This window comes from Zea mays, chromosome 3 (assembly GCF_902167145.1).
Source record: "Zea mays cultivar B73 chromosome 3, Zm-B73-REFERENCE-NAM-5.0, whole genome shotgun sequence".
NCBI lineage: Eukaryota > Viridiplantae > Streptophyta > Magnoliopsida > Poales > Poaceae > Zea > Zea mays.
The window spans coordinates 126,985,448-127,057,111 of record NC_050098.1 but is presented as its reverse complement, the minus strand read 5'-3'; the positions used below and the strand labels follow the sequence as shown (position 1 = coordinate 127,057,111).

The following is a 71,664-nucleotide window of genomic DNA, read 5'->3' as shown; positions in this document are numbered from 1 at the left end:
TGCTTGTACAGGAGAAGCTTGAAGGGCAAACTAAAAAGCAAGTCCCAGTATACTTTGTCTCTGAAGTTCTAAGTTTATCAAAGAAAAATTATACAGAATTTGAGAAGGTGTTGTATGCTGTGCTAATGGCATCCAGGAAGCTTCGGCATTATTTTCAAGCATACCACATAATTGTTCCTTCATCATAGCCTCTGAAGGATATTATGAGGAACAAAGAAGCTACTGGAAGGATTGGAAAGTGGGCCGCGGAGCTTAATGAATTCACCATTGACTATGTGCATAGATCTTCAATCCAATCCCAAGCGTTAGCAGATTTCATCGCTGATTGGACGCCAGGGGCTCACGAAGAAGAAATAAACAAAGATACCGAAGCTTGGATAGTATTCTGCGATGGTTCGTGGGGAACCTTCGGTGCAGGAGTAGCTGCGGTCTTAGTGGCACCTTCAAAAGTCAAAACATGTTATGCAGCCAAACTGGATTTCAGCTGCACAAATAATATTGCTGAGTACGAAGCACTTCTGTTGGGACTTCGAAAGTTAAGGGCAATGGGAATAAGAAGGTCCATCTTAAAGACTGACTCTCAAGTTATTTCTGGCCATGTGGACAAAAGTAGCAAGGCAAGAGATCCGAAACTCGAAAAATATCTAGATACAGTTCGAAGGTTGGAGGCTTCTTTCGAAGGTTTTTCTGTCAAGAATATTCTAAGAGGTGAAAATGAGCATGCCGATTTGCTAGCCAAATCAGCTGCTCAGGGGCTCCCTTTGCCTTCGGAAGTATTTTTTGAAACAATAAAAGCACCTTCGGTTGAACTCATGGAGAGAGCAGTACTTTTTGCCGAGGTCGTATGGAGAGCGCGGGCGCGGGCACGGCGAGCGCGGCGGGCGCGGGCACGGCGAGCACGGCGGCGGTGACGGCGAGCACGGCGATGACGGCGAGCACGGCGGTGACGGCGAGCACGGTGGGCGCAGCGGTGACGGCGAGCGCGAGGCATGGGCGCGGGCGCGGCGATGGCGAGGGGCTGGCGTGGCGGTGACGGCGAGGGGCTGGCGCGGCGGCGGGCGGACGGCGCAGCGGCGAGTCGACGGCGGCGCGCGGATGGCAGTGAGAGAGTGAGAGAGAAGGAAGGAGAAAGGTTCTCCGCGGGGGTTTATTTCTATTCTTTGCCGAGTGCCCGCGATCTGGCACTGGGCAAAGATTTTTTAAAAATTTTAAAATATTCTTTGCCGAGTGTCAGATTGCTGACACTCGGCAATGAAGACTTTGCCGAGTGTCCCCTGGGCGGCACTCGGCAAATATGCTTTCACAATTCTTTGTCGAGTGTCAACCAGCTGGCACTCGGCAAACTAGCCTTTGCCGAGTGTCATCTCTGGACACTCCGCAAAGTACATTTTTATTTTTTTTTTTATTTTCCCTACCAAATTTTTTGTGGTATGTTCCTACACTATATAGACCTACATGTACCATTTTGAGACAATTAGAAATTGTTTTCTATAGCTAGTAGATTTAGTTCGTTTATTTGAATTTCTTCGAAAAACTCACATTTGAACTGCAGGTCACTCGAAACTTGGAAAACTGTGCATGCAAAAATAATATCCATTCTACTTAGCACAAGTTACGACCGATTTCAGGATCGGACCGGAAACTTTGAGCACCATGCTAACTCAACATGACTGTGAACTTGTCATACAGCTGTTTAAAAATTTTATAAAACACAAACAAACTTAGAAAATCATGAAACTTGTCCACATGTCATGATATCATATGTAGAGTCTGTGATAAAAAATTTAGAATGTTTGGAGAAAGTTGTGAGACATTATGTGTAAAAACCTAAGAGAACCACACATGAAATCATAGAGTTTCAATGTGGATCTCTTAGGTTTGTACACATAGTGCGTTACAGCTTTCTCGAAACTTTTTCAAATTTTTATCACAGCCTCTACATATGATATCATGACACGTGGACAGGTTTCATGATTTTCTGACTTTGTTTCTATTTTATATAATTTTTAAACACCTGGATGGCAAGTTTACGGTCATGTTGAGTGAGCATGGTGCTCGAAGTTTCCGGTCCGCTCCTGAAATCGGTCGTAACTTGTGCTAAGTAGCATGGATATCATTTTTGCATGCACGGTTTTCCAAGTTTCGAGTGACCTGCAGTTCAAATCTGAATTTTCCGAAGAAATTCAAATAAACAAACTAAATGTACTAGCTATAGAAAACACTGTTATAATTGTCCCAAAATGGTACAAGTAGGTCTACATAGTGTAGGAACATACCACAAAAAGTTTGGTGACCAAAATAAAAAAAATAAAAACATGCTTTGCCGAGTGCCAGATATTTGACACTCGGCAAAGACTGACGACTGTCAGTTGTAGACGGCCCATAACGGCCCTTTGCCGGGAGCCATGTTTGCCGAGTGCTTGACGCTCGGCAAAGCAGTCTTTGCCGAGTGCTTGGCTGTGCCGAGTGTCCTACACTCGGTAAACAAGCTCTTTACCGAGCGCAGGACTTTGCCGAGTGCGGCGCTCGGCAAAGTCTGATTTGTCGAGTGCCCGATAAAAAGCACTCAGCAAAGCCTTCGGCACTCGGCAGTGGCCCGGATTCCGGTAGTGTACCTATTGTTATCTTTGGATGCCCGAGGGGCTCAAGAACGCTAGAGGAAGCTTCAGCAGAATGACAGCCAAGGTCCTTCACTCTCAGATAGGCAGAAATGTGCTAACATATGTTGATGATATCATAGTAAAAAGCACGAAGCAAGAAAATCATATTACTGATTTGCAGGAAACATTTGCTAATTTTAGGCAAGCTGGCCTGAAATTAAATCCAGAAAAATGTGTCTTTGGAGTGAAGAAGGGCAAGTTCCTTGGTTGTCTAGTTTCAACGAAAGGGATCGAAGCTAACCCAAGCAAGATCGAAGCTATCCTTCAAATGGAGCCGCCAAGCACAAAGAAGAGGGCCCAACGGCTAACAGGAAGACTGGCATCTTTGAATCGATTTATATCTAAATCAGCAGAAAGAAACTTACCATTCTTTGAAGTGCTAAAGTCAGCCGAAGTTTTCCAATGGGGCCCAGCTCAACAGAAAGCCTTCGAAGAGCTGAAGCAATACTTGATTGATCTAACAACATTAACTCCACCTGTGCCAGGGGCTCCATTGCTTTTGTATGTGGCAGCTTCGCACTCTGCAGTGAGTGTGGCGCTTGTACAGGAGAAGCTTGAAGGGCAAACTAAAAAGCAAGTCCCAGTATACTTTCTCTCTGAAGTTCTAAGTTTATCAAAGAAAAATTATACAGAATTGGAGAAGGTGTTGTATGCTGTGCTAATGGCATCCAGGAAGCTTCGACATTATTTTCAAGCATACCACATAATTGTTCCTTCATCACAGCCTCTGAAGGATATTATGAGGAACAAAGAAGCTACTGGAAGGATTGGAAAGTGGGCCGCGGAGCTTAATGAATTCACCATTGACTACGTGCATAGATCTTCAATCCAATCCCAAGCGTTAGCTGATTTCATCGTTGATTGGACGCTAGGGGCTCACGAAGAAGAAATAAACAAAGATACCGAAGCTTGGACAGTATTCTGCGATGGTTCGTGGGGAACCTTCCGTGCAGGAGCAGCTGCGGTCTTAGTGGCACCTTCAAAAGTCAAAACATGTTATGCAGCCAAACTGGATTTCAGCTGCACAAATAATACTACTGAGTACGAAGCACTTCTGTTGGGACTTCGAAAGTTAAGGGAAATGGGAATAAGAAGGGCCATCTTAAAGACTGACTCTCAAGTTATTTCTGGCCATGTGGACAAAAGTAGCAAGGCAAGAGATCCAAAACTCGAAAAATATCTAGATACAGTTCGAAGGTTGGAGGCTTCTTTCGAAGGTTTTTCTGTCAAGAATATTCCAAGAGGTGAAAATGAGCATGCCGATTTGCTAGCCAAATCAGCTGCTCAGGGGCTCCCTTTGCCTTCGGAAGTATTTTTTGAAACAATAAAAGCACCTTCGGTTGAACTCATGGAGAGAGCAGTACTTACTATTTCTCCAGTACACAGTGAAGATTGGAGGACCGAAATTATATCTTTCCTCCAAGGCAACTGTCTTTCAAGTGACGAAGCTTATAATAAGAGAATGGAGGCAAGGACAAGACCTTATGTGATAATAGAAGGGGAATTGTATAAACATGGAGTCTGTTCCCCACTCCTCAAGTGTTTATCAAGAACTGAAGGTATTGAATTAATGAAAGAGATACACGCAGGTCTGTGTGTATCTCACATTAGGTCTAGGCCTTTGCTGGGAATAGTTTTTCGACAAGGATTTTACTGGCCGAAGGTAGCTTCGGATGCAGCAGAGCTAGTCCAAAAATGTGAAGGTTGTCAAAAATGTGCAAGAGACCAGAAGCAACCTTCATCTCTCACTCAGTTAATACAACCCACTTGGTCGTTGCAACGATGGGGTCTCGATTTGCTTGGCCCCCTTCCACCAGCACAAGGCAATTTAAAATATGTTGTGGTGGCGGTAGAATATTTTTCCAAGTGGATTGAAGCGAAGCCTTTGGCCACAATAACTTCGGTCACAGTCTAGAAATTCTTCTGGCAAAACATTGTTTGTCGCTTCGGCGTGCCAAAGCTTTCAAGGAATTCTGTGATCAGATTGGCACAAAGATTCATTTTGCATCAGTCAGACATCCAGAGTCAAATGGACTTGTCGAAAGAGCAAATGGCATTATAATGACGGGAATAATGAAGCTAATCTTCAATCATCCTAGAGGAAAGTGGCCAGATGAGTTGATTAAAGTGGTGTGGAGCCACAATACAATAATATCAAGGTCAACAGGTTTTACACCATTCAAGTTATTGTTTGGTGACGAAGCTATAACCCCAGAAGAAGCTAAGGCCGGGTCAATTAGAACAGTAGCTTCGGCTGAGGACGAAGCTGATTATTCTATGGCAAAAGATGCTATAGAAGGGACTAGACTTCAGGCTGTGAAGAATATCAATAAATACCAAGCCGAAACAACAAAATGGTGTGACAGAAAAGTTCAACTAAAAAACATTAAGCCAGGACATTTGGTACTTTGGAGAGTGGCCAATCCAGACACAGTAGGCAAGTTATAGCTGAAGTGGGAGGGACCCTTTCTGGTGGTATCTACGTCAAGATCCGGTTCTTACAGATTAAAGGATATGGACGGCAACGACATTTCTAGATCTTGTAATGCGGATGAGCTTCGGCGATATTATGTGTAACTTAATGTAATCTTTTTTATTTTTCCTATGGTACCCTTTTACTTTCCAAAGGGGGAGAAAGGTTTTTAATGGGGCCATAGTTTATAATTTTTCCTCTTTTATTCAGCTCTACGAGAGCAAAATCCCCCAAAATATGTAAATGTAAAATCTGAACATGCACCATCGAGTGCAAAGAAAAAGGAAAAAACAGGGAGAAGCTCGAAAGTCGTCCCTAAGGGGATGCAGAGCACGATGAAGCTACAAAAAAGTCATTCCCAAGGGAGCGCAGTATAAGTTTTCTGCTCAAAAGTCGTTCCTAAGGGAATGCAGAGCCAAATACCGCCGAAATATAAGGCAAAGCGCGAAAAGTCAACGCGAATACCGCCGAAATAGAAGGCGAAGAAGTTCAAAAGACGTTCCTAAGGGGATGCAGAACTTACACCGAAAAATAAGCAGTGAAGCCGAAAAATAAGCGGCAAAGAGATTTCAGTCATTCCCAAGGGAATGAAGGTTATGATTATGGCTTCGTATGTGTGTGTTTGGACATTCATTTGCACGTCACATTACATCATACATTGCATTCATAAACATTCATTTAGACATACATAGGATCATCATCATATCACACAGACACAGCTTCGGCTATAAGGATAAGGCTTCGGCAAAAAGAAAAGAAGCAGTTTCATGCTTCGTTGTGTACGAAAAGAAGGGAAGGTGTTTTTCGCCTTCGGCTCAAAAAATGCAAGTTTCGTTCACATCAAAGCAGTTCATACATGGACGAAAAGGTAGAAATATATTACAAGGTATGGACAAATTTTACAGCATAAGTATCTGATTTTTAAATTACAATATTTTTTACAAGGATAATACAAGATTTTTCCTAGAGTATTTTTCGCAGCAAGGTCTTCAGCTCAATCTTCGGCTCACTGTTCCTCAGCTTCGTCATCCTGTACACATCAAAGCGATATGAGAAAAGTGCAAATTTCAAGGAGAAGGTAAAGCATCAGACACAAATTTCTTACCGGCTTAAGGTGGCTTCGAGCTTCATCACAAGCCATGTCTCGCCCGCCCTTCGTCCAGATTTGCGTTATGAATATATTTCCTATGCTTGGGGCCAGGCTGGGGATATCAATTAAATCTTTTGGAGATAAGCTCAAGTTTGGTCTATTAACAATTTTCCCGTGTGTGCAACCAGATTTCATGAAGGCAACAGTTGTGCCCCGAGAAGGTAGCAGGGCACAAAAATCACTGTGTCCAGCTATAACTTCTGCAAGAGCATCAACTTCGCCCTCAATGTGTTCGAAGGTCCCTGGGAGGTCTTCAACCGAAGGATTGAATTTCTGGGAGCTGGCTCCAACCGAGTTGAAAACCTGCTTTAGCCGCTGCACGCATCGGTTGCCGAAGTCTATACATTTACCTTGAAGCTCTTTCAGTGATTTTTGCAAATTTGAACTCTTTTCGACTTCAGTCTCAAACTTCGCATCAAATTTCTGCTTTTCTTGTTCGAAGCTTTCCGACTTTGAGAGGAGTTCACTATTTAATTTTGCAATTTTAGCTTTAGCTTCTGCCAGTAAACCCTCCACTGTTTGAAGTTCGAAATCTTTCTTTTCAAGAGCGGTTGCATGATCTTTTATTTTGCTTTCTAAACCTTCAATTATAACCTCATATTTTTTTTGTCTTCAAGGTCCTGTTGCATCTTCAAAGCTTTACTTAGCAACATACTCTGTGCAAAAACAACCTTCGTCAGAAAAATCCTTCGTCGTTAAAACAATGAAAAGCCGAAGAAAAGTTTTTACCTTGAAATTAGAATAAAACAAACTACCAACGATATGTTGTCGTCGGTAGCGGCTGATATCGGCCTCAAGCTTCGGGAAACCAATACTCTTCGACAGACTGATAACCTTCTCTCCAGTTCGGTCTCGGAGGCAACCTAAGCTTTCATCGTCAATGCCGCCGAAGAGCAGAGCTCCTCGTTTGTAACCACAGGATATAGCATAATCTTTCAATTCTTCTTTCTCAGCTTCAGATAATTCCTGACCAATTATGTTCTGAAAATCGAAGTCCTTTTCCTCTAAGGTATCTTCGGCCTTCTCCTTTTCTTTTCCAGGCACTGTGGCCATGGTCTCTTCACCGGCTGGAGCAGCTTCTTCCGCGGCCATATTTAGGAGCATTTTATCAATATCAGAAAATGTGTTCTCCAGATTTGTAGCTTCAGCAGTTTCAGCTTCGGCAGTTCCAGCCTCAGTGGGTGCAACTTCGGCAGCAGAAGCGCTCTCGACAGCTGGTGTTTTTGATGACAAGGCCGGCGGTGGTGTTTATTCAATGGCTTCAATCACATGAATAATTCTCCATTTTTTCGGCCTAGCAGGCTTCTTCGCTGCCGAGAGCTCCTGTTCCTTCTGTAAAAGCTTCGTCAGATGTGGCCCCAGTGGGCTTAGCTTGATATGCAAGGATTCAGTCATTACCTTTAGAATTTCTTCCACGTCGGCAGCAGAAGGTGTTGAAGGAGTCTCTTCTTCTATATCAGTCGCCTTCTGCTTCGGAGCCACAACTTTCCTTTTCTTCGAAGCAACAGCCTTCGGTTCAGGCCTCAATTTTCTCTTCTTCAGAATTTCTTCATCTTCTTTAACCATTGTAGCGGCTTGTCTGCCCACAACACTAACAATTCTTTTTTATTTTTTGCCCTTCGGCGCCCTTGTTCAATCGCTCATAGTCTGGATATTCAAAATTCAAGGCATCCATTACCCGATTCAATCTTCGCTTCGGACGAGCGCCGAAGGCTGCAGTCATCAATTAATCTTATTTTTTTTGTATAATTGCCCAAGATCTCATTGCACATAACTTCAATTGTATCTAACCATTCTTAACAGGTTTCTTTGAAGTGTTTCTTGAACTTAAAATGATAGGGCAGTCGAACGAGTTCATTCTCTCTCTTCTCTCCTTTAAGCTTCGGTATACCCCATTCCCTTAGCGTTGGGAATACTCTGTTGGCTAAGTATTCCTGAACTAAATCTCTAGTACCAATATGTTCAGCTACAATTCTAAATTCGCCCACAGCATCTGGGCATGGTGCCCACGGCGTCATGTTGCACTGAGGCCTAGTCAACCCGAAGGTTAGTTTCAGCGGGCTCTGAACTAGCTTCTCCCTTTTCTCATCAATTTTAACATAAAACCATTCAGTTTTCTAACCGTTCGGCCACTTAGTGCGGTAGCTAACCACCAGTGTCTTCATGTCTTTGCGGTATGCAAAATTATAACAGCCAAAGTTCTCGTGTAGTCCATCCTCCCTAGCCTTCATCTGATAATGAAGTTCGTGTACTCGGCAGAAGGCTTCGGCAAGCGGCTCGGCTCCTTGGCTTCGGAGAGCCCAGATAAACACGCTAAGCCTAACGATAGCGTTAGGAGTCAGCTGATGAAGATAAATCTCAAAATTTTCCAGCACATCTGCAATCATTCCGTGCATGGGAAACCTCAACCCTGCTTTGAAGAAGCTTTTAAAAACTACCACTTCATCATTTTCTGGTTTCGGAATGGTCTCCTCCCCGCCAAAGCGAATCAACTTCTTTTCGGCTTCCCCGGAGTAGTCTAGCTTCGTCATCATGGGCATATCAGCTTCGGACATAGTTGATTTCCCGAAATCCAAATGGCTGGGCTTGGATGGCATAATGGTGTTTTAATCAATCTCTCCTTCACAAATATCGCCCTCTTCAATATCTGCCTGCTCGGCTTCAGCAGCAGGTGCACCCTCGTCAGAACCGCTCTCCATCACAACCAGTCCAGACCGCCTCATAACTTCGAAAATTGACGCAGTCTCAGTAGCTTCGGTCTCCTCTTCGTCACGGGTTATCCTAGCTATCGAGCGCACCCTGGCCATTTGATGCTGAATTTTTTGCGTTTTGGCAAAGTTGAATGTTTTTTGTTTATTCTGAAGCTCTCTTTCTCTTATGACAAAGCTCAAGCAAAACGATGCTTCGATTGAGAATACGGTGAATGAGCTTCGACTATGGGAATATTTAAATCGTTTCTCGACAACGAGCTAAGGGAAGGTGTTTTTCGGACCTTCGGCATTCCGAAGCCTGAGAGAGTTTTTCACGGGTCGAGCTCGTCACAAAAAACGATCTGGCACCATGAAGGGGCTACTGTTGGGGGTCTGCTTCGTCGCCGAAGGTCCCATAAGAAGAAACACCTTCGAAAGATGGACACAAAGCCTAAGCTATCAATCAGAGAGCTTGGGAGTATATTTCCAGATGCACCGACTTAAAGATGAAATGACCAATCAACCCATGAAAGCTTGTATTATGATTATAATCATTTGTAAAGGGCATGAATGTAATTTTTCACAGGCTGCATCCTGTGCCTATAAATAGATGAACAGTACCCCCGTACTGTTCACGCTGACTTGTAATCGCTCATGCGTCACGCTTGAACTTTTGCCTTCTACCAAGCCGAAGGTACATTTGTAATTGTTTCCATTTCTTCATAATGAGATAATGAAATTATATTAATTAATGATATTATATGATTATTCATGTTATCTTTCATGTTTCATATGCTTCACCTTTCATTAATGTATACTGTGATAATGAAGGTATGTCCTTCATAACCTTCGTCTGAAGATCGTTATATCCTAAGGGAGATAATGCTTCGAAGGACGAAGGATCTTAACAGTTAACATTTTGTGTTGCCTTGTTATTAACTCATAGCATTTGAGAACAAGTCCCCAACAACTGGTATATCAAAGGATTGAGATTCTGATACTTCATCATTACAAACCCTAGAGTTTGGTGGGGATTGTTGGATCTTTTATGGGCTTGACCCATTTATTCAATAAACTTTATGGTGTGTAATGGTGGAGAATACCAATAGTACCATATTGAAAGTCCAAGGGTCATTGGCTTGACTTATATGATGGGAATTATTCCACTTAATTTGAGAAGTCAAGAAACGAACCAGGCCTGCCACACACACGCGCGCGCCGCCACCGCCGCTGGTCGGGCCGGGCTCGGGCCAGGTCGGGCGTGGCGTGGCAGGCAGGCAGGTGGCGAGCGGGCGTGGTGCGGTTGTGTTAATTTTTAGCACTCATTAACCGCGGGAGTTTCAACTCCAGGTTAAACCTTTGAGATGCCCGTCTCTTGATCTGTCGCATGCGAGACCATTCTCCTTTAGCTTCCCTTTCGCGATGAGGTTAAAAGGGGAGAACTCCTGTCGCTTGGTACACGAGAGCAAAACCATTTCAGAATCACTGTCCAGCCGCAAGAGTGGGTATTTCCATCTCGTAACTCTGCGCGCACAGAGGAGCGAGAGGGCAGGTGCCTCCGAAGCCCTTGTCGTTCGAGACCTTGCACGGGGGGATCGGCAATTAGGTTTTTGGGGAGCATCTACGCGACTGCCCAAACATCCTTCTGGTAAACATCTTCTTCTTCCTGGCGTCTTCATCCCGTACGGCATGACAAGAGAAGTTGGACAATGATCTGGATCCTCCGAGCGCATGGGAGGGTATGATCAATTCATCTCCTTACTGTTTTACGTTTTCCAGATTATATATGTTGTCCTTCTCTACTGTTTCATATATAACCATGAATTTATCTAATCTGTTCTGTCATGTCATATCATGACATGTCTGATATCTGTTCATGCTAGTAATATGTTATATCTGTTTGTTTTAATTTTACAGGCATGCTGTTTATGTTGTTGTCAGTTTATTTTCAATTGTTCCGACAATTTATATGTTTATTATATTTATATGATTCATATGTTTTATATTCTCATGATCATATTGTTATAGATATATTTGACATCATGATTAATTATCTTTTATATGTTATTATTATAGTGTTAATTTATGAAATTAAAATAATATGAAAAATGCCTATAATCTCTACTACTATTAAGAACGTAAGGGGTAGGCTGCCCCTCTTGGTTCTGCCTTCCACTGATCTACACCGTCCGTTCGTCGAGCACCACCCCTGCCCCCGCTGCACCGTCCGTTCGTCGAGCATCACCTGCCCGCCCACCCGCCCCTCCCCGCATCCCTCGCAGCTGCAACCAACGCCGCCTCAATCCACCTCTCTCTCCCCATCGCCATGCTGCCGAACGTGACGATGGGGCACCTCCTCTCCCGCTGCCGCGGCAACGGCTGCATCCCCACCGCCCACCACCACCACCTCCGCCTCCATGCCCTCTCCTCCTCCCCCTCATCGATCGTCTCACGCCACCGCCACCGCAACTCTTGAAACCCTAATCCCCCACGACAACCATGGCCATGTTGCCCACCAAGCCTCCACCACCCGCGCAACCTAGTGAGCCTATAGCGATACACTTCCAATGTCGAGGTTGGAATTATCCGATTTTGAGATCCTGTGGTGCCGTCTCGACCTCGGAGTTTTAGAGTATTATTTTGAAATTTCACTCTTCTGTTGCCCCATATTATTAGTATTCGTATTCGCCGATGGTGATAGCATGCCCTTTTGTGATTATAGTGAGGGAGGAAAGGAACTATGGTGCTCCACCGCGCGATGGTCCAGGACGTGGAAGAGGCGGCCGCGGTGGCAAGACTGGCCCGAGGCGAGATTTTGGCGATGCTGATGCCCACGGCTTTGAGGGGGGTATGGTGGCGGCGGCGGCGGTTTTGGGGACGGTGGAGTTGCTCGCGGTGAAAATGGTGAGGGTAGGCAGGCAGAGAGGGGCCGTGGGCCCCGCCAGCCTTATCGTGGAGGTGGGTGACGTGGTGGGTACAATGATGGGCAGGCTGGGAATGAGTTCGGACGTCCTCGCCGGGCATATGAGCGCCACAGCGGCACAGGCCGTGGCTACGGGATGAAGCGTGAAGGGGCTGGGCGTGGAAATTGGGGAACTGCAACTGATGAAGGCCTTGAACAGTTAAGATTATCGCTATTCAGTCTTCAATATGTGGTTTGATGAACCACTCAAGTTACTACGATGGAGATGTAGAGTTTTGACCTTTTGGTGTGTGTGGCATATAGGGACACTGTGGATGCTGTTAATCCTGAGGAAACTACTGCCATGGTGGAGGATGAGAAGAAACCTGAAGATGCACCACAGTCTGAGGTTGAGAAGGACAAGGAGGGCGCGGAGAATGAAGAAGAAGAAAAGGAACATGAGGATAAGGTATATTTCTGGTTTGTACTAAGATGCTCTTGCTACCATATTCCGCGTTGCAATGTGTATGGTTGTAGTATGCCTAGCACATTCTGTAAGGGTGATGGTAGCACCCTTTAACATGCCTAGCACCTCTTTTGATTTTGGGTACTGTGACACTTACAATGTTCTTAACATTTGTTTATATATATGGAAAAATGTGTAGTAGACTGGTGGAAATATTTTGTGATTCTTTTAGTTTCATTCATGTCAATCCTTGCTCGGTAGTATAGTTATTTATTCTAGAACCTTTTGCTTTAAAATCAGTGCTGCTGTGCCACAGTGCCAACATGGGGCGCTTCTTGGTGATTGCATTATTTTTGTATTTAGAGTCTCTTCTGCTTTTCGATCCATTACTTTTTGCTCTTCTATGCCAAATGCAATGGCCATATATTAGAGTGTATGCTTTCACATCAGTTTTCGAGTTATGCGAGATTCATGTTGTATCTCAGATATTGTACTAGCACCTAACTTTGACTATGGTGAGCCATTGATTCGCTGTTTTCAATGTTTCTGGATATGACCAACTGTAGCACACACAAAAGAAATGGATTGTTGATATTCATTTTCACTCATACCAGTTTATGATTTGATGCATCAGATGTGATGTGATGCCACTTAATATTGAATGAACTGTTTTTGTTGCACAGTTGCTATATCTAGAGAAAAAATGATGCTTTGATCAATCCAGAACCTGCATACTTGCTGGAATTAAGTTGGGATGTTTTTTTGCATCAAAATAAAGTAGTCTGTGGAATGATGTTTGCTCCGACCATGACACAGGAGATGACTCTAGAGGAATATGAAAAGGTACTGGAGGAAAAACGAAAAGCTGTACTCTCCCTTAAGGCTAAGGAGAGAAAAGTTGAAATTGACAAGGAGCTACAGGCCATGCAACAACTGTCAGTTAAAAAGGATGGCGATGAAGTGTTTATCAAGCTGGTACGCTACGTGTGTGCATACTGCTCTTTCCTCTCTTTTTTACCCCTGTTGGTCACAACCGGTTTTGAACGATTGTAGGGCTCTGACAAGGACTTGAAAAAGAAAGAAAGTGCTGAAAGAGAAGAACGGGGCAAGAAGGTATATATCTGATAATTTTCACCTGCTTCAGTCTGATATAATCAGAGTCACTGTTGTTTCCCTGACCGTCATGTCTGTTTTATGTTTTCCTTCCTCTCTCAAGTCCCTGTGCATTTTGCAGAAGATACTTCTAGGTTTAATACTATAAATTAAATGACTGCGCATAATATGAAAAAACAGAAGTTCTTTAAACTATCTTCCCAATAATGGAGTATACGCTAGGTTGTTCACTGTCTGTTGTGGCTGCCAGTTACTCCCTCTATTTGTAAGCCAGTTTAATTTTGGTACGTTGTCTAAATAACCATGCTTGATATTCCTAGGTACACAAGTGGTCTTTTTGTGGATTCTATTGTTGATTGAGTTGCAACATCAGCTGTAGGCTTGCCTCGGATCTGTTACTATTCAAAGGAGAAATTGGTGAGCCTTATGATTAGCTCTTCTTAATTTATTCTATATCGATGTGTTCTCTCTAAATTTTCGAAATTAGCAATTTGAAGGCGTGTTGCCATGGATGTAATTTTTAGTTCTTTTGTCTATCAGATATCTAGAGTGGTTCTGCTTATTCAATAGCAACGCATAGTACCTTTAAATAATGTTGTTCATTTTTTAGTAAAAAGGATGGGGAAGTTGAGATTAATGATGTCTGATTTGCACATCCTTCTCGCACTTCTCATATGATAGTACTATGCATATGACATGTCTATTTACCAAATTTGACATTTTTGTTATATATCTCTACTACTTATTAAGGCTGCAAGGGTAGTCTGCCTCCTTTTGGTTCTGCCTTCCGATAATCTCTAATGTCCGTGTTCGCTGCCCACCTCCGCGTGCACCTCGCACCCTCTGAGTGTCCACCGCGCGAACAACCCTACCTGTTGTCTCTCGTTACTCCCTTTGCAGCCGCCGCAGCACCGCCTCCCCACGCGCGAGCCGTAGCCGCTCCTCCGTCCGCCGCGCGCGTAGCCGCTCCTCCGTCCTGAAAATTTTAGTTTAAATTACATTACTTAGATGTTTGTAGTATTTATTTAGATTATATTATTACAACATGATGGTAGGATTAAAGATCCTTTAAATGAATTGAAGGCCCAACTCTTATTGGTATTCTTCCATATGCTGGCTTAAAGTTCTACATATATGAAGATCTGAAATCTTAAGTTCCATAGGATTAACAAGGATTCTTTTATATTGAAGCTCTCTTGCAGAGCTTTAGCCGCTGGTCTATTTGGACAAACCCTCACTTATCCAGTAGATGTTGGTCGGAGACAAATGCATGTGCAATTCTTGTATTCCATGCACTGATAATCTATTAAATTTCATTTTGACTATGATTCCTGTTTGTTCACCACTCATAAGACTTTGTCCCTTCAGATTCAAAGCAAGCAGTCTCAAAAACAAGTGATGGCTTCCGTATAAGAGGGACTTTTCAGGGTCTCTTGCTCATCATTCGGTGCCAACGGTGGAGACAACTCTTTGCTGGCTTGAGCCTTAACTATGCCAAGGGTATTCATCATCTCTTTAACCAAAAAACAGAAGTCTGCTTGTGTTATGCACTTAAACAGGATTACCCAATGGACGTGCATTACTTGTTCTTAATATCATATGCATATAAACTACTTCATTTGTTTCTATAACTTAATGACTCAAATGTCAAGGAGATAAAGAGCATGACAAAGAAGTATGTTGTGGTAGTTGTGCGTCACCCTTGTCTGATAGTTTGGTCGGCATATCTTTGTTTTTTAGAAACTGCTCCCAACTCTCTAGCTATCTATGGGTGTATGTGCTATTGCTTAGATCTGTACTTCCATATATGTGCTGATTGATATGTTAAATTTGACTCCTCATCCTCTTGGTATGTATTTTCAAAAGAAAGAAAAATACAGTGTCTGGCGTAGGATCGTCTTCATCCAAAGGAAAGGCAATTGTAGGTAAAAGGGGAGAAAAATCCAAGGGGGAATACAGCAACAGTGGTATTCAAGAAGCAGAGAGAAATAAACTTTTTTTGAGGGCTCTTCATATAATTTTGACTTGGAGGATCTATTGAGGGCTTTGGCTGAAGTCCTTGGAAAAGGAAGTTATGGGACTACGTACAAAGCTGTTCTGGAGGATGGAACAACAGTGGTGGTCAAGAGATTGAAAGAAGTGGTGGCGGGAAAGAGGGAATTTGAACAGCAGGTGGAGCTAATTAGCAAGGTTTGCCAGCATCAGAACACTGTCCCATTGCGTCCTTACTACTACTCCAAGGATGAGAAGCTCTTGGTGTATGACTATGTCCCACTAGGTAGCCTTTGTGTTGCTTTGCATGGTATGTCCCCTTCATTTCAAATAATCTGTCTGAATCATTTTACATTTTGTTACCTGTCATATTGTTAGATTGAAATTTAGTTTTCAAAATTGAATCTATTTGCTACTTCAACTTGAAAGTATAATCCAGATGGGGGTCGCATACTTGAATTCTCAAAGTGGGGATGCTTTACATCGATTGTAGAGAACTCTCTAATTCTGGGTTATGTAAATTATAATCTTTGGTCCTTACTCCTTAGTTAATTTTTTTTCTGAATAAGGTACTTTTTCTGAATAAGGTATTTATTATTTGTAACATAGACATACACTCCAGATGTACTATTGTCGGGGACCATAAATAGGGGTACCCTCAAGGCTCCTAATTCTCAGCTGGTAACCCCCATCAGCACAAAGCTGCAAAGGCCTGATGGGTATGACTAAGTCAGGGATCGGTCCATTCGAGGGACCCGACCACGCCTCGCCCGAGCCCAGCCTCGGGCAAGGGCAGCCGACCCCGGAGGATCTCCGTCTCGCCCGAGGCCCCCCTCCAGCGACGAGCATACTTCCGGCTCGCTCGAGGCCCAGTCTTCGCCAAGAAGCAACCCTGGCCAAGTCGCCACGCCAACCGACCAAATCGCAGGGGCATTTAATGCAAAGGTGGTCTGACACCTTTATCCTGACGCGCGCCCTTCAGTCGACAGAGCCGAAGTGACCGCAGTCACTTTGCCGCTCCACTGACCGGCCTAACAGAAGGACAGCGTCGCCTGCGCCGCTCCGACTGCTGCGCCACTCGACAGAGTGAGGCTGACAGGCAGTCAGGCCCGGCCTCAGGCACCATAGGAAACTCCGCTCCGCCCGACCCAGGGCTCGGACTCGGGCTTAGCCCCAGAAGACGGCGAACTCCGCTCTGCCCGACCCAGGGCTCGGACTCGGGCTCAGCCCCTGAAGACGGCGAATTCCGCTCCGCCCGACCCAGGGCTCGGACTAGGGCTCAGCCCCGGAAGACGGCAAACTCCGCTTCGCCCGACCCAGGGCTCGGACTCGGGCTCAGCCCCTGAAGACAACGACGAACTCCGCTCCGCCCGACCCAGGGCTTGGACTTGGGCTCAGCCCCGGAAGAAAATGAACTCCGCTTCGCCCGACCCCAGGGCTCGGACTCAGCCCTGGCCTCAGTCGACGGTCTCCGCCTCGCCCGACCCAGGGGCTCGGACTCGACCTCGGCCACGGAAGACAGACTCGACCTCGACCTCGGAGGAGCCTCCACATCGCCCAACCTGGGGCGCGGACCGACCACGTCAACGGGAGGCGCCATCATTACCCTACCCCAAGCCGACTCAGGCTACGGGGGACAAGACCGGCGTCCCATCTGGCTCGCTCCGCCAGATAGGCAATGATGGCGCCCCGCACGCTCTGTGACGACGGCGGCTCTTAGCCCCCTTACGGAAGCAAGAGGACATCAGCAAGGACTCGACAGCTCCGACAGCTGTCCTTCCGCCAGGCTCCAGCGTTCCTCCGACGGCCACGACACCACACGAACCGGGTGCCAAAACCTCTCCGGCCGCCACGATGGCGTGTACTTAGGGCGCTAGCTCTCCTCCGCTAGACACGTAGCACTCTGCTACACCCCCATTGTACACCTGGATCCTCTCCTTACGCCTATAAAAGGAAGGACCAGGGCCCTCTTACAGAGGGTGGGCCGCGCGGGGAAGGGGACGGGATGACGCGTAGAGTCCCTCGCTCTCTCCTCCGCGGACGCTTGTAACCCCCTACTGCAAGCGCACCCGACCTGGGCGCAGGACAACACGAAGGCTGCGGGTTTCCCCTCTTGCCTGTCTCCCTCCGTGGTTCCCTCCTTCGTGCTCTGTCTCGCGCCGACCCATCTGGGCTGGGGCACGCGGCGACATTTCACTCGTCGGCCCAGGGACCCCCCCGGTCTCGGAACGCCGACAGTTGGCGCGCCAGGTAGGGGCCTGCTGCGTGTTGACGAACAGCTTCCTGTCAAGCTCTAGAAGGGCAGTCTCCAGCAACCTCTCCAGCCCGGGACGGTGCTCCGTTTCGGGAGTCTTGAGTTCATGTCCATCGACGGCAGCTACGACATGATACTCCTTCCCCCGTCGTGCGACAGCAGCAATGGCGGCCGACAGCCCGCCCGCCGGCGGCGGAATCGACGATGTCTTCCCCACGTGGTGGACAACAACATTCGAGCTCACCCCGTCCTCTCCCCCGCCGACGGAGGAGGAGGTGGGGCAACCAAGGCCAAGCAGGAGGCAGCGCCTCGTCGGCTGTCGAGCGAGTCGACAGCGCCGGCACCCCAATGGGGGGTGCGCCGGGCATCGACCTCGCGTTTGAGACGAAGACGAGCGCCGTCTCCCTGCAACACGCCAATTCCGAGCAAACGGACGACGCCAGCATGCTCGCGAAAGGCTTGCTGGGCGTCACCCTCGTACCTGAGACGACGGTGCAGTCAGTCCCCGACGAGACTTCATCACCGCCCGTCGACCAAGAGGTACCGACCGATTCTCATCTCACGCCCTTTGGATTCAGCCTCGACCCGCCAAGCGACTTCGCTTTGGCGGGCGCCCTCGTAGAGGCGAGTCCAAACCCTCTGGGGTTTCGTATGCGGTCACCTTGGGACCGGCTGACAGACGTCTCGACCTACGGGCCCTCTGGGTCCGAGGAAGACGACGTGCCCGACTTCTGTTGGGATTTCTCCGGAGTTGATAACCCCAGTGCCATGCGGGACTTCATGACCGCATGCGACTACTGCCTTTCCGACTGCTCCGATGGTAGCCGCAGCCTCGGTGACGAGGACTGCGGCCCAAGTCATGAATGTTTCCACGTCGATCTAGGGGGTCCCTCCGAAGGCACCCCTCTCGGTATGCCGGAGAACGGTGATCTCCCTAGGCATGTGCCTCGCGTTGACATCCTACGGGAGCTAGCAGTGGTCCCCGTTCAGGCGGGGGGTCATGACCCACAGCTCGAGCAAATCCGCGGGGTGCCGGCCAGGCTCGACGAGGGAGCAGGAGCACTTGAGCCGATCCGCCGGGACGTCGGGCAGGAATGGGCGGGCCAACCTCCGGCCGGAGAAATGCGTCATCTACCCCAGGGCTTCCAGCACCGCATCACCGACGATGTCAGGATGAGGCCGCCACCCGCTTCCAGTGGAGTCGGCCAGAACCTGGCTGCAGCGGCAATGCTCCTCTGCGCGATGACGAAGCCATCAACCACCGAGGGACGGCGAATCCAGGGAGAGCTCAAGAATCTCCTAGAGGACGCCGCGGTCCGACGGGCCGAAAGCTCCGCCTCCCGAAGGCAGGGGTACCCCTCGGAACATCGCGCCGCGACTTCCCGATTCATGTGGGAAGCCTCGGTTCACACCGGGCGCACGCGCAACACAGCGCCTGCGGCCCCGGGTCGCCTCGGCAACGAGCACCATCACCGCGACCGTCGGGCCCACCTCGACGAGAGGGTGCGCCGAGGCTACCACCCCAGGCGTGGGGCACTACGACAGCGGGGAGGATCGGAGTCCATCATCCGAACCACCCGGTCCGCAGGCTTTCAGCCGCGCCATACGACGGGCACTATTCCCGACCCGGTTCCGACCCCCGACTACTATCACAAAGTACTCGGGGGAGACGAGACCGGAACTGTGGCTCGCGGACTACCGGCTGGCCTGCCAACTGGGTGGAACGGACGATGACAACCTCATCATCCGCAACCTCCCCCTGTTCCTCTCCGACATTGCTCGCGCCTGGTTGGAGCACCTGCCTCTGGGGCAGATCTCCAACTGGGACGACCTGGTCCAAGCCTTCGCCAGCAATTTCTAGGGCACGTACGTGCGCCCTGGAAACTCCTGGGACCTCCGAAGCTGCCGGCAGCAGCCGGGAGTCTCTCCGGGACTACATCCGTCGATTCTCGAAGCAGCGCACCAAGCTGCCCAACATCACCGACTCAGATGTCATCGGCGCATTCCTCGCCGGCACCACCTGCCGCGACCTGGTGAGCAAGCTGGGTCGCAAGACCCCCACCAGGGCGAGCGAGCTGATGGACATCGCCACCAAGTTCGCCTCTGGCCAGGAGGCAGTTGAGGCTATCTTCCGGAAGGACAAGCAGCCCCGGGGCTGCCCACCGGAAGATGCCCCCGAGGCGTCAACTCAGCGCGGCGCCAAGAAAAAGGGCAATGTAACACCCCAGGTGTTTATATTCCGCTCGACAACGAGTATGGATTTAAGCACGTAATATCAGTGGATAAAACGGATTTTTAAATTTCAATCATCTTCGTTAATCGCGATTTTAGAATCGCATCTGTTCCGTCTGTCGCGAATGCGACATCATTTTTATTTTTATTTATCCGAGCTCATCCTAAATTTTTGTGATGTTCGGAACATCGTGTTCCGAAAATTGGTGTGTCCGATGATTAATTAAAATTCGTCGCTCGCGCGAACACGAATTCGGAAGCCCGACTGACTCTGATGATTTTTATCGTGACTAAATTTATTTGAACTCGACGACAAAAATGTTCGAGGTAAAATAATTCAAATCGCGTGAAATCTTACGCGAGGTTATGACCCAATTTATCCTTCAGCACGCTGTTTTGGCGACGAAAACGAGTGTGCATTAGCGGATTGGGTTTTGGCTAATTTTCGGTCGAATCACGCAGAGCAAGTTATCAGTGCCGAAATCAGTTTATTTCGGTTTATCGTTTTTCGTACAGATCCGAATCTTCGGATATAAGTATCTAACATCATAATTATCTGAATCTGTGAATGTTTACCAAATCAAACATCATCCAAATATTATCGTTGATTTTGTTTTGGTCCAATTCATTTGTATTTTTTTAAACGCTAATCCAAACATCCGTAGTATTCACAAAAATTTTGCTGGAGAAAAATATTGTATTTTTTTTTCTCTCAGATTTTTCCTCTACCATCTTGGATTGCTCCCGGCGTTGATATTTCTGTGACATAATCGCGCAGAGGTCTGTGTTCTACCTTCGTCGCTATCCCCTGCGCCGCTCATCGGAGGAAAAATCCCACCGCTCGACATCACTCTCTCTCTTATCCTCTGCCGCCGTAGTCTTCATCCATCGTGGATCTTTTTTTCCTCTGCTCAGATTTTTCTACTCACGTTCGGCTGGGAATACAAAACACAGGCCGTCATCTCCACGCTGAGCAGCCCACGGCAGCTCGCCTCCACACCGCGCTTTTCTTCCTCCCCATCGCGGCGGTCCTCCCTGCCCCGAGCTCGCCCCTGGCTCGGATGGCGCCCATCTCCCTGTGCTCTGTACGCCCTCGTCATGAAGCCGCTCCCATCGTCGCGCACACTGCTTCCTGTTGGCCGCGACAAGCTCGCCCCTGATTCTTCCCCACCCTCGCGCAGCTTCTTCCCTGGCGCGCCCCTGCTTTCCCATGCCGTGCCCCAGCTCTCAATCGCAGCGCTCCTCCAAGCTGCTCTCAAGCCGCGCCCTTCCTGCTTCCCCTGCTCGGATCTCTAGTTTCCTCCATGGCCGAGCGTCCTCTTCATTTCCCTGGTGCTCGCCCCTCTCCAGCCGAGCTTCTTCCTGCTCACGCCCAGTCGCTCCCTCTTTGTTGCCGCGCGCCCTGGTTCTTTCCCCTGCACGCAGCCCGCCAAGCTCCCTCCATTCCTCCTTGCGTCTTCTGCTGAGCAGCTTCCCTGCTTTTCTCCCTCCCTCCTCGGTCTCTGCTCATCCAACGATGTGGAGGCTGCGCACGTGTCGCGCGCTCTGGCAGCTGCACCTTACCGTGCTCCTTTGCGTGCCGCTCGTCCCTCCTATGGCCGCTTTGGGACCTACTGTCGACCCTCCGGCGTGGTCTCCTCTAGCGACTCGCGCTTAAAAATTTCGTTGTACGCCACGATAAGCTTGCCGTAGAACCTGTCTAGTCGCTGCGTGTGTTTGTGTCCCAGCTCGTCTGGCTGCAACCTCGCTTTCCTCTTCGCGTCGCTGTTCGCCGGGTCAAGCCCTATGTTGCAGTATCCCTGTTTCAGTTTGTCGTGTCGCGCCATCATTGCTCTATCGCAAGCTTGCTAGCCACCATTATCTTGACCGCGTCAGCACGCGACTGTGGTCGTGTTCATCGAATTCGCCAACGCTTTGTTGCCGATTCGACTGTCGTCGCTTCGCGTGTTGTCGAGCCCGTCGTTTTCCATATCTTGTACTCCCGTGGTTTCCTGCTCGCCGGTGCGCCCTCTCGGCTCGCTCGGCTTTAATTCCCAATCGCGTCGTCGATTCCGTCGGTTAACGTCGTTCGTCGTCGCGTCGCGAGTACAGCTCTATATACGTCACCCTCCTGATCGTCGTCGATCCGTGTGTCATTAAGAAATCCCAAGAATCAGGTGAAGACGAAATAACAACGCGATATTTCCCAAACGCTCAACAAATTGCTTGGATCGGAAAATCGATACCGATCTCGTGGATTCATGTCAGCTGTGAAAACGGTAAGCTGATAAATTATTCAGTATAGTTCGATCGTTGAATAAATTAATGTGTTAGTGCGAGGCTCATTAGGGTGCTCGATAAATTGCGTGAGTCACGAAACTCTCGTCGACTTCGCAGTTCTTGCGATTATCGAGCCAGATTCAGCTATGGCGAATTATTTCGTTATTCCGGTCACTTAGCTGAATTAGTGGACCGAGTAGAATTTTGGTAGGCATGTGTGATGATAAAATATTTTAATCACTTATAAAGATGTAGTATAATTTATAAGGCAAAGGATTAGTTCAGAATTTAATTAATTAACTGATAAGTTGTGATTAGGCTAATTGTATTTCTTGTGTATAGTTTGTTGTTCGTGATGTTTGCGTTAGGTTCGAGAAGCGTAATTATTGTGCGTAGTCGTATATTAATAACTAGTGTTATTGTTCTTTATATGCATTCATATGCATAATGCATTTCATTCAGGACGATAAATAATCGCGTGATGCGGAAGAAAAACCAAGTCGACCCCAAGCGTGGGCTAATCTGCAAGCTGAAGCTGATGAATCAACCTGAAGATGGTTAAATCAAGCAAGTGCTCGGTCAAAGAATACTCATCAAGCGGACGTCACCTAACCAACACTAACCTAGTGTTACTCAGGCAAGCCCCGGTGCATGCAACCCCTTTCCTTGTGTTTTTAAATAATTTTCGCCCACTTTAAGTCTAGTGAAATGTGCATTAGGTTCATAGGAGTTGCTTGAAACCCTTTGATGCATTGCTTTCCTTGATATTCATACCTTTATAGATACTTCTGTGAAGTATCAAACTATGATTTACAAAAATGCTTAGCCTTGCTTAGATCTTGTGGATAGAGGTTGTCCTCAGTCTAACCCGGGAGAGGATGGCTTCTACCTGCAAGAATATTTTCATTCGGAGCAATAGTGGGATCTTACTGCAAAGTTCCCTGTGATGCTCTTTCAATCCTAAGGAACAGACACAATCCTAAGGATGGAAATACTTAAATTGAGACTTGGGTTAGGAACAGGTGATGTTCTACCCAGGTTGGTTAAGGATTAATGCGTATGTAGGCGTGCTGACCGAGGACCCTTTAACTGGTCACATGCCTCTTCATGGGTAAGCCTTGCCTCGGGCAGACTAAGGCCAGAATAAGATAACACGAAATGGGCGTGGAGCGGTGGCGAGAGTAGTGTGTACCCTCCGTGGCAAGAGGCTGGACGGTGGTGTATCTGTGCTCTCGGTTTGCGTGAACCTGATCTGGTCTTAAGAACCCCGGTGGCGGGTTGACATATGCAAGGGTTAAGTGCTACATATGTCGTGTGATTGGAGATCCTCAGCTGAGTATAATCGATTCGGATCGCCGTACCTTCGCGGTTATGAAGACTTGGTCACTTTTCTACAACCTAAAGTCAGGATGTGAACACTATGGATAAAAATGATGTTGTATTGATGAGATGTTGAAATTAGACTAGATGCAAATAGAGTCTATTAATACTTAATATTGCGTTAAAAGATTGAAAGTAAGGACTCACTTTAGTAAGCTACTTCTGCAAAAGTATAAGTTGATTTTTGCTAAAGCCTCTCCTTGGCTCCTATTTATCCAGCATACCCTTGAGAGTCTTTTCCTTAGTCGGGTAAGACTTGCTGAGTAATTCCATACTCAGGGTTTTATTCCCTGTTGTTTTTCAGGTTCTAACCTTGTGCTGTTGTGATGGTGTTAAGTGCCGGTGGGCTCGGCCTTCTTATAAGTCTAAGTAACCCTTCTATACTTCTTATTGAGGATGATCCCTTGAGCTGGCATATATATTTTAAACTTATACTTTTGTAATCACTCCGATAAACTAATGTAAAATTTATTTTAACCTGTAAAATTTGGTAGAAAGATTTCCGCTGCAACAATATTGGTGTGTGTGATTTGTGTTACTTAATCCCGCGGTTCTGGTTGTAAGTGGTTTATCCGATGTCCTTGGGGCAATCGGACGGATCCTGTTAAGTTATCTGGTGCACATGCATAGCCGTCCGAGGTCTTTGAGACAAGGACAGGTGCATGTGGGCCTAATAACTTGGGAGGTTCCGCCACAGCTGGTATCGGAGCTGGATTAAGTATATACAATCACATACATATTTTCAAAACAAAAGTTTTGGTTTCGAAAAACCTATTTTCAACTAAACATATTGTTTGGGTTTGAAAAATAGTTTTGAAAAACTATAATGCTAGCGACATCCTCTGTTAAGCCCTAAACTAAGGACTATTAGGTGGCTTAGTTGAAAACCACTAACCCACAACCGGGTGGGTATTGCATACATGTGTATTGTTATTTTTGAAAACCATTCCGTTTGGAATGGATCGACGCCCAAGGTAAGATGAGTTGTGAGAGCATGACCGAACAACCATCGGTCTAGGGGAGTGCTTGATTGTAGCGCTTGATTATATACATGTTCCACATATGTATATATGAAGGCTGCGATGTGGAGTAATTACTTTTCCGGGAATTCAGTACGCCATGGATGTGTATGGGTATACAGACATGGGAATACTGAGAAGTGTATTGTACTTGTAACGACGCACCTATGCTCAGGTAAGAAGGTGAGTTACCATAATGAGTTGCCCTATGGTTAAAGTGTGGCAACGACGCCTATGCGTGGCTCGGCGCTTAATGATGAGCTGGCCTCCATATAGCAATATATGGAGTATAAACTGTGATAAACTGTCATGTGTGAACTGCATCATTGGAAATTGGGCTGTGATGGATTTTTCTGCAGGTACACTAACCTCGAAAACGTATGTGTAGCTGACGACTAGAAAAATACCGTGAGAGTCGTAAGTATGCCACCGAGATAGAACGCTATCGCCACATTATGTTGGCAAAATCAGTGAGGACGAATAGGACGAGCATGCATCCTGATTGTTGCATCATGTTTGTCACCTATACACCCAAGATGCTTTTCTCATCTTTATTCCAGTAACCAGTGATTGTAGATAATATGGTGTAATGCTGAATTATGAACTTCGATGAAATAGGTGTCCTCCATTCTTTAGGTAACCTATTCAGGTCTTATATGGTGTTTGCCCTTGTACTTGATGTGCCGATAGAAGGTTGATAATTTGTTGGTATGACCCAAAACTAGGCTATGTTCTTGTCTAGTGAGCCATGACCCAAAGTTGATTTTTCCATTATCACTCCATGACTAAACCCATGCAAATAAATGCGTAGATAATTTATTTGTTGGACATAAATTGTGCCTAGGCTTAAACAAGAATCTCGAGTCATGTTTCCTTCTAAAACCATTCCCTTGTTTATTGGTGCAAGCTGATGTACCTTAACTAGTTCGCCTGTTCTTAAGGATCGCCATGTTGAATTATCAACCCAACCTAGGAAAAGTATGTCCGACCATTTTCTTGAATTTGATGCCTTTGATTTCCCCCATACCTATCGAAGGCATACCAACTTAATCTTATGATTGTTTCCCCTCTGTATCTAATCAGATACTAATCCTTGACCTTTGTACTCTCTGCGATGGGCATAGAGATATGCTTGGGGCTGAACTTACAGTCTCCCATCGTACTCCCTCACCACACAGTTTAGGTTATGGCCATACCTTGTTCATTTCATTGGGCCATGATCTATTTGGCTCTCTACTTGTAACCGTTTTGACAGGTAGAGTCTCTTTGTATATTGTCACCCTTGCCTAATCCATTGGTGTCGCACGAGATTTCTTATTGGTTATGTCTGGTAATGGTGCTATGACTAAAACTGATGGTGCCGTGATGAAACCGAGGGCCTTCTGTGGGTGCGCACACATGGTTGTGCTACTCGGCACGCGCTGGTATCACAGTTAGTAGTTGTAATCCATTATGAGACTATATCAATGTGTTATCTTGGCACAATCTAGTTTTACCACGTGAGATTCATTATTGGTGCTAGTTCGGTGGTGGTGTCATGATTAAGGACTTATGGTGCCGCAGCGAAACTGAGAGCCCCTTGTGAATGTACACGCAAGGTTATGCTGCTTGGCGCATGCTGGTATCAAGGTCTCTAGCCATGATCCATTGTGGAACTACACTGATGTGTTATCTTTCGTCGACCTTCCTTGAAACAATTTCTATGTTGTTTGTCGAGTGATCAAGCAACATCTATCATTTCTGTTGGATCAGACAGGCATACCATTTTCATGTATGGTCTCTTTTCTTTTGATCTTGGTAGTGAGTACTCATACAAGTTCCCTTTACGTCCTTTGTGTAAAGGTGAAACCTTGGAGCTTTTAGTGTTGGAAAACAACTAATTAGCTCTCAAATTGGAGATTAACTTTCCCCTGCTGCTGAGATGCAGGAGTTGTTCATTTGCTCCCCTATTTAATCCATGTATTTCCGAACCCTGTCCGTTCATCTCGCATGAAGAAACGGATGAACAACATGACCAAATGGATTTCTACCCAAATGCATGACCTTTTGCTAGCAAATGTGAACTCTCAACCCTTGGCTTACCGATGGTACAGAGAGGACCTACTCAATGTCAATGGTAGTTCAACAAGTTGGTTTTACTAACTTGTAACTGCATTATGAACAAAGGTCGAGTTTAGAGATCGTTTCATCGAATTGTCTAAACTCACTTTGGGTCAACCCATCCTAAGGAAGTACTTACAAGAATCAAGATTAAGTTGGCCAGTAACTGCCTAATTATCGCTCTAGTCATGCCTCGATCGCCTCACGTGTACTTTTCCAGCGTGTGTGATCATGTCGAGCCATGCCTAGTGCTTGATAAAATGGTATGGTTGCGAAGACAACATCAACGAATCTTTCCATTGATATTTTTTTCGAGTCTCTATCATTTCCTTGAACTTAGATTTTCTAGCCTAACACGAGTTAACTGTGATGTTATTCGACGTTCACACCCATCTCGTGTGCCATGAACTTACTGTAACCACTTGTTGGTAAACCTCTTCCTGTGTGTTTTACCCAAGATGGTGCATCTGATTCTGTTTGGGTAAGATCGTGTAATTGCCACTCGCTCAACAGACTCAGATAGTACAGTGTCATCAGAAAGAGTAAACTGCACACATAGAACCTTATGTGTACCTCTGGCAGATATTGTCTCTTTGGTGGACATTTCTAAATTAGCCTAAGGTGATACATGTTATGTCCGCTAGAGAAACCACACCCTGAGACACTTGCCTTTGCTCAGAACTGTCTCATGATTTTCGCTGATATGGACGTGGGTTATATGCTTCTCTACTCTTGAAAGTCTTTCCTCCGAATCTCGGGACGAGATTCTTTTAAGGGGGGAGGGCTGTAACACCCCAGGTGTTTATATTCCGCTCGACAACGAGTATGGATTTAAGCACGTAATATCAGTGGATAAAACGGATTTTTAAATTTCAATCATCTTCGTTAATCGCAATTTTAGAATCGCATCTGTTCCGTCTGTCGCGAATGCGACATCATTTTTATTTTTATTTATCCGGGCTCATCCTAAATTTTTGTGATGTTCGGAACATCGTGTTCCGAAAATTGGTGTGTCCGATGATTAATTAAAATTCGTCGCTCGCGCGAACACGAATTCGGAAGCCCGACTGACTCTGATGATTTTTATCGTGACTAAATTTATTTGAACTCGACGACAAAAATGTTCGAGGTAAAATAATTCAAATCGCGTGAAATCTTACGCGAGGTTATGACCCAATTTATCCTTCAGCACGCTGTTTTGGCGACGAAAACGAGTGTGCATTAGCGGATTGGGTTTTGGCTAATTTTCGGTCGAATCACGCAGAGCAAGTTATCAGTGCCGAAATCAGTTTATTTCGGTTTATCGTTTTCCGTACAGATCCGAATCTTCGGATATAAGTATCTAACATCATAATTATCTGAATCTGTGAATGTTTACCAAATCAAACATCATCCAAATATTATCGTTGATTTTGTTTTGGTCCAATTCATTTGTATTTTTTTAAACGCTAATCCAAACATCCGTAGTATTCACAAAAATTTTGCTGGAGAAAAATATTGTATTTTTTTTCTCTCAGATTTTTCCTCTACCGTCTTGGATTGCTCCCGGCGTTGATATTTCTGTGACATAATCGCGCAGAGGTCTGTGTTCTACCTTCGTCGCTATCCCCTGCGCCGCTCATCGGAGGAAAAATCCCACCGCTCGACATCACTCTCTCTCTTATCCTCTGCCGCCGTAGTCTTCATCCATCGTGGATCTTTTTTTCCTCTGCTCAGATTTTTCTGCTCACGTTCGGCTAGGAATACAAAACACAGGCCGTCATCTCCACGCTGAGCAGCCCACGGCAGCTCGCCTCCACACCGCGCTTTTCTTCCTCCCCATCGCGGCGGTCCTCCCTGCCCCGAGCTCGCCCCTGGCTCGGATGGCACCCATCTCCCTGTGCTCTGTACGCCCTCGTCATGAAGCCGCTCCCATCGCCGCGCACACTGCTTCCTGTTGGCCGCGACAAGCTCGCCCCTGATTCTTCCCCACCCTCGCGCAGCTTCTTCCCTGGCGCGCCCCTGCTTTCCCATGCCGTGCCCCAGCTCTCAATCGCAGCGCTCCTCCAAGCTGCTCTCAAGCCGCGCCCTTCCTGCTTCCCCTGCTCGGATCTCTAGTTTCCTCCATGGTCGAGCGTCCTCTTCATTTCCCTGGTGCTCGCCCCTCTCCAGCCGAGCTTCTTCCTGCTCACGCCCAGTCGCTCCCTCTTTGTTGCCGCGCGCCCTGGTTCTTTCCCCTGCACGCAGCCCGCCAAGCTCCCTCCATTCCTCCTTGCGTCTTCTGCTGAGCAGCTTCCCTGCTTTTCTCCCTCCCTCCTCGGTCTCTGCTCATCCAACGATGTGGAGGCTGCGCACGTGTCGCGCGCTCTGGCAGCTGCACCTTACCGTGCTCCTTTGCGTGCCGCTCGTCCCTCCTATGGCCGCTTTGGGACCTACTGTCGACCCTCCGGCGTGGTCTCCTCTGGCGACTCGCGCTTAAAAATTTCGCTGTACGCCACGATAAGCTTGCCGTAGAACCTGTCTAGTCGCTGCGTGTGTTTGTGTCCCAGCTCGTCTGGCTGCAACCTCGCTTTCCTCTTCGCGTCGCTGTTCGCCGGGTCAAGCCCTACGTTGCAGTATCCCTGTTTCAGTTTGTCGTGTCGCGCCATCATTGCTCTGTCGCAAGCTTGCTAGCCACCATTATCTTGACCGCGTCAGCACGCGACTGTGGTCGTGTTCATCGAATTCGCCAACGCTTTGTTGCCGATTCGACTGTCGTCGCTTCGCGTGTTGTCGAGCCCGTCGTTTTCCATATCTTGTACTCCCGTGGTTTCCTGCTCGCCGGTGCGCCCTCTCGGCTCGCTCGGCTTTAATTCCCAATCGCGTCGTCGATTCCGTCGGTTAACGTCGTTCGTCGTCGCGTCGCGAGTACAGCTCTATATACGTCACCCTCCTGATCGTCGTCGATCCGTGTGTCATTAAGAAATCCCAAGAATCAGATGAAGACGAAATAACAACGCGATATTTCCCAAACGCTCAACAAATTGCTTGGATCGGAAAATCGATACCGATCTCGTGGATTCATGTCAGCTGTGAAAACGGTAAGCTGATAAATTATTCAGTATAGTTCGATCGTTGAATAAATTAATGTGTTAGTGCGAGGCTCATTAGGGTGCTCGATAAATTGCGTGAGTCACGAAACTCTCGTCGACTTCGCAGTTCTTGCGATTATCGAGCCAGATTCAGCTATGGCGAATTATTTCGTTATTCCGGTCACTTAGCTGAATTAGTGGACCGAGTAGAATTTTGGTAGACATGTGTGATGATAAAATATTTTAATCACTTATAAAGATGTAGTATAATTTATAAGGCAAAGGATTAGTTCAGAATTTAATTAATTAACTGATAAGTTGTGATTAGGCTAATTGTATTTCTTGTGTATAGTTTGTTGTTCGTGATGTTTGCGTTAGGTTCGAGAAGCGTAATTATTGTGCGTAGTCATATATTAATAACTAGTGTTATTGTTCTTTATATGCATTCATATGCATAATGCATTTCATTCAGGACGATAAATAATCGCGTGATGCGGAAGAAAAACCAAGTCGACCCCAAGCGTGGGCTAATCTGCAAGCTGAAGCTGATGAATCAACCTGAAGATGGTTAAATCAAGCAAGTGCTCGGTCAAAGAATACTCATCAAGCGGACGTCACCTAACCAACACTAACCTAGTGTTACTCAGGCAAGCCCCGGTGCATGCAACCCCTTTCCTTGTGTTTTTAAATACTTTTCGCACACTTTAAGTCTAGTGAAATGTGCATTAGGTTCATAGGAGTTGCTTGAAACCCTTTGATGCATTGCTTTCCTTGATATCCATACCTTTATAGATACTTCTGTGAAGTATCAAACTATGATTTACAAAAATGCTTAGCCTTGCTTAGATCTTGTGGATAGAGGTTGTCCTCAGTCTAACCCGGGAGAGGATGGCTTCTACCTGCAAGAATATTTTCATTCGGAGCAATAGTGGGATCTTACTGCAAAGTTCCCTGTGATGCTCTTTCAATCCTAAGGAACAGACACAATCCTAAGGATGGAAATACTTAAATTGAGACTTGGGTTAGGAACAGGTGATGTTCTACCCAGGTTGGTTAAGGATTAATGCGTATGTAGGCGTGCTGACCGAGGACCCTTTAACTGGTCACATGCCTCGTCATGGGTAAGCCTTGCCTCGGGCAGACTAAGGCCAGAATAAGATAACACGAAATGGGCGTGGAGCGGTGGCGAGAGTAGTGTGTACCCTCCGTGGCAAGAGGCTGGACGGTGGTGTATCTGTGCTCTCGGTTTGCGTGAACCTGATCTGGTCTTAAGAACCCCGGTGGCGGGTTGACATATGCAAGGGTTAAGTGCTACATATGTCGTGTGATTGGAGATCCTCAGCTGAGTATAATCGATTCGGATCGCCGTACCTTCGCGGTTATGAAGACTTGGTCACTTTTCTACAACCTAAAGTCAGGATGTGAACACTATGGATAAAAATGATGTTGTATTGATGAGATGTTGAAATTAGACTAGATGCAAATAGAGTCTATTAATACTTAATATTGCGTTAAAAGATTGAAAGTAAGGACTCACTTTAGTAAGCTACTTCTGCAAAAGTATAAGTTGATTTTTGCTAAAGCCTCTCCTTGGCTCCTATTTATCCAGCATACCCTTGAGAGTCTTTTCCTTAGTCGGGTAAGACTTGCTGAGTAATTCCATACTCAGGGTTTTATTCCCTGTTGTTTTTCAGGTTCTAACCTTGTGCTGTTGTGATGGTGTTAAGTGCCGGTGGGCTCGGCCTTCTTATAAGTCTAAGTAACCCTTCTATACTTCTTATTGAGGATGATCCCTTGAGCTAGCATATATATTTTAAACTTATACTTTTGTAATCACTCCGATAAACTAATGTAAAATTTATTTTAACCTGTAAAATTTGGTAGAAAGATTTCCGCTGCAACAATATTGGTGTGTGTGATTTGTGTTACTTAATCCCGCGGTTCTGGTTGTAAGTGGTTTATCCGATGTCCTTGGGGCAATCAGACGGATCCTGTTAAGTTATCTGGTGCACATGCATAGCCGTCCGAGGTCTTTGAGACAAGGACAGGTGCATGTGGGCCTAATAACTTGGGAGGTTCCGCCACAGGCAAGAAGAAGTCGCAAGCGAAACGCGACGCCGCCGACGCGGACCTTGTCGCCGCCGCCGAGTACAAGAACCCTCGGAAACCCCCCGGAGGTGCCAACCTCTTCGACAAGATGCTCAAGGAGCCGTGCCCCTATCATCAGGGGCCCGTCAAGCACACCCTTGAGGAGTGCGCTATGCTTCGGCGCCATTTCCACAGGGCCGGGCCACCCGCGGAGGGTGGCAGGGCCCGCGACGACGACAAGAAGGAAGATCACCAGGCAGGAGAGTTCCCCGAGGTCCGCGACTGCTTCATGATCTACGGTGGGCAAGCGGCGAATGCCTCGGCTCGGCACCGCAAGCAAGAGCGTCGGGAGGTCTGTTCGGTGAAGGTGGCGGCGCCAGTCTACCTAGACTGGTCCGACAAGCCCATCACCTTCGACCAAGCCGACCACCCCGACCAGGTGCCGAGCCCGGGGAAATACCCGCTCGTCGTCGACCCCGTCATCGGCGACGTCAGGCTCACCAAGGTCCTCTTGGACGGAGGCAGCAGCCTCAACATCATCTACGCCGAGACCCTCGGGCTCCTGCGTGTTGATCTGTCCTCGGTCTGGGCAGGCGCTGCGCCTTTCCACGGGATCATCCCCGGGAAGCGCGTCCAGCCCCTCGGACAACTCGACCTTCCCGTCTGCTTCGGAACGCCCTCCAACTTCCGAAGGGAGACCCTCACGTTCGAGGTGGTCGGGTTCCGAGGAACCTACCACGCGGTACTGGGGAGGCCATGCTACGCAAAGTTCATGGCCGTCCCCAACTACACCTACCTCAAGCTCAAGATGTCGGGCCCCAATGGGGTCATCACCGTTGGCCCCACGTACAAACACGCGTTCGAATGCAACGTGGAGTGCGTGGAGTACGCCGAGGCCCTCGCCGAATCCGAGGCCCTCATCGCCGACCTGGAGAGTCTCTCTAAGGAGGTGCCAGACGTGAAGCGACACGCCGGCAACTTCGAGCCAGCGGAGACGGTTAAGTCCATCCCCCTCGACCCCAGCGGCGACGCCTCCAAGCAGATTCGGATCGGCTCCGAGCTCGATCCCAAATAGGAAGCGGTGCTCGTCGACTTTCTCCGCGCGAACGCCGACGTCTTCGCGTGGAGTCCCTCGGACATGCCCGGCATACCGAGGGATGTCGCCGAGCACTCGCTGGACATCCGAGCCGGAGCCCGACCCGTCAAGCAGCCTCTATGCCGATTCGACGAAGGGAAGCGCAGAGCCATAGGCGAGGAGATCCACAAGCTAATGGCGGCAGGGTTCATCAAAGAGGTATTCCATCCCGAGTGGCTTGCCAACCCTTTGCTTGTGAGAAAGAAAGGAGGGAAATGGCGGATGTGTGTAGACTACACTGGTCTAAACAAAGCATGTCCGAAGGTTCCCTACCCTCTGCCTCGCATCGATCAAATTGTGGATTCCACTGCTGGGTGCGAAACCCTGTCTTTCCTTGATGCCTACTCAGGGTATCACCAAATCAGGATGAAGGAGTCCGACCAGCTCGCGACTTCTTTCATCACGCCCTTCGGCATGTACTGCTATGTCACCATGTCGTTCGGCTTGAGGAATGCGGGTGCGACGTACCAGCGGTGCATGAACCATGTGTTCGGCCAACACATTGGCCGGACGGTCGAGGCCTACGTCGTCGATATCGTAGTCAAGACGAGGAAAGCCTCCGACCTCCTTTCCGACCTTGAAGTGACATTCCGGTGTCTCAAGGCGAAAGGCGTGAAGCTCAATCCCGAAAAGTGTGTCTTCGGAGTGCCCCGAGGCATGCTCTTGGGGTTCATCGTCTCCGAGCGGGGCATCGAAGCCAACCCGGAGAAGATCGCAGCCATCACAGGCATGGGGCCCATCAAGGACTTGAAAGGCGTACAAAGAGTCATGGGATGTCTTGCGGCTCTGAGCCGCTTCATCTCACGCCTCGGCGAAAGAGGCCTGCCTCTGTACCGCCTCTTAAGGAAGGCCAAGTGCTTCACTTGGACCCCTAAGGCCGAGGAAGCCCTCGGGAACCTGAAGGCGCTCCTCACGAATGCGCCCATCTTGGTGCCCCCAGCTGCCGGAGAAGCCCTCTTGATCTACGTCGCTGCGACCACTTAGGTGGTTAGCGCCGCGATTGTGGTTGAGAGACGAGAAGAGGGGCATACATTGCCCGTCCAGAGGTCAGTCTACTTCATCAGCGAGGTACTGTCCGAAACCAAAAACCGCTACCCACAAGTTTAGAAGCTGTTGTACGCGGTGATCCTGACGCGGCAGAAGTTGCGACACTACTTCGAGTCTCATCCAGTAACTATGGTGTCATCCTTCCCCCTGGGGGAGATCATCTAGTGCCGAGAGGCCTCGGGTAGAATCGCAAAGTGGGCGGTGGAAATCATGGGCGAAACAATCTCGTTCGCCCCTCGGAAGGCCATCAAGTCCCAAGTCTTGGCGGACTTCGTGGCTGAATGGGTCGACACCCAGCTCCCAACAGTTCTGATCCAGCCGAAACTGTGGACCATGTTCTTCGACGGGTCGCTGATGAAGACAAGAGCCGGCGCAGGCCTACTCTTCATCTCGCCCCTCGGGAAGCACCTACGCTACGTGCTACGCCTCCATTTCCCGGCGTCCAACAATGTGGCTGAGTATGAGGCTCTGGTCAACGGGTTGCGGATCGCCATCGAGCTAGGGGTTCGACGCCTCGACGCTCGCGGTGACTCGCAGCTCATCATCGACCAAGTCATGAAGAACTCCCACTGCCGCGACCCGAAGATGGAGGCCTACTGCGATGAGGTTCGGTGCCTGGAAGACAAGTTCTACGGGCTCGAGCTCAACCACATCGCCCGGCGCTACAACGAGACTGCGAACGAGCTGGCTAAAATAGCCTCGGGGCGAACAACGGTTCCCCCGGACGTCTTCTCCCGAGACCTGCATCAACCCTCCATCAAGATCGATGACTCGCCCGAGCCCGAGGCACCCTCGGCCCAGCCCGAGGTACCCTCGGCTCAGTCCGAGGCACCCTCGGCTCAGCCTGAGGCATCCTCGGTTCAGCCCGAGGTACCCTCGACCCCCGAGGGTGAGGGACTGCGCGTCGAGGAGGAGCGAAGCGAGGTCACGCCTAATCAAAACTGGCAGACCCCGTACCTGCAATATCTCCACCGAGGAGAGCTGCCCCTTGACCGAGCCGAAGCTCGGCGGTTGGCGCGACGCGCCAAGTCGTTCGTGTTGCTAGGAGACGGGAAGGAGCTCTACCACCATAGCCCCTCAGGCATCCTCCAGCGATGCATCCCCATCGTTGAAGGTCAGAAGCTCCTGCAAGAGATACACTCGGGGGCTTGCAGCCATCACGCAGCACCTCGAGCCCTTGTTGGAAACGCCTTCCGACAAGGTTTCTACTGGCCGACGGTGGTGGCCGACGCCACTAGAATTGTCCGCACCTGCGAAGGGTGTCAATTCTACGCAAGGCAGACCCACCTGTCCGCTCAGGCTCTGCAGACGATACCCATCACCTGGCCTTTTGCTGTGTGGGGTCTGGACCTTGTCGGCCCCTTGCAGAAGGCACCCGGGGGCTACACGCACCTGTTGGTCGCCATCGACAAATTCTCCAAGTGGATCGAGGTCCGACCCCTAAACAACATCAGGTCCGAACAGGCGGTGGCATTCTTCACCAACATCATCCACCGTTTTGGGGTCCCGAACTCCATCATCACCGACAACGACACCCAGTTCACCGGCAGAAAGTTCCTGGACTTCTGCAAGGATCACCACATCCGAGTGGACTGGGCCGTCGTGGCTCACCGCATGACGAATGGGCAAGTAGAGCGTGCCAACGGCATGATTCTACAAGGACTCAAGCCTCGGATCTACAACGACCTCAACAAGTTCGGCAAGCGATGGATGAAGGAACTCCCCTTGGTGGTCTGGAGCCTGAGGACAACGCCGAGCCAGGCCACGGGCTTCACGCCGTTCTTTCTAGTCTATGGGGCCGAGGCCATCTTGCCCATAGACTTAGAATACGGTTCCCCGAGGACGAGGGCCTATGCTGACCAAAGCAACCAAGCTAGTCGAGAAGACTCGCTGGACCAACTGGAAGAGGCTCGGGACAAGGCCTTACTACACTCGGCACGGTACCAGCAGTCCCTGCGACGCTACCACGCCCGAGGGGTCCGGTCCCGAGACCTCCAGGTGGGCGACCTGGTGCTTCGGCTGCGACAGGACGCCCGAGGGCGGCACAAGCTCACGCCTCCCTGGCAAGGGCCGTTCGTCATCGCCAAAGTTCTGAAGCCCGGAACGTACAAGTTGGCCAACAGCCAAGGCGAGGTCTACAGCAACGCTTGGAACATCCAACATCTACGTCGCTTCTACCCTTAAGATGTTTTCAAGTTGTTCATATACCTCGCTCCCATGCAAAGTTTAGTCATCAAGGAAGGGTCAGCCTTGCCTCGGCAAAGCCCGACCCTCCCTCGGGGGCTAAAAGGGGGGAACCCCCTCTGCGTTGAATTTTTTCCTCGAAAAAAGATCCTTTCTGCCAGAATGTCTTTCATGCTTTTCGACTACTTCGAAAGTGGATCCTGAAAACGACGGAGTACACGTAAGCAGCCAAGGCTGACCGAGCCGAGGGACTCGTATGCCTCCGGGATACAGATACCTCACTCATCACCTTCTGCGATAAGTAACTCACGTTCGGATAAGTGATTCCGTGGACCGAACAAGTCTTCACGCTCGAAAGCTCCTCTGCCGAAACGGTTCTTCGGGCCTTCTCGACTGCGCGCATAAGCGGCAAGGCCGACCGAGCCGAGGGATTCCTACGCCTCCGGGATACGGATACCTCACTCATCACCTTCCATGAAAAGCAACTCTCGCTCGCACAGACAATTCTGTTACCGACAAAAAAGTCCAGATACTCGAAACAAGAGGAAAAGAAGCGCAGCTTTACAACGTGGCGAGGGTGTGTTTGGGCCTCGGCGGCCGCAGAAAACACACGCTACAAGATGATCCGATCCTGCAGGCCCGGATCTTGACAGTTGAAGGGAGCAGCAGCACCCTCGGCATCGACTACACCTTCGGCGAGGTCCGACCTAGCCTCGGACGGCGACGCGGTCCGAGGATCTCCACTCTGAAGGATGACGTCATCACCATGCCCGGGCCATCGCCGCCAGGGTCTTCTCCGAGAATCCGGCCCGAGCAGGCGGCTCGGCTGGTCACCCCGAGGCCTCGGCCAGCTGTCCTCCGAAGACATCAGCCCGGCCCGAGGCCTCGGCAAATCAATTCCGGCGTCGTTCCCGCTAACGGACGACCCGGCCAGGCTCTGGCCGACCAAGTCTTCTTTTTCGAGCCAACTCTGCCTCTGTCCGTGCTGACACCGCTACCCCTGGCCTCGGCTCATCGAAGAGCGGCCGAGGGGTTCCTTTAACTAAGCAAGAGAAGCCTCGGACAGCAAGGCCGACCGAGTCGAGGGACTCCTACGCCTCCGGAATATGGATACCTCACTCGTCACCTTTGCACGGGGCGACTCACGCTTGGTGAAGCGGTTCAGACAACCAACAGGCGAGTCTTAGTAATCGAAAATGAGGAAAAAACACGGCTTCGCGCCAAAAATACATACACGTTCAGGCCCCGACAGCCACAATGAACAAAAGACCGGCATTCAAGGTGCCATTACAACGGAACTCTGGTTCCGTCCCCGCGGGTATGAACAACCTCCACACCGGGGAGCCTGCGGGGGCGATGAGTTCCGGGCAACTCGCCAGCGACCTCTGCAGCAGCAGCCATGGTCCCAGGACGGACGCGGCCACCGGAAGGCTCTCGTTCGCATTCCCGCTCAAGGGACGCGAACCAGCCATCAAAGCCAAAGAGCGGACCGCTCCAAAGCGCACCGGCAGGTCCTCGCTCCCGTCCTTGCCACGAAAGCGAGGAAGAGGGCGGAATGTTGCATCCTAGCTGGGCAGCAACAGTTCGCCTTCCCCGGCATGGCTGGAGGACGCCTCCTCCACAGAGCTGGAGGATGGTTTCCACCACTAGAAGCTGGAAGAGGAGGTGGCCAGCCGGCCCGTGCGGGAGGTAGAGCCCTAGCTCGCCTCGCTCTCCGCCCCAGCAAGGATGATGAACATCCTTGAAGCTGAGGGCGGGACCAAGATCACAGCCCGGCTTGCCTCTCCCCATCCAGGGGCTGGTGGTCACCGTCTTGGGTGACCACCGGCGGAGGGGTGCAGCCGGGCTGCATGATGAAAATCCTTGAAGCCGAGCGATGGCTGAAAGGTACCAACTCCCGCGGAGTTGCGTTCCTCCAACGACAAGGCGGAAGGACTGCGGGCATCCCCCATCCGAGGGCTCGGAAGGTGGAAAGACACGATGCATAAGAGAGCGCGAAGACATGGTCGCCTTTCAAGGGGGTCACCCTCCTTTTAAAGGCGACTCTCCCTACTTGCGTCCCCAGCCGTCGTGGGCTGAGTCTTCTCCAACGCGCTCCAAGGTCCTCCCCCTACGTCGCGGGGGCTGGGTCCCACGCGTCATGCAAGCTAGCCCAGGGCAGAAGAAGCCAAACTGCCGCGCGCGGTGCATGCAACCGTCCAGCGGTTGCAAGCGTCCCTCCACTTTCGCCCAGACCAGCGGGTGAAAGGGCGGGCAGCCATGCAGGCGGCATGCAACCGCGCCAAGTGGGCGCACTTCTCCGACTTCTAACACGCCCACGCGTCATGCAACCGGCGCGCCGGTCGCTACGTGCAAGCAACTGCACCGCCACTCACACCACTACCGCACCTCCTCGACTGCGGAACCAGTACCGCGACTCGAGGCGACCCAGCGCACGACCCAGCAGCGCCAGCCTGGCGCGATGGTCAATACGGCCAAAAATGGGTCGGCAGTAATGGTGGTGACAGGCGGGCAGGAGCAGCGGTCACGTCGTCAGCCAAGCTTACGTCCCATCCGGGGGCAGCGAGAGAACCCTCTCTCACGGCGTGAAGACGATGCGCCCGTGTTCCATTCCTCGAACGGCTCGCGCACGCGCAACAGCCGCCCCGCGAATCGCACGCCCCGTCGCATTAACTCCGCGGCGGGACAGGCGGCGCCTCTGGCAGGAGAAGCAAGCGACGCTTCGCCTTCGCCATAATGACCGTGTCAAAAAAGGTATGCCACGTTGTTCGATTTCGTATCCTTTTCCTTTTCCTCTTTCTCTCTCTTACAACAGGGACCGGGAAAGGGGGATACCCCGAAAAGGATCCTTCTCCGTGAAGGAACCAGGCTCCGAGCCTCCCTACTAATCAGAGGTTCGAAGGCTGGCCCCTCGGAGGGGTTCAACAGCCGCCTCAGAGCGCGTGGGCTCCACACCCACTACTGGTCAGAGGTTCGAAGGCCGGCCCCTCGGAAGGGTTCAACGGCCGCCTCAGGCCACTCGGGCTCCGCGCCCACTACTGATCAGGGGTTCGAAGGCTGGCCCTCGAAGGGTTCACAGCCGCCTCAGACACAGAGCGAGGGATGACCATGGGTACGTTCGATACATAACCAAGGCTCGGGCTACGCTCCCGAGGTACCCTAGGACATTTCTGAGACCAGCGGGAACGATCTTGTAACGGAATCCCATCAGAGGGAGGCATCGAGCCCTCGGACCCCGTCGACAGGGGACCGGGTCCGGCAGATCACCCGCAGGTACTTTTGGGCGCGCCTCTGGGCCTCTAGCCGACCCCTAGCAAATGGGGCACGGACGTCCGCTCGGATTACCCGCCAGTAGCTCACCGGAGACACCATGTTCGGTGCCCTCCGAGGGCAACATGGCGCTTCCCCCCTCCTCCTTGCGGAAAGGCGACGCAGGGGCGTATGTAAAAAAGTCGAGTCTGTCCCTGACCGTCCTCTCGCCCTGTGCAGAGGCTCGGGGGCTGCTCTCGCAAACCCGGCTCCGGCCAAACCGTTGACAGCGTCAACATACCAGCCCGAGAACTTGGGACCCGACCGTGCACCCGGGCTATGGCCAGCTCGCATGAGGGAACGACCAGACCAGCCAAAGCATTGCGTGAGGCATTAAGACCTCGGAGGAGTCAAACCACTCCTCCGAGGCCTCGGGGGCTACACCCAGCGGGTGCGCTCGCGCGCACCCACCGGAACGTAATGCAACCGAGAAAGGCTGGTCCCCTTGCAAAAAAGTGTGACAAAAGCCTCCAAGCGAGTGTTAACACTCCCTTCGAGGCTCGGGGGCTACTGTCGGGGACCATAATTAGGGGTACCCTCAAGGCTCCTAATTCTCAGCTGGTAACCCCCATCAGCACAAAGCTGCAAAGGCATGATGGGTACGACTAAGTCAGGGATCGGTCCATTCGAGGGACGCGACCACGCCTTGCCCGAGCCCAGCCTCGGGCAAGGGCAGCCGACCCCGGAGGATCTTCGTCTCGCCCGAGGCCCCCCTCCAGCGACGAGCATACTTCCGGCTCGCCCGAGGCCCAGTCTTCGCCAAGAAGCAACCCTGGCCAAGTCGCCACGCCAACCGACCAAATCGCAGGGGCATTTAATGCAAAGGTGGCCTGACACCTTTATCCTGACGCGCGCCCTTCAGTCGACAGAGCCGAAGTGACCGCAGTCACTTCGTCGCTCCACTGACCGGCCTGACAAAAGGACAGCGCCGCCTGCGCCGCTCCGACTGCTGCGCCACTCGACAGAGTGAGGCTGACAGGCAGTCAGGCCCGGCCTCAGGCACCATAGGAAACTCCGCTCCGCCCGACCCAGGGCTCGGACTCGGGTTCAACCCCTGAAGACGGCGAATTCCGCTCCGCCCGACCCAGGGCTCGGACTAGGGCTCAGCCCCAGAAGACGGCGAACTCCGCTCCGCCCGACCCAGGGCTCGGACTCAGGCTCAGCCCCTGAAGACAACGACGAACTCCGCTCCGCCTGACCCAGGGCTCGGACTTGGGCTCAGCCCCGGAAGACAACAAACTCCGCTTCGCCCGACCCCAGGGCTCGGACTCAGCCCTGGCCTCAGCCGACGGTCTCCGCCTCGCCCGACCCAGGGGCTCGGACTCGACCTCGGCCACGGAAGACAGACTTGACCTCGACCTCGGAGGAGCCTCCACATCGCCCAACCTGGGGCGCGGACCGACCATGTCAACGGGAGGCGCCATCATTACCCTACCCCAAGCCGACTCAGGCTACGGGGGACAAGACCGGCGTCCCATCTGGCTCGCTCCGCCAGATAGGCAATGATGGCGCCCCGCACACTCTATGACGACGGCGGCTCTCAGCCCCCTTACGGAAGCAAGAGGACGTCAGCAAGGACTCGACAGCTCTGATAGCTGTCCTTCCGCCAGGCTCCAGCGCTCCTCCGACGGCCACGACACCACACGAACTGGGTGCCAAAACCTCTCCGGTCGCCACGATGGCGTGTACTTAGGGCGCTAGCTCTCCTCCGCTAGACACGTAGCACTCTGCTACACCCCCCATTGTACACCTGGATCCTCTCCTTATGCCTATAAAAGGAAGGATCAGGGCCCTCTTACAGAGGGTGGGCCGCGCGGGGAAGGGGACGGGACGACGCGTAGAGTCCCTCGCTCTCTCCTCCACGGACGCTTGTAACCCCCTACTGCAAGCGCACCCGACCTGGGCGCAGGACAACACGAAGGCCACGGGTTTCCCCTCTTGCCTGTCTCCCTCTGTGGTTCCCCCCTTCGTGCTCCGTCTCGCGCCGACCCATCTGGGCTGGGGCACGCTGCGACATTTCCCTCGTCGGCCCAGGGACCCCCCGGTCTCGGAACGCCGACAACTATCTTCAGTCCTTAGTTTTTATTCTTCTGAATATAACATAGTTTTTTACAAAGGATGTTGACATATAACTTCCTCAAATCATTTGGTATTTGGGATTCCAATAGCTGTTCTGGAGTTCCCTAGAAACAGTTAACAAGACCTGCTCTTGTGGCTAGAATTTTGGGCTTTTGAGATACTGAAATTTTCTGGCCTTTGCAGTGAATGCAAAAGAATAATTGGTGGTTTCATAGTGCTGCCTTGCTTTTCTGTTACCTACTTAATCTGCAAGAACGACATGGACAGTTGGGGGTACAAGTAGCACTACATGGGTTAATGTTGTGTTGCATATTATTAATCAGGTTTAGACACATTTGGCTGATCTACTTAATCACCATGAACTGGAAACTGTGTGATTTTACTAGGAGGGCTATAAGACTTTTGACATATTTTTGACAGAACACCTGAGTTTTCTTTCATTTCTTTTTCATTTAATTTGTCTGTATGGACATGTTCTCTTTTGCTTGGATACCACAAATTTAATTGGTTACTGAGATTTTGGGACTGGGTCACCAAATGAAAGGTGCATTTCAAGTTTTGCTTATGTGATGTTTCCACTTTTATTTTCAGTTATTTCACCTGTTTTGCTAACTTATTGTCTGAAAGTCTGACTAGGCTCATTATACATATTTCTATGGAAATGAAACTATATGGTAGTTGGTTGCAGACTAATTGTTGATTGTAAAATCCAGGTAACAAAGCTGCTGGAAGAACCCCATTGGACTAGGAGACCAGGGTGAAGATAACTCTGGGCACAACACGCGGAATGGCTTACCTTCACTCCGTGGGTAGCGGCAGGAAGTTCATTCACGGGAACATCAAGTCAAGCAACATCCTTCTCTCACAGGAACTCGACGCCTGCATCACCGAGTTCGGCCTTGCCCAGCTCATGTCCACGCCCCACGTCCACCCACTGCACACGGAATGGCTTACCTTCACTCCGTGTGTCTCAAGTATGAACGATTATGCTTTTCTGGATTAATTGAAATGTCTTTCATCTTATATGACTATGCATGTGTTTTTCAAGCAATACTTGGTACTCGAGCATCAGAGATCATAAAGCTTGCTCCTTTTTGTCTCCATTTATCAGTCGAGGGGGAGTCACCAACGAACGACCCACAATTGGTAAGCCTCATTATTTGACTGGATTTTTTATTTCGCCCCTAGAGAATACTTCTCATTACCTAACCGCTTTGTTCTCTTGCCATTTCTGATTCTGCTGTTATGATACTGATGGAATCCTCATTCGCCGCTGCTAAGGAGTTTGAGCAGGACTAGAGAGGAGACGTCAGTTCTTCCTCCTCCGCTCAGTGCGACCATTGTCCCTGTCCCCCAACTCTGAACTCTTAGAACAATGATGATCACTGCCACTCCCCGCTCATTTTTTCTGAAGGGGAAATATCCATCTTCTTGTTGTTTTGTACTGTTGGATACTTTAGCATATTTCTCATACTACTAGGAGTGTAGGTAAGGAGTCCGCACACGAGTTTGTAAACACCATGTGTAAGGGAGTTCACCAACGTGATGTGCCTCACCTACAGGGGTGCTGCTTTGTCACCACCCTTGTGCCTTGTCTAGGTGCTGCTTACCAGCCTCTTATTTTGTTTCTGAATTCAGGATCTTATGTTGGTCCTACAAGTAACATTAAAGCACTTCCCTCCCTGTTGGCATTAAAACCCCTGGTGTGGCTGTTGTGTTGTACTGTTGTTTGTACTAGGCGAGCATCACTTCCAATTTGTTGTATTAGCTTTTTCTTGCTACTTCATGGATCTTGGGTCTTCGGTTGTTGAGTTATTTGCTTCAGCAATTAGGCTTCTGACTTAGAGCTTTTAGATTTGTAGGCATTGTTGGTTGTCTTGAAGAAGATGATGGTGGGCTCTTCCCACCACCAGCAGCTATAGAGGAAGGGGAAGTCTGTGGCTGACAAGGGCCCGCCCCCGCAACTGTGGTGGCAGAGAAGGTGGTGGCGCGGTTAGGGCAGCCACAACACCCCATCATCTGGGCGAGGCGGTAGCATCATACTTGTCATCATCCCGTCACATAGCTTTGGTATTATTTCTGGTTTTTGGCTCATGTGCACGTTCGTTGGTATCACTAATCATTTTCACTTTAGTTACAATGATCGCCTAAATCCATGGTTTTTATTGCCTATAGTTTGTTAATGTTTCTCTGGTTTTGCAGTAGTTGCCTAAAAACTGAAAGTATATGAACACTTATCTATTAGATAATGTGATTTATTAGAGTTAAGAAAATGGATGTGTATGATATAGACATTTGAGCTGGGGCTAATGCTCGTTTACATCTTATTATTGTTGTTGTATGCTTGTGTGCTTAATTTGTTGTTTCTGTAGATTAATGTGAGGTATAATCTTGTTTTCGGCTCTCCTGATGTTGTAGCTGTTGAGTGCAAGAAATCACATGCAAGCTGGATTGTGTTAGACAAGTAATGGTCAACTACTAAATCAATAGTTTCTTTAATACATCCTGCATTATCTAATTGTTATTTTTGCTTATTAAATTGTATGTTGCTGCTGCTCAAGGATTTGAAGCATGAGGAGAAGCATTGTGGGGGAGAAGCTTCAGTGCAACATTGTTGTTCTATAGGGATCAACATCCTCAAGATCGCTTGGAAAACTTTCACAAAAACTCATAATGCAAGCATATGTTTTATTGGGAAAGTTTTTCAAGCTGAATTTCTGAAAGCCTCCTCACTGCTTTAGTTATGCTGAATTTGAATTTGCAACTAGGGGTTTCTAACAAGTAAATTTCTTAGCTAAAGGTGGATTTTGGTCTGTTCATCGACGTGTCCTTTCTGATGGTGGCGTTGTTTGTTAGCTACAAAATCATCAATCAAAGATTGTAATTATATTGCGTTATTGTTTTGTATCAATTTTTAAGTTGCCATAGCAATGCACGGGCACCCTACTATATACCATATATGTGTTAATTTGTTAATTTCGTTGTTCTTTTCATTTTAGGATCTGACAAATAAATACTTGTTAAAATGCATTAGTTAGACTTAATAAAATTTTCTGACCATTTAGTCTTCAGCTATATAATTGGTTTCATAACTAAATTATATTTAATACTCATAGTAGCCATTTAAATATTCAATACGACACGTACTAAATTTTACATATAGACTTCCCAATATGTAAATGGAGAAGTTTTTATACAAATCGAGAAGTTATACAAATCGAGAAGTTTTACCTAGGAAGCATAGCTCCACAGTAAGAACTGAACAGAATCCAGTTTTACACGAAAACACGAGAGCAGGACCTTTTTTTACTCTATATATAAAACTTCTTGATTTGTATATCAGCTATGCTTCCTGTGGAGCAAGGAAGCGAACGCAAGCCAGCCTTTTGTATTAGTGCATTCTGTTCAGTTCTTACTTGATCATCCCGTGTTTTCACGTGTGCCATGGCCGAGTGGCAAGCTCAACACTGGTATTGTTGTCTTGTCTCAAATGAAGTCCGGTTCCACAAGTTAACCGGAAATCTTCATAGGTGATAGCTGTGTCAGATTCTTCCGCGCATAGGGTAAGAATGCAAGTGATAGTTGTGTCAGTTTACCCTCATTTTCTTGGGCATCACTTATCTCAAATGAAGTCCATTAGAGGTTCGCAATTTATGTTCCGTGATATCACACGGGCACCTACCTACCTAGTTCTAACAAGAGGAGCCCTGCAGCGAGGACAGAACGTGGACGCAGCCACTGCGGCGGCGCCACCGACGACGCATACGAGCGCGGCGACGGCCTGCAGCGCCACCTGTGCATGCCACGCTCGTCTGCTCCTCGGGGATGAGGGTACACGACGACAGGGCCCGCGGTCAGCAGCGCGCCGGGCGTTCCGGGGTCTGTGGCCGCCGACAGCGCGTCCAACTCCTCCGCCTTGGACAGCAGGCCCAGCCGCTCCGCCGCCGACAGCGACAGCCCCGCGCGCTCCGCCGCCGACACCAGTCCCGGGCGCCCGGCCCCCGCGCTCCGCCTTGATCAGCAGCAGCAGCGCAGCTTCTCCATGTTATTCAGCAGCCTCACCGGCGGCCCTGCCGCGGGCCCGGCTCGCCCAGCGGGAACACAGCACGCTCGTGCGCGGCACCCGCGGCTCTTGACAGTCAACACCGGGAGGCGTACGTAGGAAATGGCGGCCGCCGTGCTTACCTATCATCTCGTGCCGGAGACGGTCTTGGGCGTGGGCTTGTGGCCCTTCCGGGGTTGCCAACACGCCGGCGCTCTCTCCTCAACATATGTATATAAATAATAAACGTTATTGTTTACACACAAATGACTCCGTGGCCCAATCGATAAGGCGCTGGTCTACGGAACCAGAGATTCTGGGTTCGATCCCCAGCGGAGTCGTTTTTTTGTTTTGCACTTTGGCCATTTTTTGTATTTCTATCAAAAAGGCACCAATGAGAAATGTCACATTAATAAGAAGCCCAGCCCAACGGACCATTAACATCCTTCACCGGCCTCCAGGTCCAACTGCCCATGATCTCGACAGCCTTTTATATAACTCGCCATCGGCGCCGCCCACCACAGGAGAAGAGCGCAAGAAGGGGAGGGCGATCGGAGAGCAGGGCTAAGCTGGCCAGCTACGTCGGTGGCAAGAAGGGGAGGGCGATCGGAGAGCAGCGCAAGAAGGTCACCATGTTCCTGTACTCTGTACTCTGAGTTCTACGACGAGACGAACTGGACCGAAAACAACGTGAGCGCCCCCCACATCTCACACTGTTTTTTGTCGCACTTCGCATTCATTCTTGACTTGGTACAAACGATTCACGCCGTCACAGTTGTGAACTTGAGGTGGCAATGGTAGATTGTAGAATTTTTTCGGTTTAATAATCTGCAACATGTGGAAACACACTTAAAAAAACTCAACCTACGAGGGTTAAGACCGCCCCCACGTCATTATAACAAGAAGATCTTCTCATGCAGATCGAGAAAACTTCTGAACTGTCTCACCCATACACAACGGTACCGTAGCCCATATGATGATGACCGGGACCGGATAGACCTGTGCTTTGGCGACAGACGAGGGGAGTTTTTTAACTACAACTTTTTTAACCACAGCCTGAAAATTCGCTCACACGAGGAATCGAACTAGGACCTGAGGAGTGCTACTCAGATCACCTAACCAACTCGACTAGAGGTCCTTTTGCGGTGGAAACACAATTAAGATGAGAGGCGAGTGATCTCCCTGCCTCGTAGTTGAAGATTTAATTATTACTCAATGTTAAGATACCTGATGCTATGAGCAATGTAGAATATATCGGTAGAATATATCAGTTGTATATGAATAATGTGATTGCAGATTAAGTTATTGTTCATTGCTAAGATAGATTAGGCTTGTGATTTCTCCTTAGATGAACGCCAGGGTAGTGAGACTCTTGATTAACGATCATATTTTAGCCCATTTATGTTTTGTACATTTCTGGATAGCTCTTGATTAGTAGTAGGTCGCAGTAACTTTATTAGTATATGCTTCCTTACCAATATATCTCTTCGTGCTAATATACCTGAGTGCTTCTTTTTTTTATGTTTGTAGGCATTTTTTATGGCCTCTCTTTTCATGACCTTATTTTTCCAGTTAGTACAAGTACAAGGACTAACTTTTCAGAACATTCTGCAGGCATGATAACACATATGGTGCTGATAGTGGTGGGACCCAACCAAAATCCCAAAGCTTACTTTTGAAGAATTCAAGGTTTGTTATCAATCTGGATTCAAATTCCCTATGCAACACACATTAGGTATTCCTCATTTTGTTAAGCATTTTTGTTACCTTTTGCCCTTATGTATTATACATGTTGAGATTTATAGCAACGTGTGCATTATATCGTGCACTCGGGTCCTTGAATTTATAGCTTCGCCCTTGTTTTCACGTACTTCGAATTGAGGTTTCGAAGGCAAAACCTGTGGTGACCCAGAAATCTTTTCAGTCTGCAACTCTTACAACCAAATTTGAACAAGCGTAGACATTTATTGGTGATGCAGACTCTACGGTGAACACTGGTTGAAGCAATATTGACTTTTGATTCAAGGATGAAGTATCGGTTTACCGTTGGTATGATTTGTAGATTTTTATTCCTATTTAAAATATATCTTGCAATTTTACCATTATAACACTGGTTTCGTTTGGTTTATAGGATCTTAAAATATATCTTGCAGTATTATCCATTATAACAGACTCAAGATCCAAGCAATCTGCAAAGGCAACAACAGTCACCACACCTTGTGCCAAAGGTGTGTTATCCTCTGAATAGAACATGCACACTTCATTTAGCCTGCTTATTGAATTCTTCTATTCATAAATTTTGAGTTGACAGTTGTTTCTTTAGTGCCTGTTTGGATCACCTTTGGACTATCAAAATCTGGATTGTGAATGGGGTTATAAAAATCTGGATTATGGATTAAAACAATCTAGGTTGTTTCGATCCTTGGATTATGTGTGCTAGATTATAGGATTTGGTCTTTTGAGCACCTATAATCTCCTATTAGCATGTTTGAGATGCATTATGGGATTTCAGTAATCTATTGGTTGGATTATTATAATTCAACCACAATCTAGGGTGTTTGGATCACCTAGAGATTTTTTTGAAAGACCCAGTGGAAACAAACTACTATAATGTTGTATGCCAAGAGTTTTTTCCCTTAAACTGAGTGTCTTTGTTGAGCAAGTCATGTACTCATGTCAGTACCAAAAAAATGTGTTGTTATTCAATGTAGTTACTAAATTGCTTACATTTGATCCCAAACAAATTTATAAATATATATTTTTTAAAAACCATGCTCCTTCTCAAATTTTATATCATGCTTTATTTTTCCTTAAAATGTTTGACCTTGTCTTCACATCTGCTCATGTGATCTGTTCATGTTGGTTCTTATGCAACTTGTATTACTTGTGATCTGTCTTTTTTCCCCTTCATATGATTTTGCTTGTCCATGTGCAGATTCCATGGTTTTTCTTCTGAAGGTAACACTGACCCAACAGTTGAGGTGATTTCCCTATTGAGCTCTTTGCTTTGCTATTTCCGAAGTCATTTTCTCAAGAAGCTCTATCTTGTTTTGTCAGTCTGAGAAGTGAGATATTTAAAGCACTAGCAAGAGCAAAACTTATAGTTGCCAATAGGAAAGAATCATGCTACTCGAGGTGTGGAAGAACCGACAAAGGAGTTTCTGCTACTGGACAGGTAGTTGCAGAGTCCCTATTATTATGGCGAGTAACTCAAACGACAGAGTCTAATAAATGCATGTTCTGGAGTAATACTTTGTAAATCATGGTCTTAGCTTTTATGTGTTCTGGAGTAATACTTCGTACTGACTTTATTTGATATATAAAGAACACTTTTCAAAACTACCAGGTATTCTGTACTAATGATTTGTCTATGGTTTTCATGCTATCAAGACCACCCATTTGGGCTTATATGTGTTCTGAATTCTGAAGTAATGCTTGCCTGTTTATAGTGCTAAAAGTACAACTTTTGACAGCACGATCACAAGAATCATGCCTATTGAACCAATACTTGTTCCTACTAATTGTAGGTGTGAACACTATGTATCTTGCCAGACCCAGATAAAAATTATAGGCAAATAGGCCTTTAAAAGGACACCACAGGAACTCACACAAGAAGCACAAGCCAACGTGAGCTGTTAGAGTATATGCTATGTGTCTAGGCCCATGTGGCCCATGTACATCACTATATAGCTACCCATTAGGGTTAGCCTGAGAGATGAATAGTTTCCAACATGGTATCAGAGGGCTAGGGTTTCCTCCCTCCAGCCGCCAGCCCCTGCAGACGCCGCCACCTCCCTGCAGGCGCCGCCGCCCCTGGCAGCCGCGGCCGGCCCCTGCACTCCTTCTCCCTCCCTCTTCTCTCTCTCCATCTCTCCCTGCCTTCCTTGGCTCCCAGCCAACCGACGCCGCTGGGGATCGCGCCAGCCGTGCGCGCGCCCAAGTGCCCCGCGCCCAGCTGCTCCAAGGCCGACCCGAGCGACCCCGGCCGCCCTGCCCCGACGCCCGCAGGACCTGCGACGCGCCCTGCGCACCACGCCGCGCGCGCTCGACGCCCAAGCCGCGCCTTGCACCGAGCAGCGCCAGCCCAACTCGGCCGAGCCTCGCGCCACCCGACCGAAGCCGCCGAGCTGCGCCCCTTCCCCCTACAGCGGGTGCGCCGCTTTTCCCTCCAGCGGGCGCACTGCCGTCCTCTGCTCTGCGCGCACCTCCACCGCGCGCTGCGCCTCCTCGTAGTTCACGCGCGCGCACCGTCGCCCGCGCGCCGCAGCCCCGCCTTCTCCCATGGCTGGCGAGCAGCGGCCACTCACCCCCTCCACCTTCCCTCGTCCCTCCCCTCCGGGTCGCCTCCCCTGGCAGGCACGCCGCCGCCGGGGGTGCCGTTACAGGGCCTTGGGGTTTGCCGGCGTGGGGGGCGGGGCCCCGCGACGCCAGTGGGACCCTCCTCACCGCTGCAGGCAGCGCCATGGCCCTTGCTGCTGTGACGGATGTGGTTCCCGCGGGGGTTGCCAGTACGGCGGACCCTCCTCCGCCAAATCCACCGTCGCTGATCGTCGATCCACCTCCGGTCGTTGATCAGCCGCCTCCACCGGTCGCCCACCAGGGACACACCGTCGCTGCCCTCACTGCTGCCCGTGCGGAGCACGCGGTGCGACAGGCCCGCCTGCGGGAAACGACCCTCGTGTGGGAGCGCGAGCGCGAGGCCGCCGACGCTATCGCTGCTCAAATTGCCGCGGCGGAACAGCTCCTCGCTTCACCTGTGGCCCACGACGGCGGGGCCACCTCCTCTGACACCGTGGGCGGTGTGTACGGCGTCCCGACCGCACCGCCCGTCGGAACCGGCCCCCGCACCATCCCCACGGTGCTTTGGCATGACCCGACTGACCTGCTTGTGGGTCAGCTCCACCTTCAGGCGGGAGTGTCCAGAACATTCGCCTCATGGTTCCTGTCGTCCTGGAGCCAGAGTCGTCGTCCTACGCACGCTGGCGGGACCTACTCCTCCTCACCCTTTGCCGCTACGCTCTGGATGACCACGCCCTCTGCGACCCCACCAGCGTGGCACCGGCTGCCGCGTGGGTGCGCCTCGACAGCATCGTGCTCACCTGGATCATGGGGACGATCTCCGGTGACCTCCACAGCCTCCTCCGGAACCTCCCTCACGCTCGGGCTGTTTGGCTTGCCATCAAGGGCCAGTTCCTGGGCAACGCCGAGGCCCGGCCTCTCCATCTTGACGCAGCCTTCCGCACCTTCGTCCAGGGAGACCTCACCGTCAGTGAGTACTGTCGCAAGATGAAGGCCATGGCGGACTCCCTTGGCGATCTGGGCTGCCCCGTGGAGGACCGCAACCTAGTCCTCAACGTCCTCCGCAGCCTCAGCGATCGCTACACCCACCTCCGGTCGTTGATCATGCGCCAGCGCCCCTTCCCTACCTTCCTCCAGGTCTGCGACAACCTCGCCCTGGAGGAGATCACTCTGGGTGCTCAGGCTACCTTGATCTCCGGCCCGGGGTCCTCGTCCTCCTCGACAGCTCTGGCGGATCTCACCCCGACCCGTCCTCCTACTCCGTCAGGCCATCGTCCCCCCGGGCCGATCATGGGCGGCGGGGGTCGCGGTGGCGGAGGTGGGGGCGGTGGTGGTCGTCGTCGTGGTGGTGGCCGCGGTGGTGCGGGTGGTGCTGGTCCCGGCGGGGGTGCCCGTGGCAGCGCACCAGCACCGGGACCCCAGCAGGGTGCGCCTTGGCCCACTTTCCACCACCCGTGGTCAGGGCGCATCTCCATGTGGCCGTTCCAGGGGCCTGTTTCTGAGGCTCGTCCCCCGGTGGCCCTATTCGCTGGTGCACAGCCGGGGTTCACCTCGCCGTCAGGGTTCGCCGTTGCCTCTCTGTTGCCCTGAACTCCGTTGCCTGCCGCTTCATCGTGGCCCACGCCGCTGGCTACTCCACCGTCTGGGCTAGTTGGTTGGGACGCGACCGCCCTGGCTGCCTTCCAGACTCCCACTCTAACTCCACCACTGGGTCTCGAGTGGATCGCGGACACCGGTGCTACCTACCACACCACTCCGGACCCTGGTATACTCACCTATGTGCGCCCTCCTCCTTCCTCTCTCCCTTCGTCCATCATGGTGGTGAATGGCTCATGTCTCCCTGTCACATCTGTGGGTGCCGCCGGCCCTCCCGGCTCTTTTCGCATGCCCGATGTTCTTGTCGCTCCTTCTTTGGTCCACAATCTACTTTCTATTCGTCGGTTTACTACTGATAATTCTTGTTCTGTTGAGTTTGACTCCTCTGGTCTTACTGTGAAGGACTCGGCAACTCGGCGCCCCTCCTCCGATGTGACAGCACTGGCTCCCTCTACACCATTCGGCTTCCGCACGCCACATCTTCTTCGTCTTCGCCACCTGACACAGCTGCTGTTTTTGCTGCCACCACGACTTCTACCACCTGGCATCGTCGCCTTGGTCACCCCGGACGTGATGCCTTGATGCAGCTTACTCGTAGTGCCACTATCCCATGTACCGATCCCCTGAGGAGCATTTATGTCATGCGTGCCAGTTAGGCCGCCATGTTCGTCTTCCATTTTCCTCTTCTTCCTCGCATGCTACTCATGCGTTTGATCTTGTACACTGCGATTTGTGGACTTCTCCCATTACTAGTATGTCGGGTTACAAATACTATCTTGTCGTGCTTGATGATTTTTCTCATTATGTGTGGACGTTTCCGTTGTGTGCCAAGTCTGAGACTTTCCCCACCCTCCGTCACTTCTTCGCCTGGTGTCCACTCAGCTCGGCCTCACCATTAAGGCCGTTCAGTGTGACAACGGTCGTGAGTTCGATAACTCCGCCTCCCGTGACTTCTTTCTCTCCCACGGGATGCAGTTGCGGATGTCTTGCCCGTATACCTCCTCCCAGAACGGCAAGGCTGTGCGCATGATCCGCACGACCAACGACACCATCCGCACTCTTCTTCTCCAAGCGCACCTCCCGGCACGTTTCTGGGCCGAGGCCCTTCACACCTCGACTTACCTCCTCAACCGTCTCCCTTCTACTGCGTGCCCGGCCCCCACTCCTCACCAAGCACTCTTCGGTTCCCCTCCGCGCTATGACCACCTCCGTGTCTTCGGGCGTGCTTGCTACCCGAACACCGCTGCCACTGCTCCTTGAAAGGGAAATAGGGTCAAACCTTTTCCTAATTGATTTTGGTGGTTGAATTGCCCAACACAAATAATTGGACTAACTAGTTTGTTCAAGATTATACATTCTACAGGTGCCAAAGGTTCAACACAAACCAATCAAAAGAACAAGTTAGGTCTCAAAAGAAAGGAGCAAAAAGGAAACCGAAGGTTGCCCTGGTCTGGCGCACCGGACAGTCCGGTGTGCCACCGGACAATGTCCGGTGCACCAGGGTGCTTCAGCTCGAACTCTTCACCTTCGGGTTTCTGAGAGCACCTAGAGGGGGGGTGAATAGGTGATCCTGTAAAACTTAAAACTTAACACCACAAACTTGATTAAGAGTTAGAACAATGAAATCAAGTGAGTAGAAAGGAGAGCTCTTGTGAAGCACAATAGACACAATAAGGACAAGCACAAGAGACACGAGGATTTATCCCGTGGTTCGGCCAAGTACAAAACTTGCCTACTCCACGTTGTGGCGTCCCAACGGACGAGAGTTGCACTCAACTCCTCTCAAGTGATCCAATGATCGACTTGAATACCACGGTGTTCTTCTTTACTTTACTCTTTCCCGTTTGCGAGGAATCTCCACAACTTGGAGTCTCTCGCCCTTACAATAAGAATCACAATGAAGCACAAGAGTAAGGGAGGGAAGCAACACACACAAATCCACAGCAAATACGCACACACAAGATCAAGACTTTAGCTCAAGACAATATCTCGAGGTTCTCACTAGAACGGAGCTTAAATCACTAAGAATGTCGAACAAGTGCGCAAGAATGAAGTGTGAGTGATCAACAATGCTCAAAGGTTGCTTGGTCTTCTCCTCCATGCGCCTAGGGGTCCCTTTTATAGCCCCAAGGCAGCTAGGAGCCGTTGAGAGCATTTCAAGAAGGCAATTCTTGGCTTATGTCGCCTGATGCACCGGACAGTCCGGTGCACCACCGGACACTGTCCGGTGCGGATCTCTTTCCTTATTTGGCGAAGCCGACCGTTGCAGATTCCGAGCCGTTGGCGCACCGGACAGTCCGGTGCCCCTTCTGACCGTTGGCTCTTGCCATGCGTCACGCACGGATTCCGCGGCCGACCGTTGGCCAGGCCGACTGTTGGCTCACCGGACAGTCCGGTGCACCACCGGACAGTCCGGTGATTTATAGCCGTACGCCGTTAATTGCTTCCTGAGAGCAGCCAGTTGACAGACGCCGGCCTGGCGCACCGGACACTGTCCGGTGCACCACCGGACAGTCCGATGCACCCAGACCGAGCTGTCTTTGGCTGAATAAAGCCATCTCTTTAACAACTTGATTTCTCCTGTTTCCAGCACTTAGACACAATACATTAGTCTCCAAAACAATGTACTAAGTCTTAGAAACATACCTTTTCACTTGATTTGCACTTTGTCCATCACTTTGCCTAGATTAACACAAGTCCACTTGAGTTGGCACTCAATCACCAAAATACTTAGAAATGGCCCAAGGGCACATTTCCCTTTCAATCTCCCCCTTTTTGGTGATTTATGCCAACACAATAAAAAGCAACTAAAGGAAGTGCAACATTAATACAAATGAGAACTCAAAATTGTTTTGATTCAAATTTGGCATATTTGGATCATTCTTTGCCACCACTTGGTTTTGTTTTTGCAAATCAAACTCAATTCCCTATCTCTAAGTCAAACACACTTGTTGAGACATAAAGAGAGTTGTTCCACGAGAAATTGATCAAAGATTCAAAAACTCCCCCTATTTCCCACAATTAACTATTCTCCCCACAAGAGACCAACTTTTGACAATAAAAGACAAACAAGAGTATTTTGACAAACAAAAACTCTAACTCTACTTTTTCAAAATTCTCAAGTGGTAGCTGATCCATCTCTTGCTTTGGCCTTATTTTCTCCCCCTTTGGCATCAATCACCAAAACGGGATCAATTTTGGCCCTTTTAACCCCATTGCCTCACCAAAATCTTCAACTAAGAGTAAAAAGGCAATAAGAGTACAAATATGAACTTGGAGTCAGTTACTCTTTCATCGAAGTGCAGTGGAAGTATTGCATGGTCCAAGTCCACCTTTTCCCTTTCAAACCTCCTTTGAGACTAAATTAAGCAAACTCAAGCACACAGTTAGTCTCAAAGGGTCAAGTTGTAGCACATCTCCCCCTAAATATGTGCATCACTTGCACATGGACTTGTGAGGTTCGGGGAGTGCTTATAAAACTTGAGCACCATAAATAAACAACAAAATGCATAACGGAACTTGATCAAGGCATAAAACACATGTATGCTATAAATCAATCCAGGTTCCGCGAATCTAAGACATTTAGCTCACTACGCAGTTTGCAAAAGGTCGACTCATCTAGAGGCTTGGTAAAGATATCGGCTAGCTGGTTCTCGGTGCTAACATGAAACACTTCGATATCTCCCTTTTGCTGGTGGTCTCTCAAAAAGTGATGTCGGATGTCAATGTGCTTTGTGCGGCTGTGTTCAACAGGATTATCCGCCATGCGGATAGCACTCTCATTATCACATAGGAGTGGGACTTTGCTCAGATTGTAGCCAAAGTCCCTGAGGGTTTGCCTCATCCAAAGTAGTTGCGCGCAACATACTCGGCCTCAGCGGTGGATAGGGCAACGGAGGTTTCTTTCTTAGAGCTCCACGACACCAGGGACCTTCCTAAGAATTGGCACGTCCCCGATGTACTCTTCCTATCGACCTTACATCCAGCATAGTCGGAGTCTGAATATCCAATCAAGTCAAAGGTAGACCCCTTTGGATACCAGATCCCAAAGCAAGGCGTAGCGACTAAATATCTAAGAATTCGCTTCACGACCACTAAGTGACAATCCCTTGGATCGGACTGAAATCTAGCACACATGCATACACTAAGCATAATATACGGTCTACTAGCACATAAATAAAGTAAAGACCCTATCATAGACCGGTATGCCTTTTGATCAACGGGCTTACCTCCTTTGTTGAGGTCGGTGTGTCCGTCGGTTCCCATTGGAGTCTTTGCGGGCTTGGCGTCCTTCATCCCAAACCGCTTGATCAAGTCTTGCGTGTACTTCGTTTGGGAGATGAAGGTCCCATCCTTGAGTTGCTTCACTTGGAACCCAAGGAAATAGCTTAACTCGCCCATCATCGACATCTCAAACTTTTGAGTCATCACCCTGCTAAACTCTTTACAAGACTTTTGGTTAGTAGAACCAAATATTATGTCATCGACATAAATTTGGCACACAAAAAGATCACCATCACAAGTCTTAGTAAAAAGAGTTGGATCGGCTTTCCCAAGCTTGAAAGCATTAGCAATTAAAAAGTCTCTAAGGCATTCATACCATGCTCTTGGGGCTTGCTTAAGTCCATAGAGCGCCTTAGAGAGCTTACACACGTGGTCGTGGTACCGTTCATCCTCGAATCTAGGGGATTGCTCCACGTACACCTCCTCCTTGATTGGCCCGTTGAGGAAAGCACTCTTCACATCCATTTGGAACAACCTGAAAGAATGGTGAGCGGCATAGGCTAACAATATGCGAATTGACTCTAGCCTAGCCACAGGAGCAAAAGTCTCCTCAAAGTCCAAACCTGCGACTTGGGCATAACCTTTTGCCACAAGTCGTGCCTTGTTCCTTGTCACCACCCCGTGCTCGTCTTGTTTGTTGCGGAACACCCACTTGGTTCCCACAACGTTTTGCTTAGGACGAGGCACCAGTGTCCAAACTTCATTTCTCTTGAAGTTGTTGAGCTCCTCTTGCATGGCCAACACCCAGTCCGGATCTAGCAAGGCCTCTTCTACCCTGAAAGGCTCAATAGAAGAGACAAAAGAGTAATGCTCACAAAAATTAATTAATCTAGAACGAGTAGTTACTCCCTTGCTTATGTCACCCAATATTTGGTCGACGGGATGATTCCTTTGAATTGTCGCTCGAACATGGGTTGGAGGTGCCGGTTGTGCTTCTTCCTCCATTACATGATCATCTTGTGCTCCCCCCTTGATCACACTCCTCTTCTTGATGAACCTGTTCATCATCTTGAGTTGGGGGTTGCACCATTGTTGAGGAAGAAGGTTGATCTTGCTCCTTTTGTTCCAGTGGCCTCACATCTCCAATCGCCATGGTGCGCATTGCGGCCGTTGGAACGTCTTCTTCATCTACATCATCAAGATCAACAACTTGCTCTCTTGGAGAGCCATTAGTCTCATCAAATACAACGTCGCTAGAGACTTCAACCAAACCCGATGATTTGTTGAAGACCCTATACGCCTTTGTATTTGAGTCAGAACCTAACAAAAACCCTTCTACAGCTTTGGGAGCAAACTTGGAATTCCTACCTTTCTTCACTAGAATGTAACATTTGCTCCCAAATACACGAAAGTAAGACACATTGGGTTTGTTACCGGTTAGAAGCTCATATGAAGTCTTCTTGAGAAGGCGATGAAGATAGACCCGGTTTATGGCGTGGCAAGCCGTGCTCACGGCTTCCGTCCAAAACCGTTCGGGCGTCTTGAATTCACCAAGCATCGTCCTCGCCATGTCTAGTAGCGTCCTGTTCTTCCTCTCTACCACACCATTTTGCTGTGGTGTGTAGGGAGCGGAGAACTCGTGCTTGATTCCTTCCTCCTCAAGATACTCCTCCACTTGAAGGTTCTTGAACTCGGACCCGTTGTCGCTCCTTATCTTCTTCACCTTGAGCTCAAACTCATTTTGAGCTCTCCTTAGGAAGCGCTTGAGGGTCCCTTGGCTTTCGGATTTATCCTGCAAAAAGAATACCCAAGTGAAGCGGGAAAAATCATCAACTATAACAAGACCATACTTACTTCCTCCTATACTTAGACAGGCGACGGGTCCGAAGAGGTCCATATGAAGTAACTCCAGGGGTCTTGATGTTGTCATCACATTTTTGGCATGATGAGAGCTTCCCACCTGTTTACCTGCTTGACAAGCTGCACAAGGTCTATCTTTTTCGAAAGTTACATTAGTTAAACCTATCACGTGTTCTCCCTTTAGAAGCTTGTGAAGGTTCTTCATCCCCACATGTGCTAAACGGCGATGCCACAGCCAGCCCATGCTAGTCTTAGCAATTAAGCATGCATCTAGACCGGCCTCCTCTTTTGCAAAATCAACTAAATAAAGTTTGTCGTCTAGTACACCCTTAAAAGCTAATGAACCATCACTTCTTATAAAGACAGACACATCTACATTTGTGAATAAACAGTTATATCCCATATTACATAGTTGACTCACAGACAACAAGTTATATCCAAGCGACTCAACTAAGAACACATTAGAAATAGAGTGCTCGGATGAAATAGCAACTTTTTCTAACCCTTTCACCTTGCCTTGGTTCCCATCACCGAAAATGATTGAATCTTGGGGATCCTTGTTCTTGACGTAGGAAGAGAACATCCTCTTCTCCCCCGTCATGTGGTTTGTGCATCCGCTGTCGATAATCCATCTTTAGCCCCCGGATGCATAAACCTGCAAGACAATTTAGGCTTGGGTCTTAGGTACCCAACTCATGTTGGGTCCTACAAGGTTAGTTACAATAGTCTTAGGGACCCAAATGCAAGTCTTGTCTCCCTTACATTTGGTCCCTAATTTCCTAGCAATTACCTTCTTATCCTTTCTACAAATAGCAAAGGAAGCATTTAAATCATGATAAATTGTAGAAGGTTCATTCATTACTTTCCTAGGAACATGAACAATATTTCTTCTAGGCATAGCATTTTTCCTAGCCAAATTTCTATCATGCATAATAGAAGAACTAGACGCAATCATGGCATGAGAATCAAAAGCATCATAACTTCTATAAACATTCCTAGAATGTCTCCTATCATGGTACATGAAGGCATGGTTCTTTTGAGTACTACTAGCCATAGGGGCCTTCCCTTTCTCCTTGATGGAGATGGGAGCCTTATGACTTGTCAAGTTCTTGGCTTTCCTCTTGAAGCCAAGCCCATCCTTAATTGAGGGGTGTCGACCAACCGTGTAGGCATCCCTTACAAATTTTAGTTTATCAAAATCATTTTTGCTAGTCTTAAGTTGAGCATTAAGACTAGCTACTTCATCATTTAGTTTAGATATGCAAACTAGGTGTTCACTACAAGCATCAACATTAAAATCTTTACACCTAGTGCAAATTACAACATGTTCTACACGAGAGTTTGTTTTACTAGCTATTTCTAACTTAGCATTCAAATCATCATTTATGCTCTTTAAACTAGAAATAGAGTCATGACATGTAGACAATTCACAAGAAAGTATTTCATTCCTTTTAATTTCTAAAGCAAGGGATTTTTGTGCCTCTACAAACTTATCATGTTCTTCATACAAAAGATCCTCTTGCTTTTCTAATAACCTATTTTTGTCATTGAAGGCATCAATTAATTCATTAATCTTATCAATCTTAGTTCTATCTAGGCCCTTGAATAAACTAGCATAGTCTATTTCATCATCATCACTAGACTCATCCTCACTAGAAGAAGCATAAGTGGATTTTCGAGAGTTTACCTTCTTCTCCTTTGCCATGAGGCAGGTGTGATGCTCATTTGGGAAGAGGGACGCTTTGTTGAAGGCGGTGGCGGCGAGTCTTTCGTTGTCGGAGTCGGACGACGAACAATCCGAGTCCCACTCCTTTCCAAGGTGTGCCTCGCCTTTAGCCTTCTTGTAAGCCTTCTTCTTTTCCCTCTTGTTCCCTTGTTCCTGGTCACTATCATTATCGGGACAGTTAGCGATAAAGTGACCAATCTTACCACATTTGAAGCATGAGCGCTTCCCTTTCGTCTTGGTCTTGTTTGGATGCTCCTTGCGACCCCTTAGCGCCGTCTTGAAACGCTTAATGATGAGTGCCATCTCTTCATCATTAAGCCCGACCGCCTCAACTTGTGCCACCTTGCTAGGTAGCGCCTCCTTGCTCCTCGTTGCTTTGAAAGCAACGGTTTGAGGCTCGTGGATTGGACCATTCAAAGCATCATCAACATATCTAGCCTCCTTGATCATCATCCGCCCGCTCACGAACTTTCCAAGTATCTCCTCGGGTGTCATCTTGGTGTACCTAGGATTTTTCACAAATATTGTTCACAAGATGCGGATCAAGGACAGTAAAAGACCTTAGCATTAGACGGACGACGTCGTGGTCCGTCCATCGCGTGCTTCCATAGCTCCTTATTTTGTTGACGAGGGTCTTGAGCCGGTTGTATGTTTGGGTTGGCTCCTCGCCCCTGATCATTGCGAATCTCCCAAGTTTGCCCTCCACCAACTCCATCTTGGTGAGCATGGTGACGTCGTTCCCCTCATGTGAGATCTTGAGGGTGTCCCAAATCTTCTTGGCGTTATCCAAGCCGCTCACCTTATGGTATTCATCCCTGCACAAAGATGCTAGAAGAACAGTAGTAGCTTGTGCATTTTTGTGAATTTGCTCATTGATACATGTGGGACTATCAGTACTATCAAATTGCATTCCACTCTCTACTATCTCCCATATGCTTGGATGGAGAGAGAACAAGTGACTACGCATTTTGTGACTCCAAAATCCGTAGTCCTCTCCATCAAAGTGAGGAGGTTTACCAAGTGGAATGGAGAGTAAATGAGCATTTGTATTTTGCGGAATACGAGAATAATCAAAAGAAAAATTTGAATTGACCGTTTTCTTTTTCTCGTAGTTGTCGTCGTCCTTTTGGGAAGAAGAGGACTCGTCGCTGTCGTCGTAGTAGACGATCTCCTTGATGCGCCTTGTTTTCTTCTTCTTCCCGTCTTTTCTCTTGTGGCTTGAGCCCGAGTCAGTAGGCTTGTCATCTTTTGGATCATTGACGAAGGACTTCTTCTCCTTATCATTGACCACCATCCCCTTGCCCCTAGGATCCATCTCTTCGGGCGATTAGTCCCTTTCTTGAAGAGAATGGCTCTGATACCAATTGAGAGCACCTAGAGGGGAGGTGAATAGGTGATCCTGTAAAACTTAAAACTTAACACCACAAACTTGATTAAGAGTTAGAACAATGAAATCAAGTGAGTAGAAAGGAGAGCTCTTGTGAAGCACAATAGACACAATAAGGACAAGCACAAGAGACACGAGGATTTATCCCGTGGTTCGGCCAAGTACAAAACTTGCCTACTCCACGTTGTGGCGTCCCAACGGACGAGAGTTGCACTCAACTCCTCTCAAGTGATCCAATGATCAACTTGAATACCACGGTGTTCTTCTTTACTTTACTCTTTCCCGTTTGCGAGGAATCTCCACAACTTGGAGTCTCTCGCCCTTACAATAAGAATCACAATGAAGCACAAGAGTAAGGGAGGGAAGCAACACAAACAAATCCATAGCAAATACGCACACACAAGATCAAGACTTGAGCTCAAGACAATATCTCGAGGTTCTCACTAGAACGGAGCTCAAATCACTAAGAATGTCGAACACGTGCGCAAGAATGAAGTGTGAGTGATCAACAATGCTCAAAGGTTGCTTGGTCTTCTCCTCCATGCGCCTAGGGGTCCCTTTTATAGCCCCAAGGCAGCTAGGAGCTGTTGAGAGCATTTCAAGAAGGCAATTCTTGGCTTCTGTCGCCTGATGCACCGGACACTGTCCGGTGCGGATCTCTTTCCTTATTTGGCGAAGCCGACCATTGTAGATTCCGAGCCGTTGGCGCACCGGACACTGTCCGGTGCACACCGGACAGTCCGGTGCCCCTTCTGACCGTTGGCTCTTGCCACGCGTCGCGCGTGGATTCCGCGGCCGACCGTTGGCCAGGCCGACTGTTGGCTCACCGGACAGTCCGGTGCACCACCGGACAGTTCGGTGATTTATAGCTGTACGCCGTTAATTGCTTCCCGATAGCAGCCAGTTGACAGATGCCGGCCTGGCGCACCGGACACTGTCCGGTGCACCCAGACCGAGCTGTCTTTGGCTGAATAAAGCCATCTCTTTTACAACTTGATTTCTCCTGTTTCCAGCACTTAGACACAATACATTAGTCTCCAAAATAATGTACTAAGTCTTAGAAACATACCTTTTCACTTGATTTGCACTTTGTCCATCACTTTGCCTAGATTAACACAAGTCCACTTGAGTTGGCACTCAATCACCAAAATACTTAGAAATGGCCCAAGAGCACATTTCCCTTTCAGTTTCCCAGGCGCAGCTCCGCTATAATTCACCGGACTGTCCGGTGTGCCACCGGACTGTCCGGTGCACCAGCGGAGCAACAACTATCTGTGCGCAACAGTCGACTCTGCAAAGTGAACAGTGGAATTCAGATGTCAGAGCAGCGAGTCAGAGGGGCACCGGACTGTCCGGTGTGCCACCGGACTGTCCGGTGCCACAAGAGGACAAAGCCTCCAACAGTCGACCAGCTCCAAGCCCTAACGGCAGGATGACGTGGCGGCGCACCGTACACTGTCTGGTGCGCCCTTCGCCAGCACACTTCACCAATGGCTAGATTTTGGTTGGCTGCTATAAATACCACCCCAACCGGCCACTTCAAGAGGAGGGAGTCCAAGTAACATTCCAAGTCATCTAGTTGACATACTCAAGCCCTCCCAACCATTTCTATTCATTGATCCATCCTATACACAAGATTTAGACCACTACAACCAACACAAGTGCCACAAAAGAGAGAGCAAGCAATTGAGAGCTACTCAATTGAGTTTAGCCCTAGTGCCTTGTGAGATTCATTGAGAGATAGTGTGTACCACATCTTTGTGTTCATTTGCTCGTGGAGTTTTGACTCCCATTGAACTTCCTCCAAAGTTTTGGAGGCTTGTAAAAGCTAGCAAGAGACACCAAAGAGTGTGGTGGTCCTTGCGGGATCGAGAGTGATCCTTGAGAAGAAGAAGAGCTCGCCGATCCTTGGGTGATCGGTGGAGAGAGGGAAAGGGTTGAAAAAGACCCGTCCTTAGTGGACTCCTCAACGGGGACTAGGCCTTCGAGGGCCGAACCTCGGTAAAACAAATCATCCATGTCCATTGTGTTTAATTGCTTGTGATTTGTTTATTTTCCCTTCCTCTAAGTTTTCTTGCGCTATTCTTTGTCAATATCATTTGGTGTTGCTTCAAGTTAAATTCTCATTTAGTGAAGCAACACTTCGCAAGAAAGTATTGCTCTTCCCATCTAAGCCTTCTTGCTTTGTTATTCATATACCTATTAGTTGTATTGATTATCAATTCCGCATTATTTCAAAGCAACATTATTTACAAGCAAATAACTTAGTTTTTATACTCCAATAATCATATATCTTGTTCTAACCACTAATCAAGGGATCTAGTTGGGGGACAAAGTTTCAAGTTTCAGGTTTCGCCTATCCACCCCCCTCTAGGCGACTTTCAATTGGTATCAAAGCTAGGCACTTCATATTGAGTCTAACAACTCGAAGTGATGGCTCAAAGAAGATCCCAAAAGAACAAGAACACAACTCGGAAGGGGGTAACTCTTGAGATATTATTTTCCGATTGTTCTAACTATGATTCATGGTCTACTAGTGTGCTAGATGCTTTTAGAACCATAGATCCACGATTAGAACAAATTATAGACAAGAGTATTATACCCTCTAATTATGATGCCTCTGAGGAAGATCAAAGATGCATACGCTTAAATTATCTAGCTCTTGACATCTTAAGTAATTCTCTTAGCGAAAAAGGTTATCATGCCTTCATTACAAATTATGATGAATACATTCCTGATGCGCATGATATTTGGACTAGGATCAAAACTAAATTTGATAAGTCCAAACATGATAGTTCATTTTGTGCTTCTACTTCCTTTGGTCTCTGTGATACTAACCCTTGCAAGGAAGAAGAAGAAAAATGACCGATGGAGACCAAACGATGAATCCACCTCTCCAAAAGGTTTGTCTTCCCACTTCGATTCCCACATATGTTGTGTGGCTAATGAAAATGATAGCGGAAGCACAAATGAGGATGAGGAGGAAGAAATGAGCTTTATGCAACTCTACGCTCGCCTAAGCCAAGAAGATAAGGCGGTCATGCTCAAACTTCTAGAAAGAGCGAGAGAGCAAAGCGAAGCTCGTCAAAGACTAGAGAATGTTCTCTCCATGAAAATGCAATGCTTTTGACGAGTTGACTAAAGAACATGAGGAGCTAAAGTGCTCTCATGTTGATTTGGTCCAAAGGTATGAAACTATTTCAATTGAGCAAAATAACGCTTTACATTGTATCGCTCAATTAGTAAATAGGAATACCTTGCTTAAGGAACAAGTAGAAAAGCTAAAAATTGAAAATCTAGCTTTTCAAGATAAATATGATATGCTTCTAAGTTCTCATGAAAATCTTATGGATGATCATATCATATTAAATATAGCTCATGAGGTTGTGATAGAAAACTTAAAATCCCAACAACCTCACTCATGCACATGTATTCAAATTGATACTATATTATCATGTGCTAATGCTTATTGTCTGTCGACAAGCAAACCTTCCTTTGAGCTAGAATTTGCAGGAACAAAAGATGATACATATCAAAAGCTCAAAGAAGAAAATGAGAGGCTAAAAATGAGCTTGACACAACTAAAAGGGAAGTGTATTGCTCAACCTTCTCAAGATAACCGTGATTACATGGTGAAGAAGCTTGAGACGGGAATAACCGAAGCATGCACTAACTCCCTTGAAGAAAATGTCAAGGACTTGAGGATTGCCAAGAGGAAGGAACAAAGAAAGGAAATCAACACCTCCTCAAAAAGCCTCAACCATGCCTCCATGAAAGGTAACATTCAAGGTAATGATCAAGCCACACTTCGCACTAAGAAGTGTAGTGAATGCTTTGAAAAGGGACACTTGATTAGGTCATGTCGCTACATTAAAAATGGCTTGGTTATTAACAAGGATGATAGACTTTGTTTTAAATGCTCAAAGAAAGGACACTTAATCAAATCTTGTCCCCATCTAAAACGAAATGGCATAGCATTAGGAAAGAAGAAATCCTCGAAGCTTGAAAAACGCCTATGCTACACTTGTCGAAAGAAGGGACATCAATGCAAGGATTGTCCCATTAACAACAACCCCACTTCTAGCTTGTCAATTATTTCGCATGTAACTAGGCAACCCAAAATTGCAACTTGTGCTAGAAAGGTAATGAGTTTACCAAGCGCTAACACAAAGGACTTTTGGGTTCCTAGATCTTTGTTTACTAACCATGATGGACCCATCAAGCAATGGGTACCAAAACATGCTTAACAAGCTTTGCAGGAGAAAGGAGATGGTATGAAGCTTTGGGATGCTTGAGAGAGTCAATTCAATTTTTATTAACTCAAGCTATCAATCTTTAGTGATCTATATCCAAGATTGACCCAAGGTTATTTTGAATTGTTATATCTTAAACTCATATCATCTCGAGGAAAGATGTTGATGTTGTAGGAAACAAAGAATCATCCTATGCCGAAAAGTCAAGGCCTACAACATGGAGGAAAGACAAAGGATGGTAACAATTATGCTTTTAAGTATCATAAGTTATCATTTCTTATGTGTCTTGTGTAGTCACATAGAAAAAGAAAGCACTTCAAATGTCTTTAAATTATGTCACCATTCTTTGAAGAAATTCCTCTCATATGGTAGATTGTATATTCATCATTTCTATACCATGGCAATCTACATGTTTTAAATTATTAAGCAACTCATGGCATGTTTTACACTTATTATCTTATTATTTCCATGATTCTAGATATAGAGAGATATTCCAAGTTCCTAAAAGAATAGGGTGTCATGTAAGGAATTCAAATCCCTACAACACCTACAAAAGGAAGATTCTCTCTATAATTAGAATAGTGAGACTAATGATTTTATCTAAGTAACCCATGTAGTCTCACTAGTAGAGAATATGTTTCTCTTTGGAGATGCGTAATTTAACATAAAAGGAAAAGTCAATCCAATGATTTATGTTGTATTGCTTTTTTGCTTATATTGGATATGATTCTTCTACATCTATCGCTCTCCATATTATGAATTAGATTTATTCCCATAAAAGAACTAAATATGCTTGTTCCATAAGATAAAACTGAGTGTACTTCAAGGAATAATCTAGTTCATATTATAGAGTTTTCATGCTTTAGTAATCCACTTTTCATTCCTTATCAAAATAATTACAAAAAGGGAAACTAGTGCTTGTGTTGCTATTAACATTTCTCTTGAGCTCACTTATGAAAATCTACAAGAGAGTGGGTGCAAGTTTAAAGCCACAAGTCTTAAAGGGTTGCTCTTCACCCATAGGAAGGAAGGTAAAAGCAAAGGTATGAGAACTTATCGTCTCAATCAAATATAGTTCCCATCAATGGTTGTTTACTCTAATATATCATATTCTACCTATGAAAAGAATAGATTCTTTATTGGACCAAAGTCGGATAGATGTGCATTCAATCTCATTCTAATAAAATGCACTTGTCCATTGGAATCTATTTCATGCCTTTGCTATATTTGTTCTCATATTGATTTGCTTATAAATAATGATCAATAAATTCAATATGAAGAAGTAAATTTTCTATGACTGATCAAAATGTTTAAAAGGTGCGCTAACAATAAGGAATTTACTTCAAGTATATGTGAATTATGGATGATGAATTGTGTTTATTTCCTATCTAAGAAGTCATCCTTCATCATATACTCCCTTGTGCTATTAACATCTTTCTTGAGTATTTTCAATAAGTTTGGAAGGAAAAAGAAACAACTACAAAGGGAGAACACTCACATGAAAAAGAAAGACATCAAGTGCAACAACACCTACTTGGACAATGAGATTTTCAAAACATCAATGGTGTGGTTGTGAGTATTCTAAATCTTTTTCATCGTGAAAATACCAGGCATAAATTGTGTATTGTAAATCTTTTTAGCCGTGATCAACGATAAATAGTGCTTCTCCCTATTTGCCTTTAAAAATGAGTGCATTCATCCATTTCTTTCATTCTTGATGCATATCTTTAGGGGGAGCCTATTTCTATATCTTGATTATATTGAGACTAGCACGTTATCTTAGTAATCTCATATAGTCTCATGTATGAGAACAAGTTTCTCATAATGCATGCTACTACATTTCAATCCAACATGGTAAAATAATGTAACCTTTATCAAGGATTGTAGCCTTCAATGTTAAAGTAGCATATTTATTGGATTCTCCTATTTTTGAGCTTGATTGAAGATCTAATGCCTATGTTGTTCTTTTGATCGCATCTGTTGTTTGATCATTGAATAACTTCAATTATCACTTATGCCTCTTAGTGCCTCATGTAATTTCAATTTGACTTCAATTGGTAATTTCAATCGACATCTATCTTGATATGCACTAAGTTAAAAGGAGAATTCATGATATAGTTATCAAATTTGTGATCTTCTTGATGTCTAAAACAATAACTTAGAGAAGGATCACTAGTTGTAGAACTCTCTCTTGTGCAAAATATTTTCATACTTTGTCTTGAGTATAGGTCTTAGGCGAATTCAATAAGACGAAGGACAAAGCACAATGAAGAGAGCATCACTGTGTAAAGGTACAAAAGGGTAAAACTATTCAATCTTATTCATACATGTACCTAAATCTTCCTACATTCCATGCATATCTTGTATAAAAGGAAGAGAAAGCATGTTCATGTATTAACCCTGCTTCATACCTAGTTTAACTTCTCAAACATTCATTCTTACATCTTTGTTTAAACTGGGTGAAGTAATTTTATTGTCAAAGAGCTTAAAGCTTAACCTTGTAACGAGGATAAGCTGCCTTTGTTCCAAAGGTGGATGGTCCTTAAGACTCTTTGAAATCCTTAAGGGTAAATGCTTGAGATATTTATAACATGCTTTCATAACTGCATAAACTGTCATGAGCATCACACTTATACTATGACACAATGCACTTCACATTCTGTATGCTATAGATATGTTCTCATTAACCTAATTATGTGCAAATGGCATTTAAGGCCAAAATATGTATTCCTCACCATGCACATATTTAGGGGGAGCAATCTATATCATATAGAACTATGATTATGCTTAATTGATATATCGTTTGATCATATCTCTTTATGTCTACGACTAATGTGCTTTCAAGTGATATCTATGCTAAGTCATAGATTGAAAGGGAAATGGAGTCTTCGACGAAGACGAGGCTTCCACTCAACTTGATCGGTATTATCTACCCTTCGCCATCACTCCACACCAGCTCTCCAATTTGGTATAATCTTCTCTCATATATTATTTGCCAAAGGAGGAGAGAAAGTAAAAGGGCTTATATTTCACTCTAGTATTCGTTTTTGGCGATTCATGCCAAAGGGGGAGAAAGTATTAGCCCAAATCAAAACGGACCGCACCACCACCAATTTTCAAAATTTAATGCTCCAATTTTCAAAATTTAATGCTAAGAAAAGGTTTTGAAATGATGAATTTTTCAATTGATATCTCATTGTATTAAAAAGGGGGAGAAAGTAGCATTTTCAAATTGGTGTCTTAAAACCCTCTTGAACACTAAGAGGAGGATTTTATTGAGGGGGAGTTTTGTTTAGTCAAAGGAAAAGCATTTGGAACAAGGGGAGAAATTGTTTAGTCAAAGGAAAAGCATTTGGAACAAGGGGAGAAAATTTCAAATCTTGAAAATGCTTCTCAAAATCTTATTCATTTACCTTTGACTATTTGCAAAAGAACTTTGAAAAGAACTTCCAAAAGAGTTTGCAAAAACAAAACAAATGGTGCAAGCATGGTCCAAAACATTAAATATGAAGAAAGCATTCATGCAAATCTTATGAAATAATAGATTGGTTTAATTCCAAGCAATCTTTGCACATATATTATGCAAACTAGTTCAATTATGCACTTATATATTTGCTTTGGTTTGTGTTGGCATCAATCACCAAAAAGGGGGAGATTGAAAGGGAAATAGGGTCAAACCTTTTCCTAATTGATTTTGGTGGTTGAATTGCCCAACACAAATAATTGGACTAACTAGTTTGTTCAAGATTATACATTCTACATGTGCCAAAGGTTCAACACAAACCAATCAAAAGAACAAGTTAGGTCTCAAAAGAAAGGAGCAAAAAGGAAAACGAAGGCTGCCCTGGTCTGACGCACCGGACAGTCCGGTGTGCCACCGGACAGTGTCCGGTGCACCAGGGTGCTTCAGCTCGAACTCTTCACCTTCGGGTTTCCCAGGCGCAGCTCCGCTATAATTCACCGGACTGTCCGGTGTGCCACCGGACAGTGTCCGGTGCACCACCAGACTGTCTGGTGCACCAGCAGAGCAACGGCTATCTGCGCGCAACGGTCGACTCTGCAAAGTGAACAGTGGAATTTAGATGTCAGAGCAGCGAGTCAGAGGGGCACTGGACTGTCCGGTGCCACAAGAGGACAAAGCCTCCAATGGTCGACCAGCTCCAAGCCCTAACGGCAGGATGACGTGGCGGTGCACCAGACACTGTCTGGTGGCGCACCGGACTGTCCGGTGCGCCCTTCGCCAGCACACTTCACCAACGGCTAGATTTTGGTTGGTGGCTATAAATACCACCCCAACCGACCACTTCAAGAGGAGGGAGTCCAAGTAACATTCCAAGTCATCTAGTTGACATACTCAAGCCCTCCCAACCACTTCTATTCATTGATCCATCCTATACACAAGATTTAGACCACTACAACCAACACAAGTGCCACAAAAGAGAGAGAAAGCAATTGAGAGCTACTCAATTGAGTTTAGCTCTAGTGCCTTGTGAGATTCATTGAGAGATAGTGTGTACCACATCTTTGTGTTCATTTGCTCGTGGAGTTTTGACTCCCATTGAACTTCCTCCAAAGTTTTGGAGGCTTGTAAAAGCTAGCAAGAGACACCAAAGAGTGTGGTGGTCCTTGCGGGATCGAGAGTGATCCTTGAGAAGAAGAAGAGCTCGCCGATCCTTGGGTGATCGGTGGAGAGAGGGGAAGGGTTGAAAAAGACCCGTCCTTAGTGGACTCCTCAACGGGGACTAGGCCTTCGAGAGTAGAACCTCGGTAAAACAAATCATCCGTGTCCATTGTGTTTAATTGCTTGTGATTTGTTTATTTTCCCTTCCTCTAAGTTTTCTTGCGCTATTCTTTGTCAATATCATTTGGTGTTGCTTCAAGTTAAATTCTCATTTAGTGAAGCAACACTTCGCAAGAAAGTATTGCTCTTCCCATCTAAGCCTTCTTGCTTTATTATTCATATACCTATTAGTTGCATTGATTATCAATTCCGCATTATTTCAAAGCAACATTATTTACAAGCAAATAACTTAGTTTTTATACTCCGATAATCATATATCTTGTTCTAACCACTAATCAAGGGATCTAGTTGGGGGACAAAGTTTCAATTTTCAGGTTTCGCCTATCCACCCCCCTCTAGGCGACTTTCACTCCTCACAAGCTAGCACCCCGTTCCACCCTCTGTGTGTTTCTCGGGTACTCCCCGGACCACAAGGGCTACTGCTGCCTTGACCTCTCCTCCCGCCGGATCCTCATCTCTCGCCATGTGGTGTTTGATGAGTCCGCTTTTCCCTACTCCTCCACCACCACACCACCCTCCTCCGACCCTGACCTTGACCTCTTCAGTCTCTTTCCGACTAACGCGGTGGTCGAGCCACCTATTCTTCCTCTCTCTCTGCAGGTCCTCGCTCATCGCCTGTCGGTCCTACTCCCGGCCCGGTGCCTTGCCCGGGTCCGGTGGTGTCGCCTCTCCGCGACGCCCCGTCTCCGATCGCCCCCGGGCCGAGCGGTGGTGGTGGGACTGCACCGCCTACGGGGCTGTCGGTACCAACTGAAAGGGAATTAGGCTTACACCTAGTTCCTAAATAATTTTGGTGGTTGAATTGCCCAACACAAACAATTGGACTAACTAGTTTGCTCTAGTGCATAAGTCATACAGGTGTAAAAGGTTCACACTTAGCCAATAAAATGACCAAGTGTTGGATTCAACAAAGGAGAAATGTGGCAACCGAAGGCCCTCTGGTCAGGGAGCACCGGACCGTCCGGTGTACACCGGACAGTGTCCGGTGCACCACCGGACAGTGTCCGGTGCACCAGAGGACTCCAACTCGAACTCGCCACCTTCGGGAATTTCTAGAGGCAACTCCGCTATAATTCACCGGACTGTCCGGTGTACACCGGACAGTGTCCGGTGCGCCAAAGGTGGTCGGCCTCAGGAACTCGCCAGCTTCGGGAAACTCCAACGGCTAGTCCGCTATAATTCATCGGACTGTCCGGTGTGCACCGGACTGTCCGGTGCGACTCCGGAGCAACGGTCTTCTCCGCGCCAACGGCTCTCTGCCGCGCATTTAATGCGCGCTCTGCGCGCGCAGATGGCAGGCGCGCCCACTCCGGCACACCGGACAAGGAACAGTAGATGACCGGTGTGCACCGGACACCCAGGCGGGCCCACAAGTCAGAAGCTTCAACGGTCGAATCCAACGGCAGTGATGACGTGGCAGGGGGCACCGGACTGTCCGGTGTGCACCGGACTGTCCGGTGCGCCATCGAACAGACAGAACTCCCAACGGCCACATTTGGTGGTTGGGGCTATAAATACCCCAACCACCCCACCATTCATTGCATCCAAGTTTTCCACTTCCCAACTACTACAAGAGCTCTAGCATTCAATTCTAGACACACCAAAGAGATCGAATCCTCTCCAAAATTCCACACAACGCCATAGTGATTAGAGAGAGAGATTTGCTTGTGTTCTTTCGAGCTCTTGCGCTTGGATTGCTTTCTTCTTTCTTGATCCAATTCTTTGCAATCAAACTCACTTGTAATTGAGGCAAGAGACACCAATCTTGTGGTGGTCCTTGTGGGAACTTTGTGTTCCAAGTGATTGAGAAGAGAAAGCTCACTCGATCCGTGGATCGTTTGAGAGAGGGAAGGGTTGAAAGAGACCCGGCCTTTGTGGCCTCCTCAACGGGGAG

General features: G+C 48.0%; 3 long non-coding RNA genes, 1 other non-coding gene and 3 pseudogenes across 6 annotated transcripts; 6 read left to right on the top strand and 1 right to left on the bottom strand.

Annotated features, from left to right (window-relative positions):
• The first annotated feature begins 11,968 nt into the window (after positions 1–11,968).
• Positions 11,969–12,239, top strand: LOC103650514 (HABP4_PAI-RBP1 superfamily pseudogene; annotated as a pseudogene). Its single transcript, NR_161405.1, has 2 exons — positions 11,969–12,094; positions 12,200–12,239. The product of NR_161405.1 is annotated as an HABP4_PAI-RBP1 superfamily pseudogene (transcript).
• A 923-nt stretch (positions 12,240–13,162) lies between these two features.
• On the top strand, positions 13,163–13,425 carry LOC103650513 (RGG repeats nuclear RNA binding protein A pseudogene; annotated as a pseudogene). Its single transcript, NR_161404.1, has 2 exons — positions 13,163–13,316; positions 13,395–13,425. The product of NR_161404.1 is annotated as an RGG repeats nuclear RNA binding protein A pseudogene (transcript).
• A 28,986-nt stretch (positions 13,426–42,411) lies between these two features.
• LOC109945278 (uncharacterized) lies at positions 42,412–43,075 on the top strand. The gene is made up of 3 exons (XR_002268402.2): positions 42,412–42,556; positions 42,694–42,728; positions 42,864–43,075. It is a non-coding gene; the product is annotated as an uncharacterized lncRNA (long non-coding RNA).
• A 382-nt stretch (positions 43,076–43,457) lies between these two features.
• Positions 43,458–44,481, top strand: LOC109945279 (uncharacterized). Its single transcript, XR_002268403.2, has 3 exons — positions 43,458–43,652; positions 44,001–44,046; positions 44,144–44,481. It is a non-coding gene; the product is annotated as an uncharacterized lncRNA (long non-coding RNA).
• Positions 44,482–45,264: 783 nt separating this feature from the next.
• LOC103652165 (uncharacterized) lies at positions 45,265–45,774 on the bottom strand (annotated as a pseudogene).
• A 118-nt stretch (positions 45,775–45,892) lies between these two features.
• On the top strand, positions 45,893–45,965 carry TRNAR-ACG (transfer RNA arginine (anticodon ACG)). The gene has a single exon. It is a non-coding gene; the product is annotated as a tRNA-Arg (tRNA).
• A 126-nt stretch (positions 45,966–46,091) lies between these two features.
• Positions 46,092–48,963, top strand: LOC103650512 (uncharacterized). Its single transcript, XR_564194.4, has 6 exons — positions 46,092–46,314; positions 47,239–47,313; positions 47,604–47,673; positions 47,756–47,852; positions 48,560–48,605; positions 48,682–48,963. It is a non-coding gene; the product is annotated as an uncharacterized lncRNA (long non-coding RNA).
• The last annotated feature ends 22,701 nt before the right edge of the window (positions 48,964–71,664 follow it).